This window comes from Hyaena hyaena, unplaced genomic scaffold (assembly GCF_003009895.1).
Source record: "Hyaena hyaena isolate Hyena2069 unplaced genomic scaffold, ASM300989v1 scaffold_840, whole genome shotgun sequence".
Classification (NCBI taxonomy): Eukaryota; Metazoa; Chordata; class Mammalia; order Carnivora; family Hyaenidae; genus Hyaena; species Hyaena hyaena.
The window spans coordinates 545,303-612,522 of record NW_024081475.1 but is presented as its reverse complement, the minus strand read 5'-3'; the positions used below and the strand labels follow the sequence as shown (position 1 = coordinate 612,522).

At 45.4% G+C, this 67,220-nt stretch overlaps 1 protein-coding gene and 1 pseudogene across 1 annotated transcript; one reads left to right on the top strand and one right to left on the bottom strand.

Annotated features, from left to right (window-relative positions):
* The first annotated feature begins 19,803 nt into the window (after positions 1-19,803).
* LOC120222123 (casein kinase I-like) lies at positions 19,804-21,649 on the top strand. Its single transcript, XM_039219822.1, has one exon. The coding sequence runs from the start codon at positions 19,819-19,821 to the stop codon at positions 20,800-20,802; it is 984 nt and encodes a 327-aa protein (XP_039075753.1). The 5' UTR covers positions 19,804-19,818; the 3' UTR covers positions 20,803-21,649.
* Positions 21,650-37,302: 15,653 nt separating this feature from the next.
* On the bottom strand, positions 37,303-37,648 carry LOC120222147 (annotated as a pseudogene).
* Positions 37,649-67,220: the final 29,572 nt, after the last annotated feature.

Below are 67,220 nucleotides of genomic sequence, written 5' to 3'. Positions count from 1 at the left end.
TCCTCCGTCAAGTTCCTCCTAATCCTCCTATACGTGCAAACATATGGTATTTGTCCTTCTCTGCCTGACTTATTTCGCTCAGCATAACACCCTCAAGGTCCATCCATGTTGCTACACATGGCCAGATTTCATTGTTTCTCATTGCCATGTAGTATTCCATGGTATAGATAAACCACATCTTCTTGATCCATTCATCTGTTGATGGACACTTAGGCTGGGAAAGAAGTAATTTTAAAAAAGAAGAAAATTGGGAAACACTGAGAGCCTTCCCCCAGTCAGGAATATGACAGGGATGTCCACTCTCACCACTCTTACTCAACATAGTGTTGGAAGTCCTAACCTCAGCAATCAGACAACGCAAAGAAATAAAAGGCATCCAAATCAACAAGGAGGAAGTCAAACTTTCACTCTTTGCAGGCAACATGACACTGTATATGGAAAACCCAAAAGATTCCACCAAAAAACCGCTAGAACTGATTCATGAATTCAGCAAAGTCGCAGGAGATAAAATCAATGCACAGAAGTCGGTGGCATTTCTATACACCAATAATGAAGGAGCAGAAAGAGAAATCAAGTAATCAGTCCCATTTATAATTGCACGAAAACCCATAAAATACCTAGGAACAAACCTAACGAAAGAAGTGAAAAATCTATACACTGAAAACTATAGAAACCTCATGAAAGAAATTGAAGAAGACATAAAAAAAGGAATATGTTCCATGCTCATGGATTGGAAGAACAAGTATTGTTAAAAAATGTCAATACTACCCAAAGCAATCTACATATTCGAAGCAATCCCTATCAAAATAACACGAGCATTCTTCATAGAGCTAGAACAAACAATCCTAAAATTTGTATAGAACCACAAAAGACCCCAAATAGCCAAAGCAATCCTGAAAAAGAAAACCAAAGCTGGGTGCATCACAATTCCAGACTTTAAGATGTATTGCAAAGCTGTAATCATCAAGACAGTATGGTACTGGCACAAAAACAGATACACAGATCAGTAGAACAGAATGGAGAACCCATGAATAGACCCACAAATGTATGGCCAACTCATCTTTGTCAAAGCAGGAAAGACCATACAATAGAATAAAGACAGTTTCTTCAGCAAATGGTGTTGGGAAAACTGGACAGCAACATGCAGAAGAATGAACCTGGGCCACTTTCTTACACACAATAGTAAAATCAAAATGGATGAAAGACCTAAATGTAAGACAGAAAACCATCCAGATCCTAGAGGAGAAAACAGGCAACAACCTCTTTCATCTCAGCTGCGGCAACTTCTTACTCAACATTCCTCTGGAGACAAGAGGAACAAAAGCAAAAGTGAACTATTGGGACCTCATCAAGATAAAAAAGCTTCTGCACAACAAAGGAAACAATCAGCAAAACTAAAAGGCAGCTGAGAGAACGGGAGAAAATACTTGCAAATGACATATCAGATAGAAGGTTAGTATCCAAAATCTATAAAGAACTTATCAAACTCAACACCCAAAAAGCAAATAATCCAGTAAAGAAATGGGGAAAAGACATGAATAGACGCTTTTCCAAAGAAGACATCCAGATGGCTAACAGACATAAAAAAATGCTCAACATCGCTCATCATCAAGTCAAACCCACAACGGGATACCACCTCACCCCTGTCAGAGCGGCTGACACGAACAAGTCAGGCCACAACAGATGTTGGCGAGGATGCAGAGAAAGAGGGTCTTTGGCACTGCTGGTGGGAATGCAACCTGGTGCGGCCACTCTGGAAAACAGTATGGAGGCTCCTCAAAAAATTAAAACTAGAGCTGCCGTACGACCCAGCAATTGCACTACTAGGTATTTATCCAGAAGATACAGGTGTGCTGTTTTGAAGGGGCACATGCACCCCAATGGTTATGGCAGCACTACCGACAATAGCCAAAGCATGGAAAGAGCCCAAATGTCCATGGACAGATGAATGGATAAAGAAGATGTGGTATAGGGGCGCCTGGGTGGCTCAGTCGGTTAGCTCTCCGACTTCAGCTCAGGTCATGATCTCACGGTTCGTGGGTTCGAGCCCCGCATCAGGCTCTGTGCTGACAGCTAGCTCAGAGCCTGGAGCCTGTTTCAGATTCTGTGTCTCCCTCTGTCTCTAACCCTCCCCTACTCATGCTGTCTCTCTTTCTCTCTCAGAAATAAACAAAACATTAAAACAATTAAAAATAAATAAACAAATAAATAAAAAGAAGATGTGGTATCTATATACCATGGAGTAGTACTCAGCAATCAAAAAGAATGAAAGCTGGGCCACCCAGGCGGCTCAGTCAGTTAAGCATCCAAATTCCGCTCAGGTCATGATCTTACAATTTGTGGGTTCGAGCCCTGAATCAGGCTCTGTGCTGACAGCTCAGAGTCTGGAGCCTGCTTCAGATTCTGTGTCTCCCTCTCTCTCTTCCCCTCCCCACTCATGCTCTCTGTCTTAAAAATAAATACACATTAAATTTTTTTTTTAAAAAAGAATGAAAGCTTACCATTTGCAACTACATGGATGGAACTAGAGGGTATTACGCTCAGCGAAATTAGTCAGTCAGAGAAAGGCAAATATCATAGGACTTCACGCCTATGAGGACTTTAAGATACAAAATAGATGAACATAAGGGAAGGGAAGCAAAAACAATATAAAAACAGGGAGGGGGAATAAACACAAGAGACTCTCAAATATAGAGAACAAACTGAGGGTTGCTGGAGGGATCGTGGGTGGAGGCAAGGGCTAAATGAGCAAGGGGCAGTAAGGAGGACACTCGTTGGGATGAGCACTGGGTGTTATATGCAGGGGATGAATCACTGGATTCTCCTCATGAAAACATTTTTGCACTATGTGCTAACTGCCTTGGATGTAAATGTAAAAGTAAATTGAAAAAAGAAAAAATTTCTCATAACTAGAAGAAAGATTTTAGTTTGAAAAGATGACTGAGTGGCAAATAGAATGAAATAAAAGAAGGTTGCCTCTAATAACACATCCTTTGAAATCTTAAATTATTGAAAATAAAGGGAGGATTCTTAAAGCTTCTAGAGAGAAAAAAAGCTTATCTACAAAGAAATAAGAATCCCCATTGGCAACACTTAGATGCAAAAAACAAAAACAAAAAACCCATGAGAATAATATCTGCAAAGATTGAGGGAAAATTACTTTGAACCTACAATTCTATATTAGTTAAATATGAGAACCAAAAGAAACATTTTTAGACATGAAATAATTCGGAAATTTTACCTCCTGGTTATCTTCCCTGAAAAAATTAACTAGAGGCTATACTTCAACAATCCAAAAAAGAGGTCTAAGAGAAAGGAAGGCATGGGATCCAAGAAGCAGAGACACTAACCTGGGAACACGATGAAAAACAAATCCTAAAATGGCAGCCATTAAGGGAGGCTTAGAGTCCGTACATCTCAGTGCATTTGACAAGCCATCTAATCACACAACGGGGAAGATAGCAATATGGTGACAAAGACCCAGATATCTTTTGGCAGCAACAACAACAGAAAGAAGGGTAATTAGAAACTCTAAGAAAAACGAACTTCTTCAAAAAGTCACCATCCACATATAAAACAATCTAAAATGCGCCATGACTATGCAGCAGGTACAGTGGGAGGAAAAAGAAGTCCTTTGAACTGGAAATCCGTGCAATTCTCCTTTGAGTGTAATCAAACCACACACTGATCCTGTAATGACTAACATTGACAAAATGATGCGATTTGGAGAGTAAATGGCTCCGAATCAACCCACAGAAGGTAAAAGCATAAATGGAAGCTGAAGTACCTTATGCAGAAATTCAAGGTAAACAACTGAGCGGCTCAAGAGGAAAAGGGAGACCTAAGTCCTCATCAGACATGTGGAGAGTTGATATTGCTTAAAGGAAATAAATCAGGATTTTGAAGTAAAGGCCCCTCGTTTAGAATTATAGAGAGAACAGGGGTGCCTGGGTGGCCCAGTCAGTTGGGTGTCAACTCGTGATTTGGGCTCAGGTCATGATCAGTCACCGTCATGGGATCGGCCATATGATGGAGCCCCGAGTCAAACCCCATGCTGAGCTTAGAGCCTACTTGGGATTCTCTCTCTCCCTCCCTCCTTCTCTGCCCCTCCCTTGCTCATGCTTTCTCTCTCTCAAAATAAAGAAATAAACATTTTTTTAAAAAGTTATGGAGATAACCAACAGAAAAATAAATCAGAAATGGTCAAAAGAGACTCACGAGTATCAGGAGATACTCCAATGAGTCGGACAGAGGTAGAAGCAGGAAGAATCCTTGTACTTTTAATTTTGTAACCTCTTATACTGTTTTTCCATTCATTCATTCATTCATTCATTCATTCATTCAATGGATACTTCCAGAACATCCACTACTGTGGATTGCATTATTTGAAGCACAAGAACATCCACTACCTGTGGAAGCATTATTTGAAGCACAGGGATATAGGAGGGAGGCTTAGAAAGAGTCAGTACGTGGAGTGCCTGGGTGGCTCAGTTGGTTAAGTGTCTGACTTCAGCTCAGGTCATGATCTCGAGGTTTGTGACTTTGAGGTTCGTGAGTTTGAGCCCCATGTCGGGCTCTGTGCTGGCAGCCTGCTTCAGATTCTGTGTCTCCCTCTCTCTCTGCCCCTCCTGTGCTTGTGTGCTCTCTCTGTCTCTCTGTCTCAAAAATAAATAAACATTTAAAAAAATGAGTTTTTGACAAAAAACATGTCAGAGCGTCATCTATTCAAACAGCTGGAAGAGGTAGATCATCGATATGAGGACAAAGTCACCGATACCTTTGGGCAACAAAAAAGGAAAGATAATCTGAAATTCTAAGAAAAACAAACTTCTTCAAAAAATCACCATCCACATATAAAGCAATCTAACATGTGGCATGACTAAGCAATTGGTATTGGGAGTAATTTACTTTCTGAGAACTTCTCGCCCTCAAGGAAGTCACGCTGAGGGGAGGGGTGGGATAAGCAATAAACAGGTGACACTCCTAAAAAAGACAAGTACAAATAGTATTAAGTGCAATGCAGATTATAAGACAAGATAAATATATGCCTTTGAGTGATCACTCCAAAGAAGGGAAATTTGAAGTAAAATAAATAATGTTTTTAAGTTTATTTATTTATTTGGAGAGGGAGAGAGAGTGCACGCAAGCAGGAAAGGGGCAGAGAAAGGGGGAGAGAGAATCCCAAGCAGGTTCTGCGCTCTCAGCGCAGAGCCCGACTCGGGGCTCCATCCCACGAACTGTGAGATCACAACCTGAGCCAAAATCAAGAGTCAGACCCTTAACCGACTGAGCCACCCGGGCGCCCCATAACTAATTTTTTATAAGAGAAAAAGATATGGGATCTTGATCCCTTTCTTCCCAGGAGGCTCCATGACCCCTCTGCAAATGAACCCACCTCCTCCCCAGCAACCAGCTCAGCACATGGCGGGATCTGGGGAGAGACACCCTTAGCCCAGGACATGATTACATCTGCCTTACGTTTCCTAGAGGGCCTTCCAAGTGGCTGTTCCCAGAGCAAGGAAGACCTGCTCCAAAGTGACTTGCTGGAAAACACTGACGTGGCATTTTCTTCCCCCAACGCTTCCCTAACCCACGTCCAGCAGCGCCGAGAAAAAGTCCAGCCAGGCCCATCTCCATGAGGTCTCCAGGCACCGCAGGATGGACGGGGGCCTCCTATACAGGCACGGCCACCGATGCACCCCTGACAGCATCACGTATATGCAGGTCCGGTCCATGCGACCGCAGCTGGTTACCTTTTGAAACGCACAACGTGAAGCACCTTGATTTCTGGCTGCCCGTGACCTTGTCAACCTTCTGCACTACGTGGAGGCATGTTTGGGGCTCTAGCCAGAAAAAAAGGCTGAAGCAGCACAATGGAGCTACTCCACTGACCTTCGATCGCCAGTATTCCTGGGAGAGCTTCCCCTTCCATTCTTTAGCAGCTCTCTCCCACATGGTCTTTAGCATAACCGTTATTGAAGCCCGCACCTTCTGGAGAATGGTGGGCTTCTTTCTTCCGCTGGGCCACCTTCTGCCCCAACCATCTCTACTTTATTCTTCGGCGACAGAGGTGTTGCCGTGTCCGACTGGAGACCCCAATTCGTGCGAAAGTTCTAGACACCGTTCCTCTAATACACCATGTCCAAATTCACCTGTCCACTGCCCCCCACAAGCTAACTGAAGAAGATCCAGAAAGAACGCATAAACCACATTTTAGAGGAGGCTTCTGGTTACCGTTTACCTTCCACCGACAAGATGACTGAGTCACCCATATCCCCGATGCCAAATTTGCTTTTGACACTCAGCGCCCATCTACTAGAACAGCTCCTCTTCACAGCAATTGCAGCGTTCTGCCTCATACCTAGCAGCTGCCTCACAACCCTTTGTTTTCAGTCAACGGACGTCAAGTACCTACTATGCACCAGACGCTGTGCTGGACGTGACGGTCCTGGCTTCCATGGGCCACGTGGTACCTTCTAGAAAATTTGAAAAAGGGCATTCCTTCTCCAGACAGACATCTCTGTGCCAGGGCACATGATACGGTGAGTAGAGTGAAGGCTGGATTTCAGGCCCCACAGGCCCTCTTGGCCAGATTCCGTTTGTGCAGTGAACAACCTGCACAACTGTACACTGCAGGCCTATAGAGATTCCACGGGAAAAAAAGAGCTACATCACTAACCGGACACATTCTGGGTCACCCCAAGAAGGCCCATGGGACATTTACATTTGCCAACGACGGTATTTGGCTCTCCTCCTGCTCACCTGCCCCAATTACAGATTTAGGGCCACTCCCTGGACCCAATCACATTCCCAGAGGTTATGAACTCTGTCACCTTCACGTGTAGCTTCTCCTTTTACGTGCATATCCACCTCATCGTTCACCATTCCTTACCAGACCCAGCTGGTCTCAACCCCACCCAACACCCGACCCTGCACTCTACACCCTTAGGATCCAATGTTGTAAAATAAGAAACCCAAAGACATAACATAGGAAATTTTGGAGCGAGCCCCTGCCTCTAGTACTCAACTTACTCTACCCCATTCAGCAGGCAAGGGAGCGAAAGGAAGAGGGGGGCATGCCCAACCCACTCTTCTTAGGCTGATGGAATCACCCCCAAACAAATGGCTAGTATCTATGGACCGTGGTCTCCAGATCCCTCTGCCTTGGCCAAAGATTATGCTCTTTGCAACCTTCGCCTTAGCTGCAGCCACGTGAAGCAAAACCCAACTGTAGCATTGCTAAATGGAACGCATAAAACCTCAATCTGAAGCGACTGCGTTTCCATTTCCCCCCAGCATTGAATGCATTTCCCAAGAGCACTGCCAGATGGATGACTAACGCATGTGTGACTAACAGGTTTCAGTAAAATGGTCTCTCACAGAGAAAGGGCAGGTTTGCCCCAAGATGATTCTGGATCTTCTGCTTTGAGCCACAGGAAGAAATGCTATGACGAAACAAAACCCCCAAACCCCAGATGCGTCTCAGGTGCTATGAATCTAGGCAGTTTTCGAAGGATGTCCGTGGTGAGAGAACCCCTTAAGGTTTTTTGTGGAGGGGCGCCTGGGTGGCTTAGTCGGTTAAGCGTCCGACTTTCGCTTAGGTCATGATCTCGCGGTTCTTGGGTTTGAGCCCCTCGTCGGGCTCTGTGCTGACTGCCAGCTCAGAGCCTGGAGCCTGTTTCAGTCTGTGACTCCCTCTCTCTCTGACCCGCCCCTGCTCACGCTCTCTCTCTCTCTCTCCTAGAAATAAATAAAACATTTTAAAAACTTTTTTAAAAAAAGGTTTTTTTGTGGAGTAGCAGGGCGGAAAGACTTAAATCACCTCCACTCTGCTAACAGAACCGTGAGACAGAGGGGTCTCATCTGGCAATGTATGTAATTTTTTAAGTTTCTTTATTTGGGTGGGGGGGGGGCGGCACAGAGAGAGAGAGAATCCCAAGCAGGCTACACCTCATCAGCGCAGAGCCCCGTGACAAGGGGCTCCATCTAACAAACCGTGAGATCACGACCTGAGCTGAAATCAAGAGTCAGACGCTTAACCAACTGAGCCACCCAGGTGTCCCCTCATCTGGTAATTTAAAGCAATGCCAAGCAAGAATTCCCAAGCCAGTTCTTGGTGTAAGTAAGTAGCTGCCCTTACCAGGACCTTCAGACACTGGGAGCTCCCAGGGTGCCCGGCTGGCTCAGTGGGCAGAACATGCAACTCTTGATCTTAAGGTCATGAGTTTGAGCCCCAGGTTGGGCATAGAGCTTACTTTATTTATTTTTAATTTTATTTATTCGTTTGGAAAGACAGAGAGAGAGAGTGGAGGCTGAGAGGAGAGAGGGAGGGAGAGAGGGCGAGAGAGAGAATCTGAAGCAGGCTCTGCACCATCAGCACAGAGTCCAATGTGGGGCTCGAACTCATGAACCATGAGATCATGACCAGAGCCAAAACCAAGACCCAGATGCTTAACTGACTGAGCCACCCAGGCACCTTAAAATTTTTTTAATGCTTATTTAGTTTTGAGAGAGACAGAGAGATAGGGAGATTGGCAGAGGGGCAGAGAGAGGAGGAGACAGAAGATCTGAAACCAGCTGACAGCACAGAGCTCAATGTGAGGCTCGAGCTCACACACCGTGAGATCATGACCTGAGCCAAAGTCGGACACTCAACCAACTGAGCCACCCAGGTGCCCCCGTAGAGCTTCCTTTTAAAAAATTAAATTCAATTTAAAGAAAAGATCCTGGGAGCTCGGGCTCCTGAGTTGAACCATCTGGGTTCAACTCTTGGTTCCATCACTTCTTGTTTGAACTACAAATAAAGCCATCTGGCGTCACAGAAAACACAGAGGGTCTGGACACTTAGCCCAGCTTTAAATCCCCGCTCTCCCCCTTCCCAGCCGATCACCGGTGATCAGCGGCCCTTTCAGCAAGGACGGCTTGCTTCCTCATCTGTAATCTTCACCCCACAGTGTTGTCGCGTATGGCCCGGCCGACAGTAAGCACTCACTAAATGCTTAGTGATGTGCTTCCATGATGCGTCCATCTCTTCTGCCCTGACGAGGGGGAGGAAAGCAAGGAAAAGAGGCGGTGCTCCGCGTAATCACGCAGGCACCATCTCCTCTGCGAGCTGGGGAAGGAACGAAGGAAGGGATAAAATTCTTTTCTTCCGCATGGATTCAGGCTGCACTGTCTCTGAGAATCTGCTTTGCCAGGAAGAGATTTATGCACGTATATATGTTTCATCCAACTGATAACCATTGCATACCAGGAAAACCAGGGCCGTGTGTGGCTCGCGGTGACTCCCACTGGTAGGGAACACTGGACGGGGATGACTTTTGAGTGCCAACGCCCACCCTGGCCTGGCCTGCTGAAGTCCCAGAGCTAGCGCCACACTGCGGAACTAAGACTTGAGCCAAAGTGCCCAAGGGGGAGGGAGATGATACAATCCATTTTACCCATTGTTTTCTTTATTGCCTCTAGCTTTTTTCTTTCTTTCTTTCTTTTTTTTTTTGCAAAAGAAAGCGTGCAAGCACATGCGCAGGTGCAATCATGATCGTGGGGGAGGGGCGGAGGAGAGAGAGAGAGAGAGAGAGAGAGAGAGAGATCTCAAGTAGGCTCCATGCGCAATGCATTGGGAGCCCAACTTGGGGCTCCGTCTCATGACTGTGAGATCATGACCTGAGCCAAAACCAAGAGTCGGACATTTAACCAACGGAGCCCCCCAGACACCCTGCCTCTAGCTTTTGAATTATGGTGAAAAAGCCTTTCTTTACACCAAGGTTAAAGGGGAAGGTGCTCGAGTCGCCTGTCTGGCTCAGTCAGAGGAACATTTGTCTCTTGATCTCAGGGTCGTGAGTTCGAGCCCACACTGGGCATAGAGATTACTTAAAATAAATAAGTAATTTTTAAAGAGGGGAGAATGTGCCCCTGTTTTCTTTTTTAAATGTTTTTTATTCTTTATTTTTGAGAGAGAGTGTGCACAAGAGGGGGAGGGGCAGAGAGAGGAGGGGACAGAGGATCTGAAGTGGGCTCCTTGGTGACAGCAGAGACCCTAACATGGGGCTCAAACTCACAAACCGTGAGAGCATGACCTGAGCCGAAGTCGGACGCTGAAACGACTGAGCCCCTCAGGTGCCCCTCCATCACGTTTTCTTTTATTATTTGTAAGGTTTCAGGGGCGCCTGGGTGGCTTAGTCGGTTCAGCGTCCGACTTTTGCTTAGGTCATGATCTCGCCGTTCGTGGGTTCAGGCCCCGCGTCGGGCTCTGTGCTGACTGCCGGCTCAGAGCCTGGAGCCTGTTTCAGTCTGTGACTCCCTCTCTCTCTGACCCTCCCCTGCTCACGCTCTCTCTCTCTCTCTCTCCCCTAGAAATAAATAAAACATTAAAAAAATATTTGTAAGGTTTCATACCTAACATTTGGATCTTTGATTTATTGAGAGTTTAACTCCTGTAGATGGTGGGAAAGTTGGATCTAACTTTGTGTTTTTCCAGATAGTCCATATATCCAGAATCATTTCTTTAAAAATCCATTTTGGGGCACACTGGCTCAAGTCCAGTAACATATATTTATTCTTTTTTTTTTATTAAAAGTAAACTCTACGCCCAAAGTGGGGCTCAAACTTGCAACCCTGAGATCAAGAGTCACATGCCTGGGGCTCCTGGGTGGCTGTCAGTTGAGTGCAGGACTCTTGATTTTGCTTCAGGTCATGATCTAACAGTTCCTGGGTTCGAGACCTGCATCAGGCTCTGTGCTGCCAGTGCAGAGCCTGCTTAGAATTCTCTCTCTCTCCTTTTCTTTCTACCCCTCCCCTGCTCTCCCTCACTCTCTCGCTCTCTCTCTCAAAATAAATAAATAACAACTTAAAAAAAAAGAGAGAGAGTCCCTTGCTCTATAGACTGAGCCAGCCATGGGCCCCCATATGTTTATTCTTTCAAAATTCTAGTGATAAGTAATCATATGTGGGATTTGAGAAACTTAACAGAAGACCATGGGGGAAGGGAAGGGGTAAAATACTTTCAAACAGAGAGGGAGGCAAACCATAAGAGAAGACTCTAAAATACAGAGAACAAACTGGGGGTTGATGGGAGGTGCGAAGTGGGGAGGGGAAAATGAGGGATGGGCGTTGAGGAGGGCACTTGCTGGGATGAGCACTGGGTGCTGGATGGAAGCGATGAATCACGGGAATCTACTCCCGAAGCCAAGAGCACGCCGTATATACTGTGTGTTAGCTAACTTGACAATAAATTCTATTTAAAAAATAAAGTAAATAAACAGGTAAAGAAAAAAAGAAAAAATTCTGGTGATAAGTAAAATGTTCAGGAAGAAAACAAGACAAGACAAAAATCAGCAACAAAAATATCTCACCACCAAACCACATGTTGGCCGCCATACTTCCCGACCTTTCCTTAGGCATACGCACTCTCCCTCTCTCTCCCTCTCTCTCTTACAAGAATGAGATTTTATACATGCTGTTTTTATCATGGACACCTTTATTCCCCCTTTTTTCCCCCCCCCCCCCCCCCGTTCCTAAATATAAGTAACAGCCTGATAGGTGCCTTCCTACACTTTTTGTTAGATTCTATACAAACCTATTCATATGCATACAGGCCTTTTTCATTTGTTTTACAAAAATGAGATCACATCTTATAGCTTTCTCAGCAGTACATCCGTCCTAGTTAATACTTTCAGGAACCTAAGTCCGCTGGTATAGACCTAACTCTTCCTTTCCAATGGCTAATATCCAGTGATGTGGATATATGCCAGATTTCTATGCCATTAAGCATCGATGGCCATGGATTTTCTTTCCCTCTTTTCGCTACTGTGAACAGAGCTGCAATTAATACCCCTGGACATATACAGGAGCGTGTTTGTTTCTGTGTACCATTCGCTTTCAACCCTGCTGCACTGCTTGGATTGTGACCATAAGCAGCTATCGACTTAGGAAAACAAAACAAAATGTATCCGTGCACAGACCTTCCTGAGCACGCTGCTCAATGCCCCATGAATTATGAGTTTTTCCAGTCTATAAGCATGATTTCTCTCTAATCGTTTCACATGGTTCTCTCCCTGGTCTCGGGTAGTGTTCTCACGCACGTGTGCTCCTCGGTAGGTGCTCTCTCGATGCAGCTTTCCCTGTCCAGCGTCCTGTCCTTCCTTGGTGGTCCCCCTGGGCTCTCCGCTCTGTGTCCTTGACTCGGGAGGGGGGGCGCGGAGGGGGGGCGCCACACTCCACCTCAGTCCTCTTCCGTATGTCGTAGCCTGAAGCTTCCCCAAGGAAATAAGGCTAAGGTGAGTCTCGGGCCTGCCTCGTTCGCTTCCCATCTTCCTGGGATCACCATCCTTCATTGTCTAATATTTCGTGTCTGAAAAAACAACAGTATTTCATGTGCTTTTGTCTGTTTGTATTTACTGCTTCATGCAGGAGGGGAAATCCGGAACCTGTTATGTCATCTTGACTCCAGGCTCAGTCAGTGAAGCACCTGACTCTTGGTTTCAGCTCAGGTCATGATCTCACGGTTCGTGAGTTCAAGCCCCAAGTCGGGCTCCACGCTGACAGTGTAGATCCGGCTTGGGATTCATATTCTCTCTCTCTCTCTGCCCCTCCCCTGCTCACGTGCTCTCTCTCTGTGTGTGTCTCTCTCTCTGTCTCTCTCTCAAAATAAATAGTTTGAAAAAGAGAGAAAAAATGGAGGAGCCAGAACTAGAACCAAGATCTCCTGACCTCTGATCTGAAGCTGGGGCAGAACTGTTTTCTTGTTCATCCAGCCCCAGGGGCGACCTGACAAAGGAAGGTTAATTTACCAGCCGCAGACCAAGTGAATGGATATGACCTGAGGTTCTCTGCAAGGTTCAGAACAGCCTGGCCCTCCCACCTCTAATAAATCAGCAAACATTTACTGGATATCTATGTGCGATGCTCCATGGGAGATATTGCTGGGGACAGAGGAGCAGACGCCACCATCTCTGGTCACAAGGTTCCGGTCTAGTTGGGCAAAAGACTGCATGTGAGGCATCTCTAGGTTTGTACTCATATATTGACTCTTTCAATTATGCAGCAGAGCAAGTCAAGAGCCTCACAACTGCTGAGCTTCTTCCAGAAAAAGCTTCCCAGAGGACGGAAGACTCGGATTCAAAGGCCAGGCATCAGGGGCGCCCGGTGGCTCAGTCAGTTAAGCATCTGACTCTTGATTTCAGCTCAGGTCATGATGATACGGTTCCTGAGTTGGAGCCCCAAGCGGGGCTCACCACTGACAGTGCGGAGTCCGCTTGAGGCTCTCTCTCCCTCTCTCTCTGCTCCTCCCCTGCTCTCTCTCTCTCTCTCAAAATAAACAGATTAGTAATTTTTTTATATATATTTTTTGAATGTTTTATTTATTTCTAGGAGAGAGAGAGAGAGAGAGACAGCGTGAGCAGGGGAGGGCCAGAGAGAGAGGGAGTCACAGACTGAAACAGGCTCCAGGCTCTGAGCAGGCAGTCAGCACAGAGCCCGACGCGGGGCTCGAACCCACGAACCGCGAGATCATGACCCAAGCGAAAGTCGAACGCTTAACCGACTAAGCCACCCAGGCGCCCCCAGATTAGTAATTTTAAAAAGGAAAACAATGGGCACCATGCCCTGACTGAGAAGGACAGTAAGGCAGGACCTTGTCTCCACGTGGCCCTTGTTAAAATGCACTCACAAGCTCCGAGGGTCCTTGGCTCTAAGAAAAGCCTGAGCCTTGGGGTAGGGAAAGGAAGCAGGTGTTGCTCCCGGCCAGAGGGCAGACCTAGATGACCTCCCATGTGACAAAAGTCCTCGGGGGAGGAAGGTACCGAATAGGACACTCCCCTTTCCTACCGCGTTCTAAGACCAGGGAGGCCTCCACCCCTACTTAGCAGAGACAAAGCTCCCAGGTAGATGGTTTTCATATGAAATCAGAGTATTCCTGCTTTCGTTACCTCCTTCCTGTCTCTGTGCATCTTTTCTTCTTCTTCTTCTTCTTCTTCTTCTTCTTCTTCTTCTTCTTCTTCTTCAGCAAAACTTTCAACAAGACCTTCACGATTCACTTTCGAAAAGATACTGCGTTATTTTCTTTGGCTTTTTTAAAAATGTAAACCCAAGTGAGTTAACGTACAGTGTAATAATGCTTTCAGGAGTAGAGTGCAGTGATTCATCACTTACATAGGATACCCGGTGCTCATCCCAACAAGTGCCCTCCTTAATGCCCCTCACCCATCTAGCCCATCCCCCCCACTCCCCTCCCCTCCAGCAGCCCTCAGTTTGTTCTCTGTATTTAAGGGTCTCAAAAGCAGTGGGGGGAGGGGAGTGCGTGGGTGGCTCAGTTGGTTAAGCGTCAGATTCATGGTTTGTGGGATCGAGCCCTACCTCGGGCTCTGTGATGACAACATGGAGCCTGCTTAGGATTCTCTCCCTCTCTTCTTTTCTCTCTGCCCCTCCCCCCCTCAATAAATAAATAAACTTAAAAAGAGTCTCTCGTAGGGGAAGGGAAGGAAAGGTATCATGTTATGAAACACACGCACACATCTTCCCAGGTCATGGAAAGCTGGGCGGTCCACTTGAAGCCGAAGGGCAAACACTCTAGACCCTAGTCATTCAACTCTTCGCTGGGCGTGGAGTCAGGGCCTACCGTGTGCCTGGAGTTGGGTTAGGGGGCGGGGGCTCACAGGTGCTTGGGAGCCACAGCCTGTCCCAGTTGACGGTCTAAAAGGAAAGACAGACCCTTGGATGACAAGGACGCAAGACAGCCGGTTCTACAACGCGATGAGCACTTTGTGCTGTCGCATGGGAGAGAGAATCATTAGAGGGCCCGGGGGGAGGGGGAGGCGAGGGAGGGAGGTGGGTTGGCCCCTGGGACGGTGCTCGGCAGGAGGCATCTCAGCCAGGTCCTGAAGGATCACGGAGTTTGTTTACCTGACAGTGAAGAGGGGGAGGAGGGGCCCACTGCAGGTGAAAGCAGCAGCATGAACAGTGGCAGCGATGGGTGTGTGTGTGTGTGTGTGTGTGTGTGTGTGTGTGTGTGTGTCTGTGTGTCTGTGTGTGCACACACCTATCCTGGGAATGAAACGACACGGCTGGAGGAGAGCGCAGAGTGGCAGATGGGCCTGTGAAGGAGATTGGGGCCATGAAAACCACACCTTAAGGGGTTTTTCCTTTACCCTGAAAAGTGGATCTTTTGCCTCCCAAACAGATACTACTTTCTGCCCCCATTCTCACCCCCACTTGCCTAGGTGGTGCCCCCCCTCCCCCATCCTCTTCGCCTCCTACACAAACTCGGCACCTTTCTTGGTGCTGTCGTGCATTTACACAGCCACCGATCTCCTTACCGTGCTCCATTGTGCCCATTGCTTGTGGGTACCTGAAACCCAAAGATGCTGAAAGCGAGCCTCCCCACCATCACTCCTGCGCCTTCCCAGCTTTGGCCAAGAAAAGACGCATACGGCGTTGGTGTTCTGACGTACTTGCCAAGGCTCTGGTTCACACTCAATACTGCGTTTCTCACTAATCCTTTTTTGTTTCGGAAAATACAATTATTTGCATTAAAGTATGTTCCTCATATTAACATGTGATAAATTTGTTATTTTTTCATTTCCCAGTTTTAATTTTGAGTACGGTAAGTATCAATAGCCATAACTCACCTAAACAAAAGTTTTTTAGGTTCCTGTACCTATCATTTTTATACATGTAAAGAAGTCCCGAGGCACCTGGGTGATGCAGTCAGTTAAGCATCGGACTCTTGACCTCAGCTCAAGTCATGATCTCACGGTTCATGGGTTCGAGCCCCACGTAGGGCTCTGCGTTGATGGCACAGAGCCTGCTCAGAATTCTGTCTCTCCTTTTCTCTGCCCCTGCCCTGCTTGTGCTCGCTCCCTCTCTCTCTCTCAAAATAAAAAACTTAAAAGAAAGTCCTCAGACCAGAAAGTTTGAGAAGTGCTATACAGCAGTGTAAATGAGCAAAACCTGCTCTTCACAACGTTTATAAATTTCGCAGACACAAAGCAAAAGAAGCCAGACACAGAAGTCCCAGAACAGGAAAAGCTAATTGATGGTGTTAGAAATCAGGATGTGGGCACCTGGGTGGCTCAGTCAATTGAGCATCCAACTCCTGATTTCCGCTCAGGTCGCCTTCCCAGGGTTGTGGGATCGAGCCCCACATTGGGCTCCATGTTGGGCGTGGAGCCTGCTTAAGATTCTCTCTCTGTGCCCCTCCCCTGCTCTCTATCTCTTTCTGTCAAAAAAAAAAAAAAACAGATGGTCATTACTCTGGAGAAAGGAGGAGGGCAGTGGTTTGGGGGAATCGTGAGGAGTACGAGAATGCTGCCAGTGTGCGTTCCTTGGCCTGAGTGCTAGTAACGTGTGTGTTTGACTGATGATAATTCATTGGCATTTTATACACCTTCCTGTACGTGTGTTTTACTTTGGGTTTTTGAGGGGTTTTTTAAAACAGATTTTTTTATGTTTATGTATTTATTTTGAGAGAGAGAGAGACAGTGTGAGAAGGGGAAGGGCCGAGAGAGAGAATCCCAAGCTGACTCTGAGCCATCAGCACAGAGCCCAATGTGGGGCTCGAGCCCACAAACTGTGAGACCATGACCTGAGCGGAGATCAAGAATCAGAAGCTTGACTGACTGAGCCAACCAGGTGCCCCTGTTTGTTTTTTTTGTTTGGTTGAGAAACCATACCCCCAAACCCCAATCTTAGCTCCATCTTTTTCTAGTCGGCAGCTGGAAGAGTTATTTGGCCTCTGTTCATTTACTGTACTCTGTTCCCTGTACCACAAACATTTCCGGAGGACCTACTCGGGCCAGGCACTCTGTTACACACCAGGAAGAGTAGCCACACATAGCACACAGCCCCAGCTTTGTCTAGTGTCCTGCAAGAGAGACCAGCATTAACAACGTCATCACGGGAGGGTGAAGTCTTGCAAAAGAGAGGTACAGGGCGCTAGCGCGGGTGTTACAGGAGCCTTAACCTTGGCCTGTGAGGCGATGAGGAGGAGACACTTAGCAGAGCTGTGATGAATGATTGGGAGCAGGCCACAGAAGGAATGGAAAGGACCGCCATTTGACAGCTCCACTGGGCTAATGGGTGTCTTCCACTTACCACGGGCAAGCCGGACTCCCGATCTCTCCCCTCCCCACTCCATGCCACCTGGCCAGCTGGCTCCTCCTGCCGTCTTCACCAGACCACAGATGGCAGCTTCTTCCTTCTGATTCCTCAGGCCCCAAACTTTGGAATCATCCTGAATGTGTCTTCCTGTCACTCTGAGTAACCGGTGCCAGCTTCACCCGAAGCTAAGGTAGTTTTAGCTTCAGGGTCTCTCATATTCCAAGGCCCTGGAAAAACCATTAGGAGTACAGTCACGCCAACTTTCCGTCCGTTGCATTAGCCCTTGTGTTGAGTGGTCGTGGAGTGACCACGGACATTTTGGAGATCTTGCTTACATAAACTCGAGTTGGGGGTACCGGTAGCTGAGCTTTGACGAGACACATTTATGTGCCTTGACCTCACTTCCTGGTGTCGTGACATAACAGTGGAGGTCCAGAAGTCATATTGTGATAGGAATCTGTCCTGTGGTACTTGGCCCTGAAGTATAGAGGGAGCCAAGGTGAACATGACCAGAAGCTACTCTGTGGAAAATTCTTCCCAAGTATAGAATTGTACCCGGAGGATTGGGTTCTTATTGCTGCCTAAATAAAAAAGAACTTTCTCACTTGGTAAAAATACACCGGATAATGCGGCATCCACAGGTGTTAAGTGCCGCTTACTCTTTTTTTCTTTTTTGATGGAAACCCCATTAAGTAGAATTGGCCGGAAGCCCTATGTTTGTGGGGCACAAACCTGTCGCTGTACCACAAGCACTGAGTGTGTGTGTGTGTGTGTGTGTGTGTGAAGTTACACGTTTGTTTGCTGGACGCCAGCATACTGGATCGTGGCCTAAAATTGCTGATCCTTCTTGTCCTCACAAAGTCGGCCTGGTCATTGTGGGATTTTTTCCTCCATGTAAATGCGCATGCGCTCTCTTCCTAACAATAGTGGCCCCTTTTCCTTTGGGATCTATTCCAAGACCCCCCGGGGGCTGCCTGAAGCCATAGATAGTACTGACCCTTATATGTCCTATGTTTTTCCTACACATGCCTGCCTATCGCAAAGTTTAATTTACAAATTAGGCCCAGTGAAAGGTGAACAACCATAGCTAATACTAAAGTAGAACAATTCTCACAATGTACTGTAATAAAATTTATGTGAATATGTTCTCTCTCTCCCTCTCAAAATATCTTATTGTACTGCACTCCCCCTGCTTGTGATGATGTGAGATGATAAAATGCCTACGTGACGAGATGAAGGGAGGGGAATGATGTAGGCTTTGTGACCTAGCGAGAGGCCACTACCGACCTTCTGACGCTGCGTCAGATAGGGGAACATCCGCTTCTGGACCTCAGCTGACCGCGGGTAGCTGAAACTGTGGAAAGTGAAACCGTGGATGAGGTGAAGGGGCTGCTATAATTTTATATCAAAAAAAAAAAAAAAAAAGAAAGCCTGGGGCGCCTGGGTGGCTCAGTCGGTTAAGCATCCAACTTCGGCTCAGGTCATGATCTCACAGTTTGTGGGTTCCGGCCCCAGGTCGGGCTCTGTGCTGACAGCCAGCTCAGAGCCTGCTGCCTGTCTTCGGATTTTGTGTCTCCCTCTCTCCCTGTCCCTCCCCGTTCATGCTCTCTCTCTCTCCGCCTCTCAAAAATAAATAAAACATTAAAACTTTTTTTTTTAATTTTTAATGTTTTACTTATTTTTGAGAGACGGAGAGAGAGAGACAGCGTGAGCAGGGTAGGGTCAGAGAGAGAGGGAGACACAGAATCTGAAGCAGGCTCCAGGCTCTGAGCTAGCCGTCAGCACAGAGCTTGACGCGGGGCTCGAACCCACGAACCGTGAGATCATGACCTGAGCTGAAGTCAGACACTCAACTGACTGAGCCACACAGGCGCCCCAAAACTTTTTTTAAAGAGGGCCAGAAACCAACTCCCAAGGAGGCCAGGAGTTCCCACCTTCCACGACAAATGAAGGTGACTCCTCCCTAACAAGCTCTAGAGGCCGAAAGCCACCGGGCCTTTCAGACACCAGGCAGGCCCGACGCAACTGTCTTGACAGGTAGTAAGAGAGGAAGAGCCACCAACCGGAAGTGGAAGTGAGTCCCGGGTGGGGGTGAGGAGAGTCCACCGCACGCCTGCGCAATCAGCAGGGTTGCTTTACGCATGCGTGATTGGGCGGTGACGGGGTGACGCTCGGAGCGTGGGCCGCGACTCTCACGGATCCGGTTCCGCCCTCCCTCTGGTTGCCGACCTTCCGGGACTAGCGCCCGAGATCCCTTTCCCAGAGTGCTCCGCGCTGCACTCCGCTCCGTGAAGAAGCGGCTCCCGGGGACTGGGGGCACTTTGTGTTGGCTGGAGCTGGAGTAACAAGATGGCGGCGTCGGCGGAGTAACAGGGATCTCTCCGGGCGGGAGCCGGTGGCAGTGGTGGCAGCGGTATCGCCCCTTTTCCAGCCCGCGACGTCGCCGTGAAAGCGAGGCAGCGGCGGCCGCCCAGAAACAAGTGGCCCAGCCTGGTAACCGCGAGAAACCCCTCTAAGCTGCGGCCTGGCAAAAGAAGCCTGACTGAGCGGCGGCGATCGGGTTCCCTTTGTCCGATCCTGGGCCCTGTAACGCCTTGAATGAGCCAGCGCTTTCCGTTTCCTGCCGCCCTCCTCCGCAGCCTTGCTCCGTGGACCAGCCCCAGCGGCCTCTGTCTTCTCAGAGGTGTCGCGGCTTGGCCCCAGCCTCCATCTTTGTCTCTCAGGATGGAGAGCAGCAACGGCTCCAAGGCCGAGTTCATCGTCGGAGGGAAATACAAACTGGTACGGAAGATCGGGTCTGGCTCCTTCGGGGACGTTTATCTGGCGATCAACATTACCAACGGCGAGGAAGTGGCAGTGAAGCTAGAATCTCAGAAGGCCAGGCATCCCCAGTTGCTGTACGAGAACAAACTCTATAAGATTCTTAAAGGTGGGGTTGGCATCCCCCAGATACGGTGGTATGGTCAGGAAAAAGACTACAATGTGCTAGTCATGGACCTTCTGGGACCCAGCCTCGAAGACCTCTTCAATTTCTGTTCAAGAAGGTTCACAATGAAAACTGTACTTATGTTAGCTGACCAGATGATCAGTAGAATTGAATATGTGCATACAAAGAGTTTTATACACAGAGACATTAAACCGGATAACTTCCTAATGGGTATCGGGCGTCACTGTAACAAGTTATTCCTTGTTGATTTTGGTTTGGCCAAAAGGTACAGAGACAACAGGACAAGGCAACACATGCCATACAGAGAAGATAAAAATCTCACTGGCACTGCCCGATACGCTAGCGTCAATGCACATCTTGGTATCGAACAGAGTCGCCGAGATGACATGGAATCATTAGGATATGTTTTGATGTATTTTAATAGAACCAGCCTGCCCTGGCAAGGACTAAAGGCTGCGACAAAAAAGCAAAAATATGAAAAGATAAGTGAAAAGAAGATGTCCACTCCTGTTGAAGTTTTATGTAAGGGGTTTCCTGCAGAATTTGCCATGTACTTAAACTATTGTCGTGGGCTGCGCTTTGAGGAAGCCCCGGATTACGTGTATCTGAGGCAGCTATTCCGCGTTCTTTTCAGGACTCTGAACCACCAGTACGACAGCACGTTTGATTGGACAGCGTTAAAGCAGAAAGCAGCACAGCAGGCAGCCTCTTCAAGTGGGCAGGGTCAGCAGGCCCAAACCCCCACAGGTTTCGAAGCATGAATCAAGGATCGGAAGAAGCAGAGCAGACGATCGGAGCAGCATTTGTTTCTCCCCAAATCTAGGAATTTTAGTTCATACGTACACTAGACAGTGGTTGTGAACAACCATTTACTTGGTGTAAAGAACTTAATTTCAGTATAAACTGGCTCTGGGCAGCATTGGTGATGCCGTGTCCCGAGTTGTAGCCGCTGTAATTGTGAATATTAACTGAGAGAGTGAAACATGGTGTTCAGTTTTCTATTGCATTTTTTCAAGTGGAAAAGTTCACTAAATGGTTGACACACACAAATTGGTGGAGAAATTGTGCATATGCCAATTTTTTGTCAAAATCTTTTATTTTGAACTATCCTGCTTTGAGATCTCATTTCAGAACGGCATGAACAGTCTTCACAGTTGTGATGGTTGTAAATGCTCACAATTGTGCGTTCTTAGGGTTTATCCACCCCTGGGGTTTGCAAGTTGTTCACTTAAAGCATTCTTAAAATGGTTGGCTTCTTGTTTGCAAGCCGGCTTGATATGGTAGCTACCAAAGATTCCAGTGTTTGAGCGTCCGGAAGACTCTGCCTGCTTACCTGTGCTAGAAATAACAGCATCTAAAGTGAAGACTTAAAAACTTAGTGACTACTAGATTATCCTAAGGACTCTGCATTAACTCTGTAATGTTCTTGGTATTAAAAAAAAAAGCATATTTGTCACAGAAATTTAGTTAACATCTTACAATTGAACATGTATGTATGTTGCTTAGATAAATGTAATCACTGTAAACATCTATATGATCTGGGATTTTGTTTTTATTTTGAAATGGGAGCTTTTTTGTTTACAAGTTCATTAAAAACTAAAAACCGTTTCTGTAAGGAAATGAGATTTTTTTTAAAACAACAAAAAAATGCCTTGCTGACTCACCATGAAATCAAAATCTCCCCAATTTTTTAAAATAGACTACTTCAAGCCATTTGTTACATATGGTTCCTTTGCGAATCATCTTAGATTTAGTGTTACAACTTTTCCTCCGATTTTTTTATTTAAAAAAAAGTTGTTTTTTTTTTTTTTTTGGCCTGAAGGGGAAAGGCATTCTTTTATTTTTCCTTTTACAATGACTTGCCCGTACAATGCCTAGCGCTGCTGTGGCCAGGAGTTGGTGTTCTGACTCCTGCAGGGTCTCATACTTAGCAGCGCTGGACCAATTGTGCAGAAAGATGAAAGCGTTAAAGGGTTTAACTACCATTCTGTAGCTTTTCTTTAAGTTCCTGGTTGATTTGGCTTTGAGCAGATTGATTCTTAACCTTGGAGAGTATCCCTCCAGGTGAGGTTCCCGTGATCCCTGGTCCTCCCCACGCCCCATTCTTTTCCCTACATTCTCTGTGCGCTTCCTCTTAATCTTAAAGACGCTCTTCTCTTCTTTCCGACCCAATAGAAAGAAAAATTTATTGACCGTAATTCTTTAAATAGTGTAATTTATTCATTTATAGCATGTCAGGATTAGTTAAAAGAACCTTTGTCTGTAAATGCTGCCAGGAGCCTGTTGTAAATGTAGGTATTTTGTAAAATAACCTTGAAACTGTAAATTGACAGGTTTGTTCCGATTGTGTCAGGTTTGTTTTCTTTCCTTTCTCTTTTTTTTTTAATCTACTTTAGCAATAATTAATTCCACGCTCACCACATTCTGCTATTAAAGAATATATTAGCACCCTCCCACTGCAGACATCTTAATGAGTGCGAACTTTTGGGGTAGGCAGCTTACTTGTTTCTTTTCTATCCACCCATGTCAGTTAAGGTATTTGTTTCTTGACTAATAAACCCTTTGATACTTTTAGCCAGAAATCAGTCTCATAAAGCTATTTTTGAGTATAGTTTGTGTAAAACAAAAATGTTTAGCTTTGGGGGCGCCTGGGTGGCTTAGTCGGTTAAGTGTCCGACTTTCGCTTAGGTCATGATCTCGCGGTTCATCGGTTCGAGCCCCGCATCGGGCTCTGTGCTGACTGCCAGCTCAGAGCCTGGAGCCTGTTTCAGAGTCTGTGACTCCCTCTCTCTCTGACCCTCCCCTGCTCACGCTGTCTCTCTCTCTCTCTCTCTCCTAGAAATAAATAAAACATTTAAAAAAAAATGTTTAGCTTTGGTAATAACTTTTCCAAGCTGAACTCCCTCTAGCAAGATATTTTTCAGTGCTTTTATTTACTATGCACTTAGACTATGCACTTTTTTCTGAAATATTTTTGTAACACTTAACTTTTTTGTATTTTTGCCACTTGAAAAGGTTGTGGTGTAGTTGGTCTGTAATTAAGTTGCAGATTTAAAACTGCTGTTAGCTTTGTAAATCAAAATATAGGTGTTCTTGTCCTGGTATATCTTCATTCCATCTGCAGCTGGAGCTGGAATCCCATTGATCTTCTAGCTACCATTCATTTTCTTCACAGTTCACAAAAGAAGAATGTGAAATTCAGTGAATGCTGTTACTAATCCTGTCGGGAGATGAATCTCATTTCACCAAAATTAAATTATGTTTTTACACTAAAATGATGATACAAGTTGATGACACATCACTCTGAAATTGGAAGACCTCACCACTTAAGGCTCCGCAGTGGCTTAATCAGCTGAACTCTAGGTTACTACTCTACTTGGTTCACCCGTCGGTGGGTGCAGTTTTTTTTTAATGTTGGGAGATGGCCATTCTAACTACTGTTGAATGTCTCTGTTTTGGGAAGGTATAACAAGAAAATAAAAAAATATATATGAAGGGAGAGACTGCTTATCTCCTCCCTAAAAAAAAAAAAAAAAAAAACTTTTTTAAAGAAATAAAGAAATATTTGTTGAGTGAATGAATGATGAATGAATGAATCAAGAGTAGTCCAGGCAAAGGGAACAGCATGTGCGAAGATCCAGGGATGAAAATGTGTGTGGTTTATTCAAGGAACCTAAAGAAGTCCTTAGGAGAAAGATTAAAAGCGGATAATGTCTCCAACTGAGTCAGGCAAGGCAGACGGTAACCCGAGGGTGAAGGACACTGGAGTCCAGAATAAGGATATGGAATTTTAGAGCAAGGGATATTCACACCAAGGGCGGGGTGTGATCATAGTTTGGCGTCATCATCGTTGGCAGTTGTATAGGAAATGGATCGGTGTGGGGGTGGGGTGGGAGCGGGGGTGAGGGTTGAGGACTGGAGGCAGAGACACCAATTTAAGAGGCTGTTGGAATGCGGTGGCAAGAGGTGACTGCCTCAGACCAATTTGGGCGGTGACAGTGGATCTGGAGAGAGAGAGAGAAGTGGAGAGGTCTTTTATTTGGGAAGTAGACTCAGAAAGCTCTGATGACGAGCCAGAGGGAGGAGGGGTTTTGATGAGAGGACTGTGGTCATCTGTGCTGACCACTGCCAGGAGGCCAAGGTCACAAGGACTGCAAAGTGTCTATTAGTGACAGGCAAAGAGCATCTCCGTGAAAAGCAGGTGGTCACAAGTCCACTCGAAGCACAAGTGACAAGTGGGGAGTCTGAGGAAGAGGAGGTCCACAAAGCACCTGACACCTAGGAAGCTCTCAGTACTTACCTCCCTCCTTCCTCCTTTTCCCGTACTTTTTTAAGTAAGCTCTACACCCAACGTGGGGCTCGAACTCACGACCCCAAGATCAAGAGTCGCACACTCTACCGATGGAGCCAGCCGGGCGCCCTCTCCCTTCCCTGCATTAATGATGTTGCATATCTGCAACAGTATTGCTGATTAAAGTCTAGGTAAAGAAAAAATGTTCAATGAAAATAATCCCGTGTCGCCAAATATTTACTGTTCCTTTGGTATTGAGTTTCTTAAGGTAAAATATTAAATTCAAATATTAATGAGGAAAACAGCTGGTGCTGAATATTCAGGCCCCCAGAGGAACACATTAATGAATCATTTTTAAAGCTGGACAGCTTCACCCTTGATCGGTTCAAGGAATAGGAACACAGTCATTTCTCAATTATTGTTTTATAAAATGAATATAAATTTCCGATTAGTCTGTTCCTGAAATGGAAACAGCCCTTTCGCATTAGAATAATGAATGTTTGTTATAGGAAATTCAGGCATTAACCTAGCATATAAAGAAGAAAGGAGATACAGGGTTTCAATTTTGCAAGATGAAAAACGTTCTGTGGATGGTCAGTGCTGATAGTTGCACAGCAATATGAATGTACCTCATGCCAATCTACATACACTTAATAGTTAAAATGGAAAATTGTATGTTATATATATTTTACTATTTAAAAAGTAAATCACTTTTTAAAAAAATTGTTGGGGCGCCTGGGTGGCTTAGTCGGTTAAGCGTCCGACATTCACTTAGGTCATGATTTCTCGGTTCGTGGGTTTGAGCCCCGCGTTGGGCTCTGTGCTGACTGCCAGCTCAGAGCCTGGAGCCTGTTTCAGAGTCTGTGTCTCCCTCTCTCTCTGACCCTTCCCTGCTCACGCTGTCTCTCTCTCTCTTTCCTAAAAATAAATAAAACATTAAAAATAATAATAAAAAAATAAAAAATTGTTAAAATGGCAAATTGTAAGTTACGTATATTTTACAATTTAAAAAATAAACCATTTTTTTTAAAGAAGGGGATGGTTGGGGCATCTGGGTGGCTCAGTCGGTTAAGCATCCCACTTCGGCTCAGGTCATGATCTCGCAGTCCGTGAGCTCGAGCCCCATGTGGGGCATCGTGCTGACAGCTCAGAGCCTGGAGCCTGTTTCAGACTCTCCGTCTCCCTCTCTCTCTGCCCCTACCCCGCTCATCCTCTGTCTCTCTCTCTCACTCTTAAAAATAAATAAACATTAAAAAAAGAAGAAGCAGACGGTTGGAGGGGGCGATGGATGAGATAGGTGATAGAGACTGAGGAGGGCACTTGTTGTGATGAGCACAGGGTGATGTATGGAAGTGTAGAATCACTATATTGTACACCCAAAACTAATATAACACTGTATGTTAACTAACTGAAATGAAAATAAAAACTTAAAAAAATAAGAATGGGAAGATCACCCCCTAATCCCACTGTGTAAGTTAGCATAGAGAACTCATTACTCATTCATTCAACAGATATTTATTGAATGCCTGCTATACACCAAGCATATGTCTAGGTGCTGAGAATATATTAATGGGCCCACAACATCCTCCCCTCATGGAGCTTCCTTCTAATGGGGGAGAAAGAAAACAAACAGGGGAATATGTATTGTGTCAGATGGTGACATGTGCATGATACAGAGGAAAATAAGGCAAAGACAGGAGAAGCGGAGTGATAAAGAGGTTGTAATTTTATACAAGAAACGCCTCGTTGATTAGGTGCCGTTTGAGCAAGGATCTGAAAGAAGAGCGTTCCAGGCAGCAGGGATCGCCAAGGCCAAGGTCCCAAGGCAGAAGTAGGTTTGGCATCTTCAGAGAACAACCAAAAAAAAAGCCAGGGCGGCTGGACTAGAGTCCATTAGGGAAGAGGAGTAAGAAAGGAAGTCAGAGGGGCACCTGGGTGGCTTAGTCGGTTAAACGTCCGACTTTCGCTTAGGTCATGTTCTCGCGGTTCGTGGGTTCGAGCCCCGCATCGGGCTCTGTGCTGACTGCCAGCTCAGAGCCTGGAGCCTGTTTCAGTCTGTGACTTCCTCTCTCTCTGACCCTCCCCTGCTCATGCTGTCTCTCTCTCTCCTAGAAATAAATAAAACATTAAAAAATTTAAAAAAAAAAAAAAGAAAGGAAGGAAGTCAGAGAGGTATGGAGGAGCACAGATCACGTGGGTCTCAGAAGATCACTAAAGGGCTTTGACGTTTACTCTGAGGGAGGATGGAAAGCCCTTAAGAGTTTGAGCAGAGGAGGGACCTGATACTACTTCAGTTTAAAAAAAAAATCACTCTGGCTGCTGCGTTGAGATCAGACCGAAAGCGGGCAAGGCAAGAAGTAAGGAGGAAACTTAGGCTATTGCAGTAATGCAGGTGGAAGGCATGGAGGCTGAGACCAGCATGGTGGCCAGGAAGCCGGTGAGAAGTGCTCAGACCGTATGTATATGGAAGGCACATCCGACATTTGCAGGACTAGATACAGGCAGGGGTAGATCTACACTTTGTGTGGCCTAACGCTTATATAATTTGGAGGGTTCTCTATTAAGAAGGTACAGGGGCACCTGGGTGGCTCAGTCGGTTAAGCGTCTGGCTCTTGGTTTCCACTCAGGGCATGATCTCAGGGTTCCTGGGACCAAGCCCTGTGTAAGGCTCTGAGAGTGTGGAGCCTGCTTGGGATTCTCTCTCTCCCTCTCTCTCTCTCTGCCCCTCCCTAGCATATGCATTCTCTCCCTCCCTCCCTTTCTCTCTCTCTCTTAAAATAAATAAATGAACTTAAAAAAAATTGTTTTTAAATGATGGGCTGCCTGGGTGTCTCAGTCAGTTGAATGTCCAACTCTCAGTTTAGGCTCAGGTCATGATCTCGTCCTTTGTGAGTTCGAGCTCTGCACTGACAACCCAGGGCTTCCTTCAGATTCTTTCTCCCTCTCTCTCTGCCCTGCTCCCACTCTCCCTCTCTCAAAATAGATAAATAAATAAACTTACAAAAAAGAAGAAGGAACAAAACTAGGTACAAAAGTGAATATTTATTTCAAATGCAAATAGAAATCACAGTACATTACAAATTTATAAAACCTGACAAATTCCACAAATATCAGAAAATTTAGAAATAATATTAACTTCTGACACACCCTTACAAGGCCTTTGGTCTATATTGCTGATTGCATAGCATATATCCACTTGTCCATATAACGATTTTATACTATTGTTTATAAAAGAATAGAAATAACTTTCTCCCCTAGCATAGTTGACCAAAATCTGGTTTTAATGTCATTCTTATTATTGATGGAGTATTTAATTGCTATTGTGATAATAAGACAGGTTTTCAGGGTGCCTGGGTGACTCAGTTGGTTAAGCGTCCAACTTCGGCTCAGGTCATGATCTCGCAGTCAGTGAGTTTGAGTCTTGCATCGGGCTCTGTGTGGACAGCTCAGAGCCTGGAGCCTGCTTCGGATTCTGTGTCTCCCTCTCTCTCTCTGCCTTCCTCTGCTCATGCTCTGTCTGTCTCTCTCTCTCTAAAATAAATAAACGTTAAAAAATTTAAAACAAATAAATAATTTTTAAAAATTGCCAAAAACACAAAACTGATCTGAAAATAAAGCATTTAGGGGCTCCTGGGTGGCTCATTTGTTTAAGAGTCTGACTTCGGCTCAGGTCATGATCTCACGGTTCGTGAGTTCGAGCCCCGCGTTGGGCTCTGTGCTGACAGAGCCTGGAGCCTGCTTCGGATTCTGTGTCTCCCTCTCTCTGCTTCTGCCTCGCTCATGCTCTGTCTCTCTCTCTCTCTCTCTCAAAAATAAACATTTAAAAATTTTTAATGACAAGAAAGCATTCATACAGGCAATTAGAGTGCATTTAAACATTGGCACTGAGGGGCGCCTGGGTGGCTCAGTCAGCTGAGCATCCGACTTCAGCTCAGGTCATGATCTTACAGTTTGTATATTCGAGCCCTGTCAGGCTCTGCTCAGAGCCCAGAGCCTGCTTTGGATTCTGTCTCTCCCTCTCTCTCTGGCCCTCTCCCGCTTGTGCTCGCTCTCTCTCTGTCTCTCCAAAAATAAATAAATGTAAAAAAAAAATTTTTTTAATAAATAAAAATTGACACTGCATTGTATGAGCTGTGTAATTGTGTACTCCAATACTTGTAACATTGCATACACTGATTTATTGATTCATATTTTTAGGCTTTCTGTGACTGGAACATCTGTTTCTTCAGGCTAGTTCGCTGTGTCCGTGACACTTTGGTGCTCCATTTCGTGTGCAAGTGCCAGGTTCTATCAGAACAAGCTGAGTCAGATACGCGAAAATATGATCCCATATGTTAAGATGCATAAAACATGCAAATTCACACATAGAGATGATCACAATTTGTAGTACTGCCACAGTCTTGTGTCTTGCAAACATAGGATTTTTGATAACTTCTAGTCCACAAGATTCCCATAAAAATGTGCTATGACCACCATGGAAAACAGTATGGCATGTCCTCAAAAACATAAGAAAAGAACTACCACATGATCCAGCAATCCCACCTCTAGGAGTATATCCAAAAGAACTGAAATCAGGATCTCAAAGAAATACCTGCACCCCCATGTTCACTGCAGCCTCGTTCACAATAGCCAAGATATGGAAACCACCTAAATGACTGCTGGTGGGTAGATAAACAAAATGTGATACACACCCAGTGGAATATTATTCAGCCTCAAAGAAGGAAATACTGGGCGCCTGGGGGCCTCGGTCAGTTGAGCATCTGACTTCGGCTCAGGTCACGATCTCACAGTTCGTGAGTTCGAGCCCCACATCGGGCTCTCTGCTGACAGCTCAGAGCCCTCTTTGGATCCTCCCTCTCCCCCTCTCTCTCTCTCTCTGCCCCTCCCCTTCTTGTGCTCTCTCTCTCTCTCAAAAATAAACATTAAAAACTTTTTTTAAAAAGACGGTAGAGCTCACATTAAGCGTTCTTACCACAACTGAAAAAATGCACGGTGCCTTTACAGTTGTGTATGCTGCTGCATTACTGAGTACATCAGCGACAGGAGAGAACCCCCATTCCAACGAGGCAGCACTGAATCCTCCATACATAGTTTGACATGTCTGGTGAATGGAAGAATTTTTCACCACCTAACGTCTGGCTCTGTACACACCAAACCTCGTTTCTCCTCAACTGTCCATACTTCCAGTACTGGGTGCTGTAGGGAAAGTTAGTACCAAGATAAGATCTTTGTCCCTACACCATTAGTCAGTGTGGTGTGAGGTAAGAATATTCCTAGAAGCATGGGGCGCCTGGGTGGCTTAGTCGGTTAGGCGTCCGACTTTCGCTTAGGTCATGATCTCACGGTTTGTGGGTTCGAGCCCCGCGTCGGGCTCTGTGCTGACTGCCAGCTCAGAGCCCGGAGCCTGTTTCAGTCTGTGACTCCCTCTCTCTCTGACCCTCCCCTGCTCACGCTGTCTCTCTCTCTCTCTCTCTCCTAGAAATAAATAAAAAAAAAAAAAAAAAAAAAAAAAAAAAAAAAAAAAAAAAAAAAAAAAAAAAAAAAAAAAAAAAAAAAAAAAAAAACAATATTCCTAGAAGCCATTCCTATACCGGTGTGACCAGCAATAACCTGCAAGTGACTCCAAGCCATGTAAATACACCTGATCAAACCCAAAATAAATGTAAACCTAGTTCAACCTCCCCTTTATATGACTCAAAATGCCCACAGCCGCCCAATGCCAACCCCACGGCCAGAGCAAGAATGACCCAGGGGAAGTTGGAGGGGAAAGAGACAGCTGTCTGAACTGACTGCAATTAATTATTAATTACTATTAAATTAAAAATATTTCACTTTGGCAAATTTTACAAACGCATGTAGTCACATGATTCCACTGTTAGGGCCTGGTAAGAAGCTGCCACCAGTGAGGAGCCCCTGATGCTTAAGCTTCATGAACTTCACAGTGAACTTGGTACTAGATGTGGGGCATGAGAGAAAGAAAGGAGTCGGAATTGGTGCCCAGGTTTTCGGCCTGAGCAACAGGATGAAGGGAGTTACCATTTACTGAGATACAGAAGGTGAAAGGAAGTTTTCGGGTTGAAAACTGAAAGTTTGGTTTGGGAGAGGAAAAGCATAAGATGTGTGTGAGACAGTTAAGCAGAGCTACCCAGTAGGCAGAGATAGGAGTCTGGAGTTCGTGGAAAGGGTACATTAGGGAGACAACAGCCCAAGGACTGTATTTGAAGCTGTGAGATCGGGTATGGAGTAAGGAAAGAGAGAGAGAAAAGAAGTGGACCATGATGGAGCCCTGGGAAACTCTACCGTTGGGGACGTTGATGAAAGAAGTCAATGGGGGCCAAAAAAAAGAAAAAAACCAAAAAACAACCAGGAGAGCGTAGGGTCCTGGAAGCTAAGTGAAAAAAGTGTTTCAAAGCAGAAGGAGTGTTTAAATCTTTCAAGTAACGTGAGGACTGAGAATTGAACGTTACACCCAAGATTGAACGTTCGCATCAGTGATGATGGATAACTTACCATGAGTTGTCTAGAATGAGGCGAGAAAATGAAAGGAGCAGAATCACAGATGTTCAACATACTTGGTGTTTAAAGACCTGTTTTTCTCAGTAAAAGCTCTTGGGATTCTTCCCTACCAGCATATACAGATCTACTTTATTATTATTTTTAATATACTTTATTGTCAAATTGGCTAACACACAGTGTGTAAAGTGTGCTCTTGGTTTGGGGGTGGATTCCCGTGATTCATCACTTACAACACCCAGTGCTCGTCCCAACAAGTGGGCTCCTCAGTGCCCACCACCCACTTTCCCCTCTCCCCCACACCCTACTCTATTTTTTTTATTTTTTTTGTGTGTTTTTTTTTTTATTTATTTCTAGGAGACAGAGAGAGAGAGAGACAGCGTGAGCAGGGGAGGGTCAGAGAGAGAGGGAGTCACAGACTGGAACAGGCTCCAGGCTCCGAGCTGGCAGTCAGCACAGAGCCCGACGCGGGGCTCGAACCCACGAACCGCGAGATCATGACCTAAGCGAAAGTCGGATGCTTAACCGACTAAGCCACCCAGGCGCCCCAGAAGAAGAGCTTTTCATGTTTATTTCCATTTGTATTTCTTCTTTTGTGTGACAGTTGAGGCCTCTGTCCATTTTTCTATTTGAGCATCTGTCCTCTTTTTATTCTAATCAATTTGTCAGGGACGCATCATACATGTTGCAAATATTTTCGCCCAAATGTTGTTTGACTTGTAACATTATTTATGGTGTTTTTATAGAGTTTGGTTTTTTTTTTCCTGCGTGGTCTAAGCCATCATTGTTTCCTCTTAATGGTTGCTGCTTTCCACATCACAGCTGATCGTTTTTTAACAAGAGCCACAGAAATAGATTTTAAGATTATTAACCCAAGGCATAGAGGAAACACGTTCTCTTTTCATAGCTAATCAGACATCTGCAATGGAGACAAAATTGCCCCTCCCCACCCCCAACCTCAATCAAGACGTTTCTCTTTATATTATTGGCAAAATCTACTGCCTAATTGAGACTTCTGCGTATTCAATGAATGTGTCTGTGTATTTGGCCTCACAATGCCCAGGAGCTAATAGGACCATGTGCTTTCTCTAACAAACACGAGAACAGACATGAGTAATACAGCTATTATGGGCTTTCAGCCCTTTTGTAAAATATAACATTTGCAGCGTGCAAATTACATAAAATGGTAATATGCGGTTTTCTGGGTTTGAATGCATTTCAGTTCATTCCATTTATAAAGCAGCCTTGAAATAAAGTAATTCCATTCCCAAATATTTTTTTAAATGTGACTTATCTTTAAAGCTCTTTAGGTAAGATGTTTTTGCCTTACATGAGTTAGAAACCGCCACTGGTCCATTAAATGCGGTTTCCACGTATGTGAGTATCGCAAGTTGGACTTTATTTTTTAATTTTTTTAAATTTCAGGTTCTTATTTAAATTCTAGTTAGTTAACGTATGGTGTAATATTGGTCTCAGGCGTAGAATTTAGGGATCGATCACTTACATATAACAGCCGGTGCTCGTCCAAACAAGTGCCCTCTTTAATGCTCATCACCCATTTAGCCCATCCCCCACCCACCTCCCCTTAGTATGTTCTCTATAGTTAAGAGCTTCTTATGGTTGGCCTCCCTCTCTGTTTTGATTTTCTTCCTTCCTCTGTATCCATTTGTTTTGTTTCTTAAATTCCACAGAGGAGTCAAATCATGTGGTATTTGTCTTTCTCTGACTAACTTATTTCCCTTACCACAATACACTCTAATTCCATCCACGTTGTTGCAGATGACAAGATTTCATTCTTTTTTATGGCTAAGTAATATTCCTTTGTATATATACCACTTCTTTATTCATTCATCAGTCAATGGACAATTGGGCTCTTTCCATACTTAGGCTACTGTTGATAGCACTGCTATAAATATTGGGGTGCATGTGACCCTTCGAATCAGCATTTTTGCATCCTTAGGATGAATACCTAGTAGTGCAATTGCTGGGTTGTAGAGTAGTTCTATTTTTAGCAAGTTGAACTTTCTTTAAACCTGAAAGCTGACAAAAAGAGTTTCGGTATGAACTAAATTATTATAACAATTTTCTTAATGATTAACAGGTCAACTCAAAAAAATGCTGTCAGAGTCCTCAATCTGGTTTCTTTCCCAAGGTGTTTTAGAGGTAAATTTTGAATTCAGGAAGTGTCCAAAGTAAGGAAAACTAAATTGAGCGCCCGGACTTCAATGACTACAAAAAATAGTTTACAAAATCTTTCAGATCACCAGAGACTGGGAAGTTGTCAAAATGTCAGAATACAGAAACAGACACTTCGAGCACTCCTGTTAGGGAAGCAAACGCAGGAAAAAGAATATTCTCTATCCTAAATGTTTTTCTCATACTTCTTGGAGACGGTTGCCGATGAGATTCTCATATAAAATCGATAATCAGGGGCGCCTGGGTGGCTCAGTCAGTTAAGCGTCCAACTTCAGCTCAGGTCATGATCTCATGGTTCGAGGGTTCGAGCCCTGTGTCGGGCTCTGTGCTGACAGCTCAGAGCCTGCAACCTGTTTCAGATTCTGTGTCTCCCTCTCTCTCTGACCCTCCCCTGCTCATGCTGTCTCTCTCTCTCTCTCAAAAATAAATAAAAAACATTTTAAAAATTTAACAAAAATCAAGAATCAGAATTTATAATAGAAGAAATTACCCCACAATAGTAATAAAACCCATAAAATTTCTAGGATTAAACAAAAAAATGAGCAGGAAGATCTCTATAAAGAAGAAACTATAAAACTCTTGTGGGACATAAAACAAGACTCCAGTAAATGGAGACATATTTTACCTTTTAACAGAAAGACTCAACATTTTAACAATGCCCGTTCCCCATAAATTAATCTAGAAATCTAACATGCACACAATGAAAATTCTAGAAAGAAATTCGCTGAAGAGAGAGATAGGGATCTTGAGAAAATTATCACAAAAATGCATTAAAATTTGGAAAAGCAGTATAATAAGTAGGGATTAATCCTACGAGACAGTGAAGGATATTATCAAACCACACTATTTAAAAAGCGTGATACAGAAATTGACAAGAATTGGCAGTTTAAAGGATCAGAATGGAGTATAGAAACAGACTCAAATACATGGGGGAAAAACATAGCTCTATGATAAAGTTGACAGTTATTCATTCAACAAGTATTTATTGAACCATATGTGATGCAGACATGCAACACTCGAAATTTCTGTCTTGAGTGGAGTTTAAATTCTCATGGAGGGAAAAAAACCACAATAATTACAATCTGTAGGACAGCAGACGGTGATCGGTGCTACTGAGAAAACTCGGGCAGGAAAGAGCGATGAGAACTGAAGGGCTGGTGATTTTAAACAGAGTGGTCATCTCTGAGAAGGTGACATTTCAGCACAGACCAAGAGGTGAAGGCACAGGCCATGTAGACACCTGGGGAAAGAGCAGACCAGGATTTCTCAACCTGGGCGATATTGACAGTTGGCAAGATAATTCTTCGTTGTAGGGGAGGCTGTGGTGTGCACTGTGGTGTGCACTGTCCAATGTTTCACAGCTCTGCCTGGCCTCTACCCACTGCCTGTCAGTAGCATGCTCCCCCACGCTGTGACAACCAACACTGTCTCCAGCGGCGCCTGGCTAGCTCAGTCGGTGGAGCATGTGACTCTTGATCTCGGGGTCGTGAGTTCGAGCCCCATGTTGGGCATAGAGCCTACGTTAAAAAACACATTTTTTAAATGTCTCCAAACATCCCCAAATGTCACATGGGGAGCAAAATGGCCCCTGAATGAGACCCTCTGATTTGGAGGGAACAGTGAGGGCAAAGGTCTTCAGTGGCTGGCATGTTAAAGAACCAGCAAGGGAGTCACTGTGACTGGAGTGGAGTGAACACGGGTCGGAGACCCAGGTGGGGAGGGATGCTGGGCAGAGAAGAATAGGAGGTAACGTATTTCCAAGGAACAGTCTACGGCAGATCGCGCAGGGTCTCGTAAGGCACTGTGATGACTTAATCTCTTACGCAGGACGAGACGAAAAAGCCAGCAGAGGATTTTGTGCAAAGAAATGATTCGATGTTTGGGGCGCCTGAGGGGCTCAGTCAGGTAAATGTCCGACTCTTGATTTTGGCTCAGGTCATGATCTCCCAGTTCGTGAGTTCGAACCCCACTTGGGCTCTGTGCTGACAGAGTGGAGCCTGCTTGGGATTCTCTCTCCCTCTCTCTCTGCCCCTCCCCGATTCTCACACATGTGTGTGCTCTCTCTCTCCAAGTAAATAAATAAACTGAAAAAAATGTTTTTAAACATTGTACTATGTACTTTATACATAGCTTTATACAAAGCACTATGTACTTTATACACAGTAATAAAAATGCATATAGGATATACAAATAAATAAACACAGATTTCATTTTTTAAGTCATCTCTACACCCAGCCTGGGGTTTGAACTCACAACCCTGAGATCAGGAGTCACATGATCCACCTCTTGAGCCAGCCAGGCGATCGAGAGCTTGCCAACTTTAAGATTAGGAGTTGGGTTTTGGACACGGTGAACCCCAGTGACCTTTCGTACATCAGAGTGGAGGGGATGTGGTCAGTGAATTTGTGGTGCTGGATTTCATGAGAGGTCAGGGCTAGAAATGTGAATTTGAGGTTATTAGCAGATGGGTGGTATTTAAAGCTTTGGGAGCAAATGAGACCACCATAGGAGTAAATCCAGACCTGGGGCACTTGGCTGGCTCAGTCAGTGGAGCATGTGCCTCTCAATCCTGGGGCTGTGAGTTCGAGCCCCACATCGGGTTTTAAAACTAAAATCTTCCAAAAAAAAAAAAAAAAGGAGTAAAGATCTAAGGGACTGAGCTCTGGGACAGACCGCTGCTAAGAGGTCAGGTGTGGGGAGGACGGAGGTGGGGAGGGGCGAGGAGCTGGCAAAGGAAACTGAAAAGGCAAGCCACGCGAGATGAAAGAAAACCGGCAGCGCGTGTGTATCCTAGGAGCTGAAAGGAGAAAACGCTTCAAGGAGGCAGGAGTAATCAATTATGTCAAACGTCACCAACAGGGCACTGGATTTAGCAAAAGGGAAGTGAATTAGTCACCTCGATGACGGCAATTGCAGCAGGGGAGCCGGGGTGAAACAATGGCCCCTTGAGGCTCCTGAGAGAATGGGAGAGAAGGAATTCGAGACAGAGAGCAGGCCACTTCGGGGGAGACAGAGAGAGCAACTGGAGGACAGAGGGAGCTCAAGAAGAAAGTTTCCAGAGGGATCTAGAAGTAACATCTAAGAGAGGCACAGTGAAGGGAGGGGTAAGAGAGAGAGGGGCACTGCAGGAGTGAGGCCCCTGCGTGGAAGGGGATGGAATCTAGCACGCACAGAGAGAGGACACAGTACTTCAGAAAGAAAGGCGAGGAGCCTTTTTGCTTTTAGGAAAAAAGCTGCTACGGAACGACTGTAGGTCTTTCAGCAAAGTGAAGTGGTCTAACGCGAACTTTCGGAAAGCAGGGAATACTCCGCTTTATGCCATTTTGGTTCACAAAAGGTTTCAAGCCAACACTCTGCTTTCAGATAGCGGGGAAAACCCGAATAAGGATGTTTACTGCAATCTGATCTCTAACAGTAGGACTTGAACACACCCAAATATCTATCACAGGGCAATGAATTTTTTTTAATGTTTTATTTATTTCTGAGAGAGAGAGAGACAGCATGAGCAGGGGAGGGTCAGAGAGAGAGGGAGACACAGACTCTGAAGCAGGCTCCAGGCTCTGAGCTGTCAGCACAGAGCCCGACGCGGGGCTCGAACCCACAAACCGTGAGATCATGACCTGAGCTGAAGTCGGACACCCAACCGACTGAGCCACCCAGGCACCCCTGAATTTTTTTTTTAATACCGTATATCGGGGCACTGGGTGGCTCAGTCAATTAAGCGTCCGACTTTGGCTCAGGTCACGATTTCCAGGTTGGTGAGTTCAAGCCCTGTATGGGGCTCACAGAGTGGAGCCTGCTTGGGATTCTCTCTCTCCCTCTCCCTCTGGCCCTCCCTCACTCTTGTGCCCTCTTTCTCTCTCCCTCTCTCAAAAATAAATAAACCTTTTCCAAAAAAGTTATTCAGGTGATACTTTAAGTGGAAACAGCAAGTTGCAAGTCACATGAAAAGGGGGGAATGTTATTTTTTTTTAACAGAACCAGCCTTTTTATGGTTTTATTACTCAAAAACCCTTCATTTTTTTTTCTTTTTTTTTTTTAATGTTTTATTTATTTCTAGGAGAGAGAGAGAGACAGCGTGAGCAGGGGAGGGTCAGAGAGAGAGGGAGTCACAGACTGAAACAGGCTCCAGGCTCTGAGCTGGCAGTCAGCACAGAGCCCGACGCGGGGCTCGAACCCACGAACCGCGAGATCATGACCCAAGCGAAAGTCGGACGCTTAACCGACTAAGCCACCCAGGCGCCCCCATTTTTTTTTTTCTTTATTTCGCTTTCTGACTCTCTGCTTTTGCCTTCAGCACTTCCACAATGACTCTCTGCTCCTCAATCAGGAAAGCACGTTTGAGCTGTCACGAACACACTTAGCATACACAGACCCACCACAGGCCCTGCTGACGGGTGTTTCCTTTGTAGACAACCTCTTAAGAACTTTCCGTCTCCTAGTTCGAACTCCTTGAAGTCAGCCCGGGCACACACCACACGCAGATTTTGGTGCTTTCCCACCCTTCTTGGTATAAAGGTAAACGACTTTATTACCTCGGCTTTGCTAGTTTCATTAAGGGCTGTATCATACAACAGCCCACGACAGTTCGTCAAATACTGAACCATTCTGAATGCCTGCAGATGCCGTCCCTGTTCTAATTCTTTTAAGGAGAGAGAGGAGATTAAAGTATATGACCTGATGACAGTAGTTTCTTAAGGATGGTGGTAATGAGACAGGAAAGAGGGTCAGAAAGCTTTTAATTTTTACTCTATACATTTCTAACCGACTTAGTTTCTACAGCAGACATTTCCTTATTTTTTTAAGTCCTTATATATTTATTTGAAAGAGGCAGAGACAGTGCGAGTCGGGGAGGTGGACAGAGAGAGGAAGAGAGACAATCCCAAGCAGGCTCCTCACTGCCAATGTAGAGCCCGATGAGACTCGAACTCACAAAACTGTGAGATCATGACCTGAGCCCAAATCAAGAGTCGGATGCTTAACCCACTGAGCCACCCAGATGCCCCACAACAGACATTTCTTAATTTTGTAATATTTTTTATTGTTTTTTAAAATGTTTACTTATTTATTTTGAGGGAGAGAGAGAGCATGAGCACAGGAGGGGGAGACAGAGAACCCCAAGCAGGCTCCGAGGTCAGCACGGAGCCAAAAGCAAGGCTCGAACTCACGCACCGTGAGATCATGACCTGAGCCAAAACCAGGAGTTGGGCGCTTCACCGACTGAGCCGCCTGGGTGCCCCCCAACCTGCTGTCTTGTAAATGTTTGGACAAACGGGACCACGAGCAATTTATAAAAGTCATCAGTGATTCATTCAGTCACATGTTCATTTCTTCCTTCATTCAGCAAATGTGTCTTAAATTCGTGCCAGGCGTCAGATACATGGTGCCCTTGGTGATGAACAGATGATGCTCTGAGGCCGCTCACTCACCGGGGTCATTGCTAAAGTCAGCTTGACGGGACTGAAACACAAGAGCCATTGATAAGGCCCAAATCAATTGTGTGTGGTTAACAGCTACTAATAAAACAAGAAGTGAACGCCTATCTCAAGAATGTCCAAAAGTAGAAGAAAACATGACAGTAGACATTTTTTAACTTTTTTAAAGTTTTTTTTTTAATTTATTTAGGTCATCTCTACACCCAAAGCAGGGCTCAAACTCACAACCCTGAGATCAAGAGCCGCATACTCCACCGACTGAGCCAGATGGGCGCCCCCAGAAATACAACTTTTGAATCTAATGATACAAAAAGATGGGGTGCCTGGGTGGCTCAGTTAAGTGTCCGACTTCGGCTTAGGTCATGATCTCATGATTGGTGGGTTCAAGCCCCGCGTCGAGCTCTGTGCTGACAGCTAGCTCAGAGCCTGGAGCCTGTTTCAGATTCTATGTCTCCCTCTGTCTCTGCTCTTCCTGCTCACGCTCTGTCTCTCTCTGTCTCTCAAAAATGAATAAATGTTAAAAAAAAATTAACGCTACAGAAAGAGAAGAGCAAGCGACACTGGAAAAATCCAACATGTCCCTTGTAAAACTTCTGCCTCAAGCCTTTCTAGCTCTTGGAAGGGACTATGGAATTGATTCTGCCCGCCTTTGTACACGTCAGGCTTCTGAAGTGGAAACCCACCCACGGATCTCCCCATCACAGATTCAGGGAGCAGCGTGGCGGAGTATGGCCAGGACCACATGTGGGGACCTCAGGAGCCATGATTCAAGGCTAAATGTCTGAATCCTCTTGTCTCAGGGAAAATGGGTTTTATGGGGGCGCCTGGGTGGCTTAGTCGGTTAAGCGTCCGACTTTCGCTCAGGTCCTGATCTCGCGGTTCGTGGGTTCGAGCCCCGCATCGGGCTCTGGGCTGACTGCCAGCTCAGAGCCTGGAGCCTCTTTCGGTCTGTGACTCCCTCTCTCTCTGACCCTCCCCTGCTCACGCTGTCTCTCTCTCTCTCCTAGAAATAAATAAAAAACATTAAAAAAAAAAAAAGAAAGAAAATGGGTTTTATGGGGCCAGAGCCAGAGTGTGAGGCTTCTACCAGAAGCAACGTAGGCTGCCAAGAACCTTAATAGCAGGTCAAGTCAAAGCCCTTAGGAGAAAGCATAGGTGTGAACCGCAGACCAGATCCAAAGAGCCAGAGGCAAGATCCAGACTGAGCCAAGAAGTTGGTGCTGTGTCTCCTCTCAGTTTGCCTGCCCCCATCTCCCTGAGCTACTGAAGTCCCTCCTCGCATTCCCCTTTCTGCCCTCCCATTGAATCCTTTGGACTCAATGTGTGACGTTGGCTTTCCTATAAAAACCTTGGCTCTTCTGCGCATGGTGCCTGGCCCTCTGCCCCAGGCTGCTGGAAAGTCCTGACGCGACCCAGCCCCTGGGAACTTGCTACCCGGGAGTCAAGCCTGTGACCAGCGCTCTCCCTGTTCTGTCCTAGTCCCTATGGTGAGGGGAGATCAGGACCCAGAACACGGGCATTAGGATCTCACTTAAAGGACCCCGTCTGAGCGGCTTCCCTGTATTGCTCTCTTGGCCATATTCGTGAACTTGGCAGGTATGTTTTTCAGTGTAAATTCTCAAATCGGTGTTCTGGATTAGCAATCAATCGCTTGTAAATTTTGATAGGGCAATTCTGACCCTAGACCCAAACGCGCCGGGAGCACCCACAAGACAAAGTTCCTGAATCTTCAAATTTGAGAAACAGACACCAGACCGTTTCAGAAACAGATCCTAGGCCCCTGGGAGGCCCTGCTCATGCGGCCAGCTGGTTTCTTTCTTTACCACCTCATCATAGCCACGGGCAGAGTCCCACGGAGGATCCTGACACAGAGGACCCTCTCTGGGAAGGCAGCCTACAGGAGGGACTCGAGCTGAGTCCTTGGGCACAGAATAAAGGGTGTGCAAGCACATGACAGTGAGGAGGGGTGGCAGGGTAGCAAAGTAGTTAAGAATGTGGGTTCTGGGGCACCTGGGTGGCTCAGGCTTTGGCTCAGGTCATGATCTCGCAGTTCGTGGGTTCGGGCCCCATGTCGGGCTCTGTGCTGACGGCTCAGAGCCTGGAGCCTGCTTCAGATTCTGAGTCTCCCTCTCTCTCTTCCCCTCCCCTGCTCACACTCTGTCTCTCTCTGTCTCAAAAATGAGTAAACATTTAAAAATTAAAAAAAAAAAAATATGGGCTCTGCCTGTGTTTGTATCTCAGCCCGGCCACTTACAAACAGAGAGGCTCTGGCCAAGTTCATTAACCTCTCTGAGACTCAGTTTCCTCATCTGTAAAATGGGATCATAATAGCACTTATGGCTCCATTATGAGAATGGAATGGGCTGTACCACAGAAGACTAGCACAATGCCTAGCACAGAGGGAGCACTGAGTAAATATCACCTGTTTCTAGAGAAGAGAGTAAGGCTAAGGAAGTTCCAACAGGGAGGAAAAGAGAAATGAAAGAGAGGTGACAAAGGCTCAAAGACACTTCACCTAATTGTCACTTTTGCCCTAAGGCCAACCTTGAGTATTTCAGGCACGTCTGCGTGCTTTGTACATTTCTCCTGTCACTGCTGGTTTCCAGTCCCAGCTCTGCCCTTGGCTGGTTGTATGAACTTGGGCCAGTCTCCTGATTCTTCTAGGCCAAATGTAAAACTAAATGGCTATTGTCAAAAAATATTAAGGTCACTCTTTACCATTCTAGTTCTATCTTATGTTCTTGCTTTTTTACTCTGGGGGCCTGTTATGGGCTGAATTGTATCCCCCCAAAAGATGTGTTGAAGTCCTAATGCCTGGTACCCATGAACGTGACCTCATTTGGAAATAATTACAGACAGAATCACGTTAAGAGGAAGTCCTCAGGGCCGGCCCTAACCTAATATGAGCAGTGTCTTTATCAAAAGAGCAGAAGACGGATAGAAACACACAGGGAAATATTTAGCTCTGGAAAATAGGCCCACAGGCACATAAACTAAGTGCTGCATTCCGTTTTTACACTCATAATCATGCTTTTAGAAACAACTGTCTTACGCATCAAATAACATTCACACGCAGATAGGGTGACCCAAAATACTTTTAAACATCATCAAATGGACTTGATATACCTTTCAAACTCTCTACCATAAAGTGACATTTTTACCCTGAAATTTTCCCAAACTGAGGACCTATCGTATAACAGATTCTCTGGTCTTCTTTTTCTAACTTCTTGGGCAATGACATTCCGGAGCGTTTTATAGCAGCCTGCAAAATTTCACTTCTACTCTTTCTTCATAAAGGAAACTTTCTAATAGGCACTAATGAACTTTGTATTTACACAGCAGTATGTATATAAAATCATGCTGTTTCTCGAATTGCGATTAATGAGCTCAAAGTAAAGCTACCAACGGTTAAATACAGTGCATTTAATCCTTTCGTGCAATACAGAACCCACACCAGGGGTTCTGGAAGGCAGGTCTAGTCTCTATGCTTTTTTCTGACATAGTACTAACAGCAGCCAACAATTGTAACCCCAAGAAAACCAGAATGTTTAACGTTTCCGATAAAATGATTTAATATATGCCTTTGTTGGATGGATGGCTGGCTCAGTTGGCAACTCTTGATCTCAGGGTTGTAATTTGAGCCCCACGTTGGGTGTAGAGATTACTTAAAAATAAAATCTTGGGGGGCGGGGGCACCTGGGTGGCTCAGTTGGTTAAGTGCCCGGCTCTTGGTTTCTGCTCAGGTCTTGATCTCGCGACCGGTGAGTTCAAGCCCTGCGTTTGCATTGGGCTCTGTGCTGACAGCTCGGAGCCTGGAGTCCGCTTTGGATTTTGTGTCTCCCTCTCTCTGCCCCTCTCCCACTCACACTTTGTCTCTCTCTCTCTCTCGAAAATAAATAAACATTAAAAAATTTTAATAAAAAATAAAATCTTGGAGCACCTGGGTGGCTCAGTCAGTTAAGCGTTTGACTCTTGATTTCAGCTCAGGTTACAATCTCAACGGTCGCAAGATCAAGCCCTGCGTCAGGCTGTGTGTTGGCAGCACACAGCCTGCCTGGGACTGTCTCTCTCCCTCTCTCTCTGTCTGTCCCCTGCCCACACTCTCTCAAAAATAAATAAATATACTTAAACATTTAAAAAAATAAAATAAAATATTTAATACACATATATATTTAATAAAAAAGAAAAGAAAGAAAGAAACATAGGGAGAAGGCAGCCATGTGATGATAGAAACAGAGATTGGAGCAATGCATCTACAAGCCAAGGAACACCAGCCACTACCAGAGACAGAGAGAGACAGAGACAGAGAGAGAGAAAGAGAGAGAGAGAGAAGGAAGATTCCTTCCCTAAAGGTTTCCAAGGAAGCAAAGTCCTGCTGACACCCTAATTTCAGACTTCTAGCCTCCAAAACTGTAAGAGAATAAATTTCTGCTGCCTCAAGTCCCCCAGTTTGCGGTTGTTTGTCACAAAAGTCCTACGAAACTGATTCAGAAAGTTTTCTCCAAATCATGTCTATCGTCTGTCAAACTGTGATTTCCAAGGGACCGGACTGCTTCCGTATCTCCATTTCCAATTAAAGAAAGCTTCCACATAGCATTCTAAATTCCTGATTTAGTAATTTCATTAAATGATAGAAATTAATGCATGATATACCAGATATTCAGAAAATGTAAATTGCTAAGAAGATTGTTAAAGCAACATCCATACTAACTATCATGTCTTAAGAAAGGCCACGCATGTTTAGCAACTAATTAGAATCAGACAATCAGAAGAATAAAGAGGACTTCCTTGGGGACATAAAATAAATAAATAACTACAATATTTTCATTAGGTAGTTGGCAATGTTCCTTGGAACCTCTTTGAGTGTTAGAAGTTGATGTATAAATGAAATGGTTTTATGGTTTAGATTCGATATTTAGAAGACACTCGGGCCATTAGAGAAAATTGTTTTAAAACTTACCATGCGTTTGAAAAGGCTTGTGATGTTATGTGAACAAAATGAACTGTAACTCATTTCAAATCTTGGAGAACGTTGTAGACACTCATTTCCATATTCTTGTAAGACCCGGAAAATTCCCAGAAGTTCAGAGGGCTCAATTTAAAAAATGCACCAATTCCTAGATCAGGGAGCCACAAGCCAAATTCATCCCACCACAGATTTCCGCCAATGAGTTAGGAATGGTTTTTTTTAGGGGCGCCTGGGGGGCTCAGTTGGTTGATCGTCCAACTCTTGGTTTCAGCTTGAGTCATGATCTCACAGTTCACGAGCTCAAGCCCCGTGCTGGGCTCTGCACTGACAGCGTACAGCCTGCTTGGGATTCTCTCTCTCTCCCTCCCTCTCTCTGCCCCTCCCCTGCTCGCTCTCTATCCCTCTCTCTCTCAAAACAAATGAACACTTTAAAAAAAAAAAACAATTTTTTTAGATACTCTAATTTTTTTAAGTATGTATATACCTTTTTATTAAGTAAACTCTATGCTCAACATGGGGCTCAAACTCACAACCCTGAGATCAAGAGTCACATGCTTTACCAACTGAGCCAAGCAGGCTCCTCTCTAATTTTTTTAATATTTTATTTTTTATTGAAGTATAGCTGACGCACCATGTTACATTAATGTCACGTGGACGACGTCATGATTCAACAACTCTACATGTTATGCTGTTCTCACCATGAGTGTAACTACCCTCTGTCACCACACAGTGTTATTCCAATACCAATGACTGTATTCCCTATGCTGTACCTTTTATCCCTGAGAATGGTTTTTATATATTTGAATGATTGGGAAAAACTAAAAAATCAGGGCGCCTGGGTGGCTCAGTCGGTTAAGGCAGTTCGACTCAGTTTCGGCTCAGGTCTTGATCTCGCAGTTTGTGAGATCAGGACCCGAGGTAGGTCCTGTGCTGACAGCATGGACCCTGCTTGGGATTCTCTCTCTCAATGAGGAGATCAGGAAGTTGTCTCTGAGGAGGGGACACCAGACAGAGACATGACCCAATTGAAAGAAGGAGCCAAATGTGCATTTAAATGAAGACTGTTCCAAGCAGAGGAAGACCGGATGCCAAAGGTCTGAAGTAGGAGCAAAGCTGTCACAAATATCTTTTCCTGGTCTGTGACCTCCTTTTTCATTTTGTTCATGATTTATTTACTTGTACACAAATTTTCAATGTAGTAAAACTTATCGAGCTTACACTTATGGTTTACCTACTGACATTTTGCTTAAGAAATCCTCTCTCCCCTGGGACGCCTGAGTGGCTCAGTGAGTTAAGCGTCTGACTTCGGCTCAGGTCATGATCTCGTGGTTTGCGGGTTCGAACCCCACGTCGGGCTCTGTGCTGACAGCTGACTCAGAGCCTGGAGTGTGCTTCGGAGTCTGTCTCCCTCTCTCTGCCCCTCTCCCATTCACATTCTGCCTCTCTCCCTCTGTCTCAAAAATAAATAAACATTAAAATTTTTTTAAAAAACAGAAATCCTTCTCTCCCACAAGATTATAAAGATATTTGCCTATATTCTCTTCCACAAGTGCCCAGGTACTGGTTACATTTAGGTCACAAACCCACTTTGAATTTATTTTTCATATACAATGATGCAGTGTGGGGTCAGGATGTAATTTCGTTTGTTTTTCCATATGGATAACCAACAGTTTCAGCAATGTTTATTATCTCCGCACTGGTCATGTGCCAAGTTTCCACTTATGGGTGGCTCTGTTTCTGATCTCTCTGTGTTGTTGTGCTGGTCTGTTTATTTTCCTCTGCACTGTCTTAATTACTACCACTTATAAAACGCGTTGACATCTGCTAGGGTATATTGTGCCGCTTTAATATTGTCTTGGCTATTCTCAGTCTTATTTAGAATTGGAATTGAAATTGCATGAAGTCTCTAAGTGAACTGAGAGAGATTTGATAGGATCACTTATTAAGTTTTCTTATACATGAACATGTTTCATCCCTCCATTAACTTAGGTTTTCTTTAATGTCATTCAATAAAGATTTATGCTCTTCTGCATACAAGTCTTACACATCTTCTATTCGATTTATTCTTGGGTGACTTTCGGGGCACCTGGGTGGCTGAGTCGGTTAAGCGTCCAATTTCAGCTCAGGTCATGATCTCGAGGTTTGTGGGTTCGAGCCCCGTGTCAGGCTCTGTGCTGACAGCTTAGAGCCCGGAGCCTGCTTCAGATTCTGTCTCTCTCTCTCTGTCTCTCTCTCTCTCAGAAATAAATTTTTAAAATATTAGAAAAAAATATGCTTGGGTGACTTTCAGCATTTGTTGCTACTGTAAGCGCTAATTATTGCACTACTGACTTTTTCATACAGCTCTTATATCCTCATATATATGAAACATTGCTCTCCGTTCCGAAGTTTTCAATATTTGTATACTTTCTCGTATTTTTATGTAGGTAAGCATGCCATCTGCTAATAACCCCCTTTGTTTCTCCCTTCTCAATCCTTACTTTTTATTTACTTTCCTTTCCTTACTTCTTCTGCAACACTGACTAGAAGTGATGATTTCATTCCTTGATTATCGTGGTGATTCAATAGATTTTTCTAATGGTACAACATTTGTATTACAGAGATAAATACAACTTGGCCCTGATGTATAATGTATACGTTATTGTTTCTGACTGCTTATATTTTGTTTTGCCTTTTTGCCTGCATGTTTGTAAGTGAAGCTAGCCTGTAATTGCCATTTCTCATTCTAGCTTTGCGTGATTTGGCATCATGACTATGTTAGCCTTTTAAAACGACTCGAAGGGGATTTACTGCAACAGTTTATATAGCATTGAGATTATCTGTTCCTTGAATGTTTGATTGACTCGTCTGTGCAGCCAGCTCTCTAGAGGATCCATGATGAGTTCAATCAGTTTTGTTAAATCGTAAGTTCGTAGGAAATGAACCATTGCAAGGGCACCTGGGTGGCTCAGTCAGTTAGGTGCCTGACTTTGGAAATGAACCATTTCAGGAGCGCCTGCATGGCTCAGTCGGTTAAGCATCCGACTCTTGCCTTCGGCTCAGGTCACGATCTTACGGTTCGTGAGTCCAAGCCCTGCATCGGGCTCTTCGCTGATAGTGAGGAGCCTGCTTGTAATTCTCTCTCTCCACCCCCTTTCTCTCTCTGCCCCTCCCCCCATTGCACCCCCACATGTACTCTCTCTCAAAATAAATCAGCTTAAAAAAATGCAATGTGTCAATATATGTCATAAGATTTATAAGTTTTATCTGTTTACACTTTCATTGCTAGTTGATTGAATTTCTTCCTACCACCTCAATTCGTGCTTTCTGTTTACCCTACTTTTCTTTTTTTCCTTCGTTTGCTCTCTCTTTGTGGTTTTACGGTATTAGTGTTATTTTCAATCTATAGCTGGGTTTGGGGGGGCAGACATTGAGCAGAGGAGTATTTGTTTGTTTTTACAGGAATCTTTTTAATCTACATTTACATTTTGTACGTGTTAGTTTAATTGAAACAAGATCATGGTATCCCTGAATTCACTTAAGCTGGCACGGTAAACAGCAAAACCTTGCAATATGGCGGATGTTGAAGAATGAATGCAGTAGCTCCATCAACCCCGCTCTGGGGGGGACTCTTGCACTTCTTTCAGGATCCTTTGCCTCCTGTCCCTGCCCCCAACTGTTACACATAAGATGTCATTATATGTATTACATATTACTGTCTTACTTGATGCCAATATATGTGTTAAATATTAATATCTTACTTCCTGGTTTAGAAAAATGAATATATAGGGGTGCCTGGGTGGCTTAGTCGGTTAAGCGTCCGACTTTCGCTTAGGTCATAATCTCACAGTTCGTGGGTTCGGGCCCCGCGTCGGGCTCTGTGCTGACTGCCAGCTCAGAGCCTGGAGCCTGTTTCAGAGTCTGTATCTCCCTCTCTCTCTGACCCTCCCCGACTCACGCTGTCTCTCTCTCTCTCTCCTAGAAATAAATAAAAATATTAAAAAATAAAATAAAATAAAATAGAAAAATGAATATATAGTCTAACATTTTTATATCCCCCCCCAAAAGGGTTAGTGTTATGGGTTGAATTGTACACCCCCCCAAAAAAAAATGTTGAAGCCCTAGTCCCTATACCTCAGGTTATGACCTTACTTGGAGGGAGAGTCTTTACAGAGATAATCAGGCTAAAATGGGGTCATCAGGGTGGACCCTAATCCAACATAACTGACATCCTTTAAAGAGGGGAAATCAGGGCCGCTGGGGGACTCAGTCGGTTAAGCATCTGACTCTTGGTTTTGGCCCAGGTCATGAGCTGATGGTTCGTAAGATTGGGCTCTGCACTGACAGCACGGAGCCTGCTTGGGATTCTCTCTCTTCTCTCTCTCCCTGCCCCTCCCCTCTTTCCCTGTTTGTGTTTTGTGTTCTCTCTCTCTCTCTCTCTCTCTCTCCCTCTCTCTCTTTCTCTCTCTCTTTCAAAATGAATACTTTAAAAAAATAAATAAAGCTGGGGCGCCTGGGTGGCTCAGTCAGTTAAGCGTCCGACTTCGGCTCCGGTCATGACCTCTCAGTCTGTGAGTTCCAGCCCCGCATCGGGCTCTGTGCTGATAGCTCAGAGCCTAAAGCCTGCTTCGGATTCTGTGTGTGTGTCTCTCTCTCTCTGCCCCTCCCCTACTTGTGCTCTGTCTCTGTCTCTCAAAAATAAACACTTAAAAATGTTAATAAATAAAGTTAAAAACTAAAAATACAGAGAAGAAATTTGAACACAGACACAGAGGCACGGGGGGAACGCCACGTGAGGATGAAGGCAGAGCTGTAGCTACGAGCCACGCAACACTGAAGATTACTAGCACAGCACCAGAAGCTAGGAGGGAGGCCTGGGAAAGATTCTCTCTCCCTGCCCTGAGAAGAAAAGAAACCCTGCTAATGCCTTGATCTTAGACTTCTTGTCTGAGGGCAGGACTGTGAGCCAATAGATGTATCTGTACCCAGGACTTTGTTCTGTGGCTGTGTCAGTGATATAAATTAATATTAATATTAGTGTTACTGATGTGGTTGAGAAGCCCTGATCTTGTCCACCACACTACTAAAGCCAGATGGCTTTTTAAAATATTGTTATGTTTATTTATTTTTGAAAGAGACAAAACGCGAGTGGGGGAGGGTCAGAAAGAGAGGTGGGGGTAGAGGGGAAGGATCTGAAGCGAGCTCTGCACCAACAGCAGCGAGCTCATGTAGGGCTCGAGCTCATGAACTGTGAGATCATGACCTGAGCCAGTCAGATGCTCAACAGGCTGAACCACCCAGGCGCCCCATTTTTTTTAATGTTTTTATTTTTTTTAAAGTAATCTCTACACCTAACACAGGGCTTGAACTCACAACCCCAAGATCAAGACTCACATGTTCTACTGACTGAGCCAGCCAGGTACCCCTCTAATATGCTTTTATTCAATGATAGAGGACAATAAATTCCTGAAAACATTTTTAATTCATGCCTTCATTTAATAAATATCAAACAGGGGTGCCTAGGTGGTTCAGTCGGTTAAGCGTCCGACTTTGGCTCAGGTCATGATCTCGCAGTTCATGGGTTCGAGCCCCACATCAGGCTCTGTGCTGACAGCTCAGAGCCTGGTGCCTACTTAGAATTCTGTGTGTCTCTCTCTCTCTGCCCCTCCCCAACTTATGCGCATATGCGCTTGCTCTCTCTCTCAAAAATAAATAAACATTAAAAAAAGAAATCTTTAAACAAATATCGAACACATACTACATGGCACTGCGCATACAGTAGGCAACAAAACAGACAAGCTCCCCCCTCCCCATGGAGCTTATGTGCTAATGAGGGAGGGACACAAGCATGAAACACATATATAGAGGGACAAATTTTTACATGATGTTAAGGAAATACATAGCACTATGAGAGAGTGTAAGAGAGTGTTCATAGAAGAAGCCTTCTCTGGAGAGATCTTTTTTTAATGTTTATTTATTATTTTGAGAGAAAAAAAACTCAAGCAGGGGAGGAAATGAGCGAGGGGGAGAGAGAGGGGGTATCCACACTGTCTATGCAAAGCCGGACTCAGGGCTCGATCACATGGACCTCGAGGCTGTGACCAGAACCAAAATCGAGAATGAGATGCTCAACTGCCTGAGCCACCCAGGCGCCCTGAAGAGGTCATCTTTAAGCCAGGAGCTGAAGGAGAAAGAACCCCATGTGAAGACAAGGGAAGATCATTTCGGGCACAGGGAACCACGTGTGGAAATACCTCGGCGTGTCCAATGGGCAGAGGGAACATCAGAACTTGCTAATGTGCTGGATATGCGGGAAATGAGGGGGAGGAAACAATCAAAGACAACTAACTTTGGAAACTGGATAAATAGTGCTAGCTATTTCCTGAGGAGAGGAAGACTCTAAGAAGAGTGGATTGGAACAGGATAGGAATCAAGAGTTCTGTCTGGGACACACTGAATTAGAAATCCAGCAAATCTTCAGGGCACCTGGGCGGCTCAGTCTGTTAAGCATCCGACTTTGGCTCAGGTCATGATCTCACGGTTTGTGGGTTTGAGCCCCGCGTCACTTCAGATCTTCTGTGCCTCTCTCTCTGCCCCCCCCCAAAATAAATAAAACATTTTTTTAAAACCTAGTAAATCTTCAAGTGGGGATGTCAAGCGAGCAATCAAATTATGTAAGTCTGGGGCTCAGGGGAAAGGTCTGGGCTGGACTTGTTTCTTCTGATAATCAGGGGAGTAAGTGTAGCTAGAGATGAGAAGAGGTCAAAGACCAAGTCCTGCAGCATTCTGACATTTAGAGATTAGACTTGATCAGGTCAGCACTGTAGTCTGAAGATCCTCCCTTCCCGATCCCGCTGCCTGGCCCTTTGCTGTTCACTAGTGACGGGTCTGCCATATTTCCTGCCCAATTCGGCTTCCTCCCCCTTTGTCGTTTTTGGGTTCCTTTTTTTAATTTTTTAATTTATTTTTGAGAGACAGAGAGAGACAGAGTGTGAGAGAGGGAGGAGCAGAGAGGGAGGGAGACACAGAATCTGAAGCAGGCTCTGAGCTGTCAGCACAGAGCCCAACGCAGGGCACGAACCCACGGACCGTGAGATCATGACCTGAGCCAAAGTCGGACGTTTAACCGACTGAGCCACCCAGGTGACCCTGGAGTTTTTTTTTTTAATGTTCATTTATTTATTTTGAGAGCTGGGGTGCCTGGGTGGCTCTGTCAGTTAAGTGTCCGACTTTGTCTTGGGTCATGATCTCACGGTCCGTGGGTTCGTGCCCCGTGTCGGGCTCTGTGCTGACAGCTCAGAGCCTGGAACCTGCTTCAGATTCTGTGTCTCCCTCTCTCTCTGCCCCTCCCTGGCTCGCTCTCTGCCTCTGTTTCTCAAAATAAAATAAAGACATAAAAAATTTATTTATTTTGAGAGAGAAAGAGCACGTACGTGAGCTGGAGGAGGGGCAGAGAGAGAGAAGGGGAGAGGGAGAGAATCCCAACCAGGCTCCACACAGTCAGTGCAGAGCCTGACACAAGGCTTGATCCCATGGACTCTTAACCAACTTAACCAACTAAGCCACCCAAGTGTGCCCTTCCCCTTTTCACAGGGAAAACTCCTGAACTCCGAGTTGTTTCAGTATCTGCTACCCAGAGGACCTAAACTGACACTATTCGTACTAGGATTGGTCTGAGAAAGCAAAGGTGAGGTGGGGCTGTGGGTCTGGATCACTTACTACCTGAACTGAAATGAGGGCCTCATCCCAGGTAATGTAGGAGCCAAGAATAGTCCCTAGTACAAGATGGTGGCCCAGTTGCTAAAACTTCCACTGGCAGCAAGGTGGGAAGATGTTGTGGTGAAAGAAGATAGTCAGAGGCAGCTGAAATGAAAAGTAGAGGTAGACGACATTACTTACAAGGACGGCGGAATTGGCTGACTCTTATTAATCCGCATTGACACCCCATGGAAGGATCATGAAAACGCTGAGGGCAGTTAAGAATAGAAAACTAAGTGTAATGGCCAGAGAGGCACCTGGGTGGCTCAGTCAGTTGAGTGTTAGACTTCCGGTCAGGTCATGATATCATGGTTTGTGAGTTCGAGCCCCGCATTGGGCTCTGTGCTGTCAGTGCTGATCCTGCTTCTAGGGACTCTCTCTCTCTCTCTCTCTCTCTCTCTGCCCTTCTTGCATGCACACATGCTCTCTCCCCTCTCTTTCAAAAATAAATAAAATTTTTGTTGGAAAATATAATGGCCAGAGCACCTATCTGGTAGCTCATGAGGAGGTCCTTAGCCCCTTCAATGGGAGAGCAGAAAACCTAAAGACCAAACTCAGAACTTGATCCTTAGAGTTGTCAAGCTTCAAAGGTGACTGCTTATCCAAGGCACCTCTGTTATAGCAACCTCAGGGCCCCAGTTGGGGAAACCCAGGAGCCCGGCAAATGCCGTGGGAACTTCTAAGTGGATGCCTCCAAAGAGCTTTGGCTCCCAGACTGCTCTGGACCCTCAGAGCCTGCAATGGTAACCCACGCCCGCCTATTAAAGGCTAGCACCCACCCCACCCTTTAAGGGAAGACAGTAGAAAGATCTGCCTCCACCTCTTCCCCTGGGTAGTAGGTTATTAATTAGGGTTAAGTCAGCATATAACCCAGCCAGGGACGTGCTGGACTTGGTAAGAAAAGAAAGGGTCAGTATCCCAAAGAAGCTGCAAGCCCTAGCTGACATATACTGAAAAGAGCAGAGCAACCCCTTGGACTGGATTTCAAGAATGTGTGACCAGTGGGGCTAGAACATAAGACTGGATGAGGGAGAGTTTATGTGGGCACCTGGGGGGCTTGGTCAGTTAAGCATCCAACTCTTGATTTCAGCTCAGGTCATGATCTCGCATTTCGTGAGATGGAGCCCCACATCGGGCTCTGGGCTGACAGCAGAGTCCGCTTGGGATTCTCTCCCACTCTCTCTGCCCCTCCCCTACTTGTGTTTGCTTGCTTGCTCTCTCTCAAAATAAATAAATAAACATTAAAAAAAAAATGTGTGACCAGTGGGGCTAGAATATAGGACTGGATAACGGAGGGTTTCCTGACACGAGGGTACCCTCTTGAGACAGAGGACTCAAAACCCTGGCAAGGATCCTGGGGGTAGGTGCAAAGCTACTGTGACGGTGGCTCCCAGAAGCCTATACTGGGTGAGGTTCAAATTCCCGAATTGCCACAGCAGATGGTAAAGAGCAGAACTAAACCCCTCAGAGGGGTGGGCGTGTTGAAGCGGACACGTTACCGGCCACCAGGAGACCCACCAGAGGATGACGTTGTGTGGGAGGGTTCCGGAAACACCATTCACTAGAGCTGAGGGACATACACCAGTGAGAGGGCTTCCAGCATCACCAGGAAGTTCCGTGGCAGTTCCTCTCTGCAGGCCAGTGGGGATGATAGGAGAGGCGATCACAGAGTTGGGTTCATTAATACAGACCAAAGAGGGATCAGGCGGCTCTATTTAACTGCCCAGACCCAGGAGGCTACAATCGCCATACTGACTGGCAATGGCAGAGGGGTGGCCAAGGGGGCTTGCCCCTCGTGGAGTCAAGAAGATTAAGAGAGTATGGTGTCCCTAGGGGCGAACAGATGGACGGCCAACAAGGATACTGTTTAATTATATAGTATTTTAAAAGCAGCAATAAGAAAGAGGCTGAGGGTAGCTCCCTAATAAAAAGCCACGATCCCCTATCCGGTTCCTGTCCCGAGTCGGTTTTCAGACCCAGAACCCACTGACTGAAAAGGTGGCTGGGTCCCCAAGAGGAAGAACCCTGCATCACCATGGCAATGACATACCATAATAATAATACCAGTCCTGGACAAAGACGTGCAAAAGAATGAAACCGGACCACTTTCTTATACCATAAACAAAAATAAACTCAAAATGGACTAAGGACCTAAATGTAAGACCTGAAACCATGAAAATCCTAGAAGAGAGCACTCGCGGTAATATCTTTGACATTGGCCGTAACGTTTTTCTTTTCTTTTTTTTTATGTTTATTTACTTATTTTAAGAGACAAAGAGAGAGAGGGAGCAGGGGAGGAGCAGAAAAAGAGGAGAGAATTTCGCACGGGGAGCGCAGAGCCCTATGCAGGGGCTTGAAGTGACTAACCATGAGATCATGACCTGAGCTGAAATCAAGGGTCAAATGCTTAACCGACAGAGCCACCCAGGTGCCCCCATAGCAACATTTTTTTAGATATGCTTCCTGAGGCAAGGGAAACAAAAGCAAAAATAAACTATTGTGACTACATCAAAATAAAAAGCTTCTGCATAGCAAGGGAAAACTATCAACAAAACTAAAAGACAATATACTGAATGGGAGAAGATACTTGCAAATGATACATCTGATAGGGTTAGTGTCCAAAATATATAAAGAACTCACACAACTCAGAGGCGCCTGGGTGGCTCAGTCAGTTAAGCATCCAACTCTTGATTTCAGCTCAGTTCATGATCTCACCGTCACGGGATCAAGCCCTGCATCAGGCTCCATGCTCAGCTTGGGATTTTCTCTCTCCTTCTCTCTCTGCCCCTTCCCCATTCACTTGCACGCACGCATACACGTGTGCACTCTCCTTCTCTCTCAAAATATTTTTTTAAAAAACAACTTATACAACCCAACACTAAAAAAACAAATAATTCAATTAAAAATGTACTGAAGACATGAACAGATATTTCCCCAAAGAATATATAAGCATGGCCAACAGACACATGAAAGGGTGCTCAACATCACTCATCATCAGAAAAATGCAAATCAAATCCACAGTGAGATATCACCTCACACCTGTCAGAATGGCTAAAACCAAAACCACAAGTAACAACAGGTATTGGTGAGGATGTGGAGAAAAAGGAACCCTCGTGCACTGTTGGTGGGAATGCAAAATGGTGTAGTCACTCTGGAAAATAGTATGGAGGCTCCTCAAAAAGCTAAAAATAGAGGGCACTTGGCTGGCTCAGTGAATAAAGCACGTGACTCTTGATCTCAGGGTCCTGAGTTCAAACCCCACACTGGGCATAGAGATTACTTGAAAAAAAATTAAAAATAGTACTGCCCTATGATCCAGTAATCACACTACTGAGTATTTACCCCAAAAATACAAAAACACTAATTCAAAAGGATACATTTACCCCTTTGTTTATAGCACCATTATTTACAATAGCCAAGATATGGAAGTACTCCAAGTGTCCATCAATTGATGAATGGATGAAGAAGATGTGGTGTATACGTGCAGTGGAATATTACTCAGCCATAAAAAAGAATGAAATCTTGTCATTTGCAACAACATGGATGGATCTAGAGAGTACAATGTTAAGTGAAATAACTCCATCAAAGAAAGACAAATACCATAGGATTTCACTCATATGTGGAAATTAAGAAAAAAAACAATCGATCAAAGGGAAAAAAAGAGACAAGCCAAGACACAGACTCCTTTATTAATGTCTATTTATTATTGAGAGAGAGAGAGAGAGACGAGTAAAGGCAGAGAGAGGGAGACAGGATCTGAAGTAGGCTCTGTGTTGACAGCAGTGAGCCCAATGCGGGGCTCAAACTCACAAACCGTGAGATACTGACCTGAGTCAAAGTGGGACACTCAACCAACTGAGCCACCCAGGCGACCCCAGACCCTTAACTATAAAGAACAAACTGATGGTTACCAGAGTAGAGGTGAAAGGGGGGGACGGGTGAAATAGGTGATGGGGACTAAGGAGGGCACTTGTCGTGATAAGCACCAGGTGATGTATGGAATTGTTGGATGGCTATATTGTACACCTGAAATTAATATAACCCTGCATTTTAACTAACTGGAATTACAATAAAACCTTACAAACAAAAACAAAAACAAATGTTAACTTCATCCAGAAACACGGTTACAAACACACTCAGAAAACAAAATAGAGGGGCACCTTGCTGAGTGGGTAAAGCATGTGATTCTTGATCTCAGGGCTATAGTTTCCAGTCCCACATTGGGTGTGGAGATTGCTTAAAAATAAAATATTTAGGGGCACCTTGGTAGCTCAGTCATTTGAGCACCTGACTCTTGATTTCAGCTCAGGTCATAAACTCATGGTTGTGAGATCAAGGCCCAAGCCAGGCTCCCACACTGAGCGTGGAGCCTGCTTATGATTCTTTCTCTCTCTCTCTCAAAAAAATTAAACAAATAAACAAAATCTTTAAAAATGAAAGAATGCCCCTTCTAAAATATAAATAAATAAGGAGGAGCATTACCTAATGACAAAGGGTATTCTCAGAAATTGAGAATTCTTAACATAGCACTCCTGAATGTATTTGCACCTAACAACAGTGCATCAAAATAAGTGAGGCAGAAACCGAAAGAATCACAAGGAAAAATAAATACATCTACTATTATAACTGGATATTTTCTCCAACACACCCTTTGGCTGGCAAGTGATAGATGGAGTGGACAGAAAATCAGTACAAGTATAGAATGTGTATTGGAGAAAGGAAAGGTGAGGACCAGTAGCAGCCCTGAAAGCAGCTGCGGAGAGGTGTGGTGCTTCTCACTCACCAATTCTTCTGTGTTTCTCCTCAGGGAGAGAAGCCCACAGGAGCATTGAACAAGACTGGAGAAGTGGATCCATGCAGCGCTAAGGGTGGACTGTGGTGGCAATGGAGACGCAGGTGAGATCTCCCTTCAGGAAAGAATTTGCCATCTATCTCTGAGGAGTGCGGTTAGCTACCAGGAAGTCTTTCTGCCAGAACTCCCAGTTGGGTTGACTAATACTTTGTCGCATCCGCCCATTTCCCGTCCTTCCCCTCCCTTTCACATGGGTCAGATCTGCACGCTGACGTAAGGGCTTTCCCTGCCCATCCTTGCTCCCTGCTCTTGTATTTTACACAGGCATTGTCTCCAATCAACATCTTACATTCCTAACTCCATATTAGCATCTGCCTCCTGGAGGGCCCAAATTGGCACGATTAGCCACTCACCACTGCCTTCCACTTTGGAGAAATTCTGCAGAAGACACTTAATCAAGCATCTCAAGAGTCTCTTCATTATCATCAAAACGTTTGTAGCAACTTCCTCGGTTGAATTCAAAACTAGGTAATCCAGACCATGAAAACCATTTAGTACCCCAAACTCACAGTCTCCATCACGGCATATGTGTTACGGCTACAGTTTTTGCAATCGTGGGGTTCAGTTTCTCTTGCATGACACAACCCTGATGAAGCCTGTCATGAGTTTGGGTTGTTCAAAGTCAATCCTAGTCGTGCTTATGATCCTTCAGATTGAAGACGGGTTTTTGTTTTGTTTTGTTTTTCCCCGGGAAGACACAGATTTTTCGTAAAGCTCAAATAGGTGATGACTTCTCCTCATGAAAATCGGTGCAAAAGTAGTTCTTCATAGTCCTTGCCCATCCTTCATAAAGCTGAGGGGAAACATTCTTAACATAACTGACAATTGTGGAGCACTTCTCTTGTATCTTCACGTGCAACTCAGGCGAAGAGGGCTTCTCCGTGGACAACCATGTGGAGATATGTTCGTCAGGGTAAATGAGACTCGGCTGCGGCAACAAATACACCCCAAAATGTCAGTGGCTTAAGACAAAGGCGGATTTCTCACTCACACAAGGTCCCATGAGCTGGTTCCTGTCTGCACAACCCTCCCAAGTAGGTTTCCTCCAAGCGGTAGTCTCAAGGGTCCAGGTTCCTTGAATTTCACGACACCATTTTAGAGTCTTTTGCTTCCGGCCACACCAACAGAGTTTCAGCATGAAAAATTATGAGGGCTATTGGCAGTGGCATCTACCAATCCTGTCCACATTCCATCGCCCAAAACAAAACCACATGGCCTCACTTGGCTAAAAGGAAAGTTAGGAAGTACGGAGGAGTATACACGTATTGGTGTATAGTTTTGGCCATAACAGACATTGCTTTTGGGGTAACCGCTTGAATATATGAAATGAGCCCTCAAGTTGGATTTACCATAGCCTTAACATGCTTCCTACTTTATCTTTATACATTACCTTCAGCCTAAATTATTCCCACGAAGTCATCAGTGAGCTTAAAGTCCCTCCCTATCTCAGTTAACTGCATCACCACCCACCCAACTACTCAAGTCCAAAACTTAGAAGTTACCCTTCTTTCCTCTACATGGAAACAAAATACGAGCGACCCAAAGAGCCCAAGGCAAGGGTGATTCCAGAGAAATTTCCATAAATATTACAGTCCAATAGGAAGGCATATTCCCGCAATTAAGATGGGTTGGTAGGATTACCTGTAAAGAGTATCCTAATATTTCCCTAACTTCTCCTGGTAGTGTAATAGCCCATTAAGCACCCCCTAAAGGAAAGAGGGTACCCATATCCAAGGTGAGTATTCAGGTCCGCTTAGCAGTCATATTTCTCATAATAAGTTAATAAACAGACATCCTAGGGGCTCCTGGGTGGCTCAGTTAGTTAAGTGTCCACCTTCATTTCAACTCAGGTCATGATCTCCAGGTCGTGAGACTGAGCCCCGCGTCTGGCTCTGTGCTGACAGCCCAGGGCCTGCTTGGGATTCTCTCTTTCTGTCCTCTCTCTCTGCCCCCTCCCCACTCACACACACTCTCTCTCACACATGCTCTCTCAAAATAAACAAATAAACATTTTAAAAAATAGACACTCTTGGGCGCCTGGGTGGCTCAGTCAGTTAAGCGTCCCACTTGGGCTCTGGCCATGATCTCGCAGTTTGTGAGTTTGAGCCCCACGTCGGGCTCTGTGCTGACAGCTCAGAGCCTGGAGCCTGCTTCGGATTCTGTGTCTTGCTCTCTCTGCCCCTACCTGCTCGTGCTGTGTCTCTCACTCTCTCTCAACAATAAATAGGCATTCAAAAAAACAAGCATTCTGATTTATATATTGGTATCTTATAGTAGGATCATTCATTCATATATTCAACAAATATTTACTGAGTGCCTACTAGCCTACTATGTGCCACGGCAGTGTTCTAAGGGCTAGAAATGTAGAAGTACAGCGGACCCTTGAACAACATGGGTTTGAACTCCGTGGGTCCACTTTTATGCAGATTTTTGTCAATAAACACAGTATGGTACTGTGAATGTATTTGATCATAGGATTTTCTTAATATTTTCTCTTCTCTAGCTTACTTTATTGTAAGAATACAGTATTTAATACACATAACATACAACATATGTGTTAACCAACTGTTTCTATTATTGGTAAGGCTTCAGGTCAACAGTAGGCTATTAGTAATTAAGTTGGGGGGGAGTAAAAAGTTATATGTGGATTTCTGACTTCACAAGGGGGTCAATATCCTTAACCCCATGTTGTTTAAGGGTCAACTGTATACAGAACAGACAAAAACAGACCCCCTCATGGAGTCTTCAGTCTAGCAGGCTAAAGAGAGACAATTTTTTTTAAGGAAAATATATAGTACATCCAATAGTACATCCGATCAATTCTATAGAGGAAAAAAAAAGCAGGGAAGGGACAACAGTGGGAGCAGAAAGTTAGGAGGAAATCCAATAATGTAGGTGAGAGATGATACATTGTAAAGACAGGGGCACCTGGGGGAGCCTGGGTGGCTCAGTCAGTTATATGTCTGACTTTGTGGCTCAGGTCATGATCTCCCGGTTCGTGAGTTCAAGCCCTGTGTCAGGCTCTGTGCTGATAGCTCAGAGCCTGGAGTCTGCTTTGGATTCTGTGTCTCCCTCTCTCTCTGCCTTTCCTCTACATGTTCTCTCTCTCTCTCTCTCTCTCTCTCTTTCAAAAATAAATAAACATTGTTTTAAAAAAGAAAAAAATAGGGGCACCTGGCTGGCTGAGTCAGTAGAACATGTGACTCTTGATCTCAGGGTTGTGAGTTCAAGCCCCACATTGGGCATGGAGCCTAATTTTAAAAAAACTAAATATAATTTTTAAAAAAGATAAAAACAGGTACCAGGCAGACTACTAGAGTTTTGGCCTGAGTTACCAAAAGTATTAAGTTTCCATTTACGGAGATGGGGAAGACCAGGGGTTTGGATTGAGACACATTAGGTTTGAAATGCCCAGTAGATGTTCAAGGAGAGCTATTAAAGAGGCATCTGCATATGAGAATCTGGAGTTCAGGGGGAGTTCAAAGCTGGAGATACATATTTGAGAGTTGTCAGGATATAGATGGTATGTAAAGCCATTCGACTGGATGAGATCCCCACGGAATTCAGTTGAACTAGAGAAGAGGCTCAAGGGTTGAGCCTGGAGGACTTCAACACTTAGATAAGGAAAAACCAGGGGCGCCTCGATGGCGCAGTCGGGTGAGTGTCCAACTCTTGATCTCGGCTCAGGTCTGATCTCTTGGTTCATGACTTCGAGCCCCGCACTAGTTTGTTCTCTGATGGCCTGAGGCCTGTTTGGGATTCTGTCTCTCCTCTCTTCTCCTCCCCCGCTTGTGCGCTCCCTCTCTCTCTCTCTCTCTCTCTCTGTCAAAGCAAATAAATAAACTTTAAAAAATTAGATAAAGAAGAACCAGCAAAGGAGACTGAGAAGAGTGACCAACAGTTACCAAGAGCTGACTCACTGAACCAGGGTACACTCATAACGCTGAATTCTGAATCCACAAAGCTAAGGAATAGATACCAGGGACCCCTCCCCCCACCCCCACCAAGGTACTCCCACCCTGGGAAGTCTAAGTACCAGTCAGCCTTTCTCTTTGACTTCTTTTAAGCGCAGCAAACCTCATGCAAATTATATGCAAAATAGCAGCAGCACGGCAATACTTTGGGAGGTCCAGCCAGTCTCTAGGTGGGACATTAAACGCCAGCGCCATGCATGTCACACTCGCAGGAGGAGCTCAGCCCTGGGACACCTCCCCCCAGCTCGGTCCTTGGGCCCAATCTTGGAGAACACGCAGAAGAGACGCTGGAAACGATTCCCAGCACCCCAGTAGCAAAGGGCCACATGGTTGGTTGTAGCCAGCTGCTGCTACTTCCGTTGTCCCCACCGGCGCCAGCTGGCTAGAAAAGTCCAGGACCACTCTACACTACTGCAGCTGGGCCTTACCAGAAGGTGAGAGTGAAGGTGAGGGTTAAGTTAGGGTGGGAGCTAGGTTAAGGTTAGAACTGCCGGTCTGTGATGGGCTAAGTCCCTGCAGCCTCGAACCTCTCCTCAGGACGTTCCTTCCACACCCTGCTGTAACGGAAACCTGGGCTGTCCGCTGTCGCGTCCAAAGTGCAGGCTATCTATTCCCTCATCTCCTCGTAGCTAAATGCCTGAAAGGGTGCAAGGGGTGGAGGTGGGGCTTTCCTGACTCCCCGAGGCCGCCTCAGATCTTTGCTCCTCCCCACTCTTGAGAAACCTCTGGCTCCTCCTTGGCTCACACCATCCCATTATGTCACCTTTTCCCCTTCTCAATGGGAGGCTTCTCTCACCCTCCTGGTGACTGTCGTCATTCCTGAGGCTTTCGTCCTTGGCTCACTGTTCTCCTTAACTCAATTTCTCCCATCTTCTCAGTGATTTCAACATTCATGGGGTCAACCGCCCAACACCCTGGCCTCATGTTCCCTCAGTCTGCTCATTGCCAACGATCACTGCCATTTTGGGGAGCACTTCACAACCCCAGTCCAGAGCGCCAGCACAGGGTCTTGTATCTTGAACGTCCATAGACCTCAGTGCCTTCATTTCATTGGGACATCAACATAGGATTTCCGGAAGCTGAAAAACCAACCTATAGTACAGGAAGTAGGTAAAGGCATGTATAATTTTTTTAATGTTTTATTTATTTCTGAAAGAGAGAGACAGCGTGAGCAGGGGAGGGTCAGAGAGAGAGGGAGACACAGAATCCGAAACAGGTTCCAGGCTCCAAGCTGGCTGTCAGCACAGAGCCCGACACAGGGCTCGAACCCACGAACCGTGAGATCATGACCTGAGCCGAAGTCAGACGCTTAACTGACTGAGCCACCCAGGCGTCCCAAGGCATGTATAATTTTTATTAGGAATTAGGCCAGTGCTTCATTCTTCTCTGTTTTGTTTTCTGTTGAACTCAACATGAGTCCATGGTTACAACCTGGGATTTTAAAGTTGAACAGTGGATAAAGATCAACTCCCCCCCAGCAATACCAAAATACACATGCACAAAGTTATTCATTGTAACACTGCTTTTTTTTTTTTTAATGTATATTCATTTCTGAGAGACAGAGGGTGAGCAGGGAAGGGGCAGAAAGAGAGGGAGACCCAGAATCCCAAACAGCCTCCAGGCTCTGAGCTGTCAACACAGAGTCCGACGCAGGACTCGAACTCATGCACTGTGAGGGATCGAGACCTGAGCTGAAGTCAGACGCTTAACCACCTGAGCCACCGGGCACCCCTGTAACACTGTTTATGATTGCAAAATATTGCAATATGAGTCTGAAATGTCCATACTGGGGAGCATGGTTGAATAAATCAATACGGCTATACAATAAAATACTATGTGGCCATTAAAAAAAAAAGTGAGAGGGGTGCTGGGTGGCTCAGTCGGTTGAGCATCCAACTTAGGCTCAGGTCACGATCTCACGGCTCGTGGGTTCGAGCCCCACATCGGGCTCTGTGCTGACAGCTCAGAGCCTGGAGACTTATTCAGATTCCGTGTCTCCCTTTTTTCTCTCTCTGCCCCTCCCTCACTCATGCTCTGTCTCTGTCTCAAAAATAAATAAACTATAAAAAAAAATGAGTGAGAAAAATGTCTATGAACTCAGTTGGAGTGACTGTCCTCTTCCGTCTGTGCCCCAGGGTAAGTTCTAGACTCATTATTATGCATTTGCCTTGTGGTTGTAGCCCCCCTCTGTGGGGAAAGCCTGCCCTGCGCTTTAGTTTGGTTCTGTGCAAACCTTGTAGGATCAAAAACTCCCCCTCCCAACCTGTAAGAGGAGCGCCCCAAATGTTTGGAAGTAGCTTCCGTTAGAGAGGACCCCGTCCCAGACGCACAAGGAAAGGACCCTTGTACCCTCAGGGCAGTGGCCACCTCTGCCCCTGCCCCCCTCTGACCTCAAGTGTATCGTCCTTAATAAAGCTGCTTTCTGCTTTCACTTTGGGCGCTGAGCTCTAATTCTTTATTGTGTCCCTGTTAAGAGACGAAACACAAAGCTTTTTGCACAGGGGCGGGGGGGGGGTGGGTGGAGGGGGGGTTGGCAGTTAGTAAGGCGCCTGGGTAGCTCAGTCAGTTAAGCGTCTAACTTAAGCTCAGGTCACGATCTCACGGCTCAGGAATTCGAGGCTTGCTGCCAGTGCAGAGCCCGCTTCGGATCCCCTGCCCTCCCCTGCTCTCCCTCTGTCTCAAGAATTAAAAAAAATATTTTAAAAAACAATGCTTTGTGCACTGACACTAAGTCTTCAAATAGGTACTGCAAATGTATCACTCTATCACCTGGAGCATCTCTTTTTTTTTAATTTTTTTTTAAAATTTATTTCTGAGGGAGAGAGAGAGACAGCGTGAGCAGGGGAGGGTCAGAGAGAGAGGGAGTCACAGACTCTGAAACAGGCTACAGGCTCTGAGCTGACTGTCAGCACAGAGCCCAACGCGGGGCTCGAATCCACGAATTGTGAGATCATGACCTGAGCTGCAGTTGGACGCTTAACCAACTGAGCCACCCAGGCGCCCCTGAACCATCTCTTAAGAGTTGTAAAAATACCAGCAGCCAAGAAACTAAAAGTATCATGTGACTACCATTAAAAAAAAATTTCAAATTTGGATAACTGTGGCCTGGTCATGGGAGCTAATTAAATTCCATTAGGTGACAGCATAGTTCCTGATATAGAGTTAAGTATTCGATAAATACTTGTGGAATGAATAAATGAGTGATTGAATGGATGAATGAAACCCTCACGTATTTTCACATGAAAGTTCCTGCTTCAAACACCATCGAAGCTTCTGAAGCAGAATGGAAGGATAGCCAAGCATCGCCTGAAGTTATATACCGCGTGCCAAGGGATAAAAATGCCAAAGCCATGAAAGACACATTTTATGGTGTTTATATTGGACTGCAAAGGATAGAAATGCTGCAGTCATTGGTTTTGTTTGTTTGTTTAATATTTATTTATTTTTGAGATAGAGACACAGAATGTGAGCAGGGGAGGGGCAGAGAGAGAGGGAGACATAGAATCTGAAGCAGGCTCCAGGCTCTGAGCTGTCAGCACAGAGCCTGATGCAGGGCTCGAACTCAAGAACTGCAAGATCATGACCTGAGCCAAAGTCGAACTCTTAATCAACTGAGCCAACCAGGCACCCCCTGAAGTCATCACTGACACGCCTGCCAAAATTGCCACGGAAGACAGGGTGACAGTGAGAGCTGGGGATAAAGCCATGTGTCCCTTTCAAATATCAGTTCACCTTGGCATTCCAGATGTGGCTATCCACGTGAAATGGCAAATATCCAATTCTGACAAGGCTGAATATCATTCAGTGCAAATTGACGAAATCCACGGATCTTGTGAATTCAGCTCATCTTCTGCTCTTTATCATACATGACCCAGAAACTTCCACGAAGACATTGTCTCGTTCATCTTTGCCCAGTCGTACAGCTGAAAAAGAGATTTCCTTCCTCCCTTTTTTTTCCTTCTCATAACTAACGATGGTGGCGTGATGTGTGTCAACCAGCGCTCCGGGCACGGGGGCGGAAGGGGGGGCAGGGCACAGCCGTGACCGAGCGACAAGATCCCTGCCCTCGTGACTCTTACATTCTGGTAGGTGAAACAGACACTAAATCGAGAAAGAAAACCGGCAGATCGGGACAGACGCTCTACAGAGAACTGCAAGGCGGCCCTGTGGTGGAGCCAGCAGGGTCCCCACAGAATGGGTAGAAGGGTCAGCGCTGTGAGGTCACGTTTCGGCTGCGCTCTGAATGAGCAGAAGGAACCAGCTGTGCCAACATCTGGGGAAAGAACTTTCCAGACGGAGGGAGCAGCAGCTAGAGCAGGCGGTTCTCAAAAGGAACAGCACTGGCTTCTGCGGGGGGCGGGGGGGGGGGGGCACTTTGAAAAGTGGGAGGAGGGGTTGCCGCAGTGATCGGGGCGCTCTACTGGCATTTCATGGGCAAAAGGCCAGGCATGCCGCACATCTGCAATGCACAATAATTATGATCTGAGGTGAGAACGTAACTCTGCTTAACTCAAAGACAAAACCGTTTTTGCACGGTGCTTCTGTGCGTGGAATTGTGCGGGGAGTGCAAGCGCCATGTCAATGGAAAGTAGATGGTATTTGGGGCCTTCACCAAGCGCCGTTCAACATTGTGAAAGCAACCCCTCCCCGATGGAAAGACGCAAGTTGTAGAAAACACGGGCCCTGATGGGAATACTTCAGAGGAAGCTGATGACTGTGGGGAAGGAGAAATGACCTCTGCCCCCCGGGATTCTTCTAGCTGGACTGCGAATCAAAGGAGATGATTTAACAGGAGATGATTTAACAGGAGAAAATCAAATTTAATTTTAGAGGCAAAGGGAATCCACACACACATGGAATTCCAAAGACGGTCGGGCAACATGAAGTCACCCTGAACAAGAAGGAGGAAGGAGTCTGAGTCTTCTGGGCCTTGATTGTTTCCAGCTCGGCATAACCTGCGTGCCAAAGTGGCACATCGTGGGGGCAGGCGTCCTTGGCCCCTACAACACCAAAGGGCGCAGTCAAAACTCAATCTCCCTTGCATCTCTGTTCCCACATGTCACAGTTTCCTTTCCTACAGGTAACCTGACTAATAGCTTTTAGGAGGTCTCTCCGGAGGAATGACCTCACTTTTGTTTAAAAGAAAGGCTGGCATGGGGCGCCTGGGTGGCTTAGGTCATGATCTCACAGTTCAGGAGTTCAAACCCCACGTCGGGCACTGTGCTGGCGGTGTGGAGCCTTTTGGGGATTCTTGCTCTCTCCTCTCTCTGCCTCTCCCCTGTTCATGCTTTTTCTCTCTCAAAATAGATAGATAGATAGATAGATAGATAGATAGATAGATAGATAGATAGATAAAGACTTTTTAAAAAAGAAAGGCTGGCAGACAGGAAGGAAGGAAAGAGGGAAGAAAAGATTAAATAATAAAAATTCAACTGAGTAAATGTAAAGATCAAATTGGCGTTATCACGAAGTGGGCAGCACCCCATCTAGCAAACAATAGTAAGGAGCTCCGCTGAGCTGCAGAAAAGATTGTTGTTGTTTTTTTAATGTTTATTTATTTTGGAAAGACAGAGAGACAGAGCATGAGCAGGGGAGGGGCAGAGAGAGAGGGGTACACAGAATCTGAAGCAGGTTCCAGGCTCTGAGCTGTCAGCACAGAGCCCGACGCGGGGCTCGAACTCACCTCGAGATCATGACCCGAGCCGAAGTCAGACGCTTCACCAACTGAGCCACCCAGGCGCCCCTAAGTGACTCCATTTTTAACAAAAGGAGGGAACAAAGGGAGGGGGGAAAATCCATATAAAATCAATATTTGAGCATGAAAAAAAATGCCTCAGAGCATGTGCAAGGGGGATTTAACTCTCTTTAATACACTTCTGCACTCTTTGTCTCGGCTTATGACAGGTATATGCTACTTTTGTAATTTGCAAAATTCCACAAGGCTAAAGAATAGAAGACAAATTAAGAGAGCAGGCATCAACCAACCTTCGCGTAATCATAGCAAGAGAAACTATAATCTGAGAAACATCAGCAAGTGGAACTAAGGTAATGTATTGTTTTTTTTAAAAAAAAAAAAAGAAAGAAAAAAACAAGCCCAAACTGGAGTCATTTGCCCCCCCCCCCCCCCCCCCCCCCCCAGCAAGCCAAGATATAATTAGTTTCCACCTCTCCCAGGAATGTGACTTTTTAACAGTCAATCTGAAAGGTTTCCCTCACCTCTTGTAATGGAATCTGCATGATAAACACCCTGTCATCCCCTTCCCAACTGCCCCCTCCCCCAAAACAGGTGTCCCTGCCCACAGCAAACCTTTCTTTTGCTGGTAACAATCCCAAGCAGGCTCCAAGCTCTGAGCTGTTAGCACAGAGCCCAACGACGACGCGGAGCTCGAACTCACCAACCCCAACCGCAAGATCATGACCTGAGCCAAAGTTGGACGCTTAAAGGACGTGAGCCACCCAGGCGCCCCCATTTTTATTTTTATTTTAAAGTCATCTCGGGGCGCCTGGGTGGCTTAGTCGGTTGAGCGTCCGACTTTTGCTTAGGTCATGATCTCGCGGTTCGTGGGTTCGAGCCCCGCGTCGGGCTCTGTGCTGACTGCCAGCTCGGAGCCTGGAGCCTGGAGCCTGTTTCAGTCTGTGACTCCCTCTCTCTCTGACCCTCCCCTGCTCACGCTGTCTCTCTCTCTCTCTCTCTCTCCTAGAAATAAATAAAACATAAAAAAAATTTTTTTTAAATAAAATAAAGTCACCTCTACAGTCACCGCGGGGCTCGCACTAAAAACCCTGAGATCAGGAGTCGCACACTCCACTGACTGAGCCCTGCGTCCCTTTTAAAAAGTAATCGTACATTTTTTTTAATGTTTTTTATTTATTTCTAGGACAGAGAGAGAGAGAGAGAGAGACAGCGTGAGCAGGGGAGGGTCAGAGAGAGAGGGAGACACAGACTCTGAAACAGGCTCCAGGCTCTGAGCTGGCAGTCAGCACAGAGCCCAACACGGGGCTCGAACCCACGAACCGCGAGATCATGACCTAAGCGAAAGTCGAACGCTTAACCGGCTAAGCCACCCAGGCGCCCCAGTAATCGTACATTTTTAACAGAGAACTGCAATGTCACACCGTGTTCCTTTTCCAAAGTTGGGGATCCTTAACCTGCTGTTTCTACACAGACTTTTCAAGAAGGGCGCAAAAGAAGCAGTAACAGTGAGCTTGGGT

Bases quoted from the DNA above. Each gene is read 5' to 3' on its own strand.
- LOC120222123 (XM_039219822.1), top strand. From the start codon at position 19,819: ATGGAGAGCAGCAACGGCTCCAAGGCCGAGTTCATCGTCGGAGGGAAA.